This window comes from Solanum stenotomum, chromosome 6 (genome assembly GCF_019186545.1).
Source record: "Solanum stenotomum isolate F172 chromosome 6, ASM1918654v1, whole genome shotgun sequence".
Taxonomy (NCBI): domain Eukaryota; kingdom Viridiplantae; phylum Streptophyta; class Magnoliopsida; order Solanales; family Solanaceae; genus Solanum; species Solanum stenotomum.
Window position 1 is genome coordinate 41,758,534 of NC_064287.1, and position 72,089 is coordinate 41,830,622.

The following is a 72,089-nucleotide window of genomic DNA, read 5'->3' on the forward strand; positions in this document are numbered from 1 at the left end:
CTTAAACCAAATAAGTAAAAGTTCATTAAAAAAATATAATACACTATCATTAAGTTATTCTAAAAAAATATATATAAACATTTATATTGTTTGAAGGTTAGTTTAATAAAAATTGACCAACAAACGACCAATAACATCAGAATATGTAACATTTATTTCTCCTTTAATGACAACAATTAACGAGAAATAAATAAATATGTTCCTATCTTTTCACGCAATTTTACCTATGTTGAGTTAAATCACATAATTATTTTTATAAAAAGAAAAAAATCCCAACAATGATTCATTTCGAGGGCAATTTTAATTGTGTGATTTGCTTACATTTTGGTTTGTATATTTTCTTTCGAGTGGTTATTAAATTTGAAATTTGAAGAGCTAGTTGCAGAATAATTATGATTTATTCTGCAATTTAAATATTTAGTTTTGTTTTAAAAGTAAAATAAGATGTAATTGGATAAGAAAAAAATAATTGAACAAGTTAGCAATATATTTTGCTTTATCATCCAAAAATATGTTTTATTTTTAATCATAGTAATTTATAGGAGTATATAACAAGTAATTCTTTAAATTTTCGAAATACTAGAATTCTTTTGCCCATGTAAATTATTCAATCTTTTATACATATACTAGGTTTACCGCACGTGTGTTGCACGTGGTTGCCTCGTCTTGAGGTTGATACAACCATTAAAATGTATTCCTACTCTATTTGTCACAATCAGCTTTGGGCTTCACTGTAGCTCGTCTATCGCTGTGTGTGAACCATTTCTTTCCAGGTGCAAGTATATATTATTATTTGACTTTTGCAGGGGCAACTCTATTTTTGGAGATGTGGGATCGTTCAAAGTAGTAGGCACATGTTGTCCTATTGTGTTTGACCACCCATGTGGCGCTGATGTGAGTGTTTCAGGACCATTTGATGATCTGTTATTGAATTTCGCAAACGCCAGTTGGAAGGTCTAATATTCTAAGGCAGTAACAAGGCATAGCTATTCGTTTATTGGTGAATTTGGATTTTTGTTGTGATACTGGCAGTTTGTTTCTTACTGAATCTGGGCTGATTTTTTTTAAAGAGAGGTTAGCGAGTAGGTACGTCTGTTGGTGGATGGACGCTGGTGACTGTCCATGATGTGACAATTGGAATTTATGACTGTTTGTGTAATATTTTGTTAATGGCAAAGGTGTATGGTAAAGACCATCTCCAATCTATCTCTATTTTACTTCTATTTTCTATACATGGAGAGTAAAATAGAGAATGAGTTCTCCAAGCATTCTCTTTTTCATTCTTTATTCTTCAATTATAGAGAGGTGAATAATAGTTCTCCAAATTTGAAAAACTACTACACCTCTCTATTTTACTTTTTGATTATTTTAATATTATTTCTATTATATTACTAATTAAGTTTTTATCATTTGTAATTATTTTCTAATGTAATATAGCATCTAAACATATATTATTAACAAGTTACTACTTCCACCCAAATTAATAATTTTTCTATTTTATTTTTTAAAAAAGTTGTCACTTTAAATATGTAATTTAAAGTTATTTTAATATTATTTAGATTATATAAGATTACTAATTAAGTCTCTAATATTTGTAATTATTTTCTAAGTAATATAACATCTAAAACACATAATTGATAAGTATACTACTTTCATCCCGAATTAACAATTTTTTTTATTTAATTTTGTAATTTTTTTTGTCATTTTAAATTATGTAACTTAAATTGCACAAAATTTACATGATAATTCAAACAATCTACTTTTATGTTATAGTGATAAATTATTAAACTACACTTTTTAATGAGCATGAAAATATTTGATGCAATAGTTCAAAATGAAATAGGGGAAGTAAATTAGTACACGAAATAATTGGATACAAGATGAAATTGTTAATTTAAACAATTTTTAGCTACACCTAAAAATATAAGGACAAAAAATTCTCATTTTGAACTCCGTAATACATTAATAGAACATTTATGAGAGTAATGTAATAGTCTTGAAAGTTGAGTAGTTATGTAAAATTTAAAATTAAATTTTACGATGATACAATATTTATGATGTAATCATATTTCATTAATGATTTCACTTTTATTTTAATTTTTCATTAATATGTATTATATGTAATATTTATTGTAATTTATGTTATTAATTTATATTAAAATATAATTTTATATTAAATAAAGAATTTTAAAAAAAATGAAATTTTGTATTACATAAAGATTATAGAGTGATTATTTGCAATGAGAAGATTTTTATATTATGACATAAGAAAATAAAAATGAAATAGAAATAATAATATAATATTGAGAAGAGTGAAAAAGATTCCTTTTTAAAGAGTAAAATAGAGAATTGGGTTGGAGTTAGTTGTCTGAAAAAATAGAAAACTCGATATTTGGAGAGTAAAATAGAGGATAGGGTTGGAGATGCTCTGAGGTGGTCGTGCATTCGACGTGTATGCCAAGTGTTGACATTCCCATACACAGAGAAGTTTATCGATAATGTGTATTTTAGTTGTACATAACATGTCTTTGTATTTCATTATTCAGTACGCCATACTTAGGGACGGGTCACACAACTTTGTGTTGCGTTGTAACACATGTATAGGTGAGGGCCGTATTATAAATTTGTTGTTACGACATTTGTTTGAAAATAATTTTGCAGGACCTAACAGTTTGGGTTGTTAGTTATGTTATGTCATGAATAACATGTCCCGTTTAAATAGTGTTTAATAATTGAACTGTATATTTACATAATTGAATCTACACAAGTGTAATGTCATATTTGCTAGTTCTCTGGTGTTGTTCATATAGTCTCTTCTTCCACCAAACGTTTGAATACATCCAATTAAGCTTTCATTTGCTGCATTTTGTGTGTATGCGTTTTTCCATGTTTGATTGCTTCCAATTCTTAGCAGTAATCAAATGTTGCCTAAAACTTCCTTGTACACAATATTTTTTGTGTACGTCCCTTTGTGCGCTGTTCAGTCATGACCAATACTTTTGTTTTCGTCATAAATATTCCTCTAGATAGTGCTACGTACAGCTGACCATGTGAGAAAACATGTTGTGGTAGGTACAATCCAACATTCAGTATTGTTTGACCTTGTGCTTTGTTTATTGTCATCGCAAAATATAGACGTATTGGAAATTGTTTTCGAATAAATTTGAAAGGATATCCTTCATTATCGAGTGGTGATAGTTGTATTCTTGGAATAAACACTTGCTTTGTGGCATATTGTCCTATTGTTATTTCGACATGTATGACATTCTTGTCAAAACCTCTACAAATTAATTGTGTCCCATTGCACAAACCATTTGAGGGGTCTAGATTTCTCAGCATCATGATGGGCGCATTTTCTTTCAGCACTAACCTAATTTGTACAATGTAAATATTCATTAATTGTTATGTTTCTATAAGCACGTAATTGTTGACTTCTTTTTTGCGCTATGAAGTAACATAATAAGACATTTGTAAAAGTTTAGAAGGATTTGATAATGTACCTATGCGGTGGGAGTCCATTTGGTGTTAAGGTGTTGAGGTATTCTTCTTGATATTAGTTGTTGGTATCATCTTCCGCTAAGTCAAAACTGATACTCCCTCCGTTTCACAAAGAATGACCTCCTTTCCTTTTTAGTCAGTTTTAAAAAGAATGGCCTCTTTCCTTTTTGCTTTCCACGTGGCATGTTTAAGACCACACCATTAAGGACAATTTTGTACATTTGACATAACTTTAATTTAGAACCACAAGATTCAAAAGTTTTCTTTAATTTCTTAAACTCTGTGCCAAGTCAAACCAGACCACTCTTTTTGAAACGGAGTGAGTATATGTTTTGATTTCTCCAAGGAATTTTCCAATCATCATTTCATTTAGGTTATCTACAAATTCATTTCTACTTGCTAAGATTGTCCGTTCTGTTATATAGTCAGCAAATTTGTAATTTTGTTGAAGCGATGAAAATATTTTCGTGACTAATGATTCTTCTGGATTACTATCCTGACTTAGTTGGGCAGTCATTTGTTCTGAAAGTGCTATTAAATTATCATGTATTGTGGTTTCTTCTCCATTTTCAATACGAAGTAAGAAGTCACTGAAAGTCGTATCTGCTCTTGTTCGCATATTTGTTGAAAGTTTAATCTTTTCCATTAAAGGCCAAATATACTACTTAACCAAACTTGCATCTATCGTCTCTACGTGTGTAGATTTTGGTACAACAAGCAAAACTTGACGGAAGTCCCTTCTAAGTACCATGACTTTACCTCCAAAAGGTATGTCGTTATCCATTATATCACGAAAGTTTCTGTCGATTGTTTCACTTGTATGTCTCTTAGCCATGGGTGTTTCGTCCCATATTATTAATTTTTCTTGTCTTATTAGTTTAGCTCCTCCACCTTGTTTTGACATATTTGTCATTGTTGTCTTATTTGCTTGTAGTGGTATGCCAAATCTTGAGTGTGTTGTACGACCTCCTGGCAATATTACTGCTACACCACTGATTGCAGAGAACAATGTTATCATATCTTTTGATCTCACCTTTGTCAGTAACGCCCGATATAGAAAAGTTTTTCCGGTTCCCCAAACCCATCTACAAAGAATAACCCGAGTGTTTCTGAGTAGACCCTTTCGAGAACGGTATTGAAAGCTTGTGCTTGTTCTTGATTCGACTTTGATTCAGTGTCAACATCTTCAACTGCCACCTTCACGGACAGTTCTTCTATTATTTCTCTAGATTCATCTAGGTCAGTTTGATGTACTTGTTGTTTGATTTGAGAGATATCATATTTGCCCACACTTTGTCCTATACTCTCCAAGTAATAGTTAATATTTTTTAAGGTACATTGTATTTGTGTGTCAGTTATGCTGAAATGGCTTCTTTGAAAGTCTTCGAACATATCACTGTAATATGTGTCCCAAAGACATCTAACATTCGTTGGATTGCAATGAACTAAGATTGTAGTAAACAAACATTGAAGAGCGGTGGGCATCTTGAAGGTGACAGCCTCGCGTAAACATTCCGCTATGTTGTTATCCGATTATAATAACCCTCTTTCTTTGGCTGCCTGCTTAAAAGCTTCACAATGCTTTCCATTAACCGTAAGTAAGTTTTCAAATTAATTTGACCCTCAAAACTGATTCAATAATAACATTTCGTAACACCTTTCTCCTTCTCTAGGATTCGCTGCGATATTGAGTAGATATGTTTATTATGTAAAGCGTGTGTGTTTAATTGACATAGACACTAAGTGTAATTGTCTTACCAATACTTATGTGACTAATGACGGTGCGTGATTTTTTTTTCATCCAAATTTTAGAGTGGGAGTTCCAAACATAATGCTCTCGAAATTCTCTGTAAAGACACTTGCGAGCCTCAATGTCTATAGAGCACATCCTGAAATACTCGGTAAACATTGTTTGGTTTACAAAATCTGATCCCACGATAGTTTGTTGATTTTGCTTCTTGCAGTACCACACTACATATTGTTTTGTAAGTATATTCTAAACAAACAACAAAAATTCGGCTAGAAATTATTAGTATCTCTAATATTTGACTAAAATTTGTAAATTACTTGTTTGTTTGCCTGGTAGATGTAATTGCAGGTTTATAACTGCTGGTTGCATTTTAGTTAGGTTAAACTCATAAATTCGCCACATTGCTTCTGGTGGAGACACCCAACGTGCATCTTGGAAGCTTTTGATTTCATCAGTGACTTTTTCTCCATCGTTGATTCTATGTGTACGGTACATTTGTCGTGTCCTTTATATATATTGAGGTCACATTAATGTTGAGGTCTTATCAACATTAATGTGACAATTATATCTCATCAACAAATATGGATTATAAGGTACAACCCATTGGTTATTCGTCTTCATTCCCCGGACCTCACTTGTTCTCCCATCATTTCTTCTTCTGTAAATCGGATATCCATCCTTTCCTTGTATTATTTTGTTGTTGAATGTTCGGGGATAGTGAAATTTACATTTCATTTTCCATACACGGGCTTGTCTTACGTTTTTTTTCGCAAGGTCCATGTATGATAATTAATGCACTTAATTCTGGATGTGTGGCACTATCTGGGATTTCTGCAGTAATGTATCTATCATACTTATCTGCTGATAGTATCTTGTTACCTTTTTAAAATATTAGAAGTAAGTGTATATGTGGTAAGCCTCTCTTCTGGAATTCTACCACGAAAACATGTGCTGCAATCGGTCCAAATATTTCTTTTTTGAAAATTTGGTCTTTCAAGTCTTGTAATTTCGCTCGAAACACTCTGGTAACCAAATCAGGCATGTCTTGAGGTAGTTGACCTGGACGCAATGCTTCTTTAATCTCAACCCATTCTGGGTTACATGTCATAGTGATGAATAGATTTGGTCTTCCAAACTTTTGAACCAACGCCATAGCAGCCATATACCGTCGTCGCATATCCCTAGGGCCTCCAATGAACGATCTTGGTAGTAGTACCTTCTGTCTTTCCTTGTCTCCTCTACTCTCGCCGGCCATGACACTATTAATAATACCTTGGAGTATCTCACATTGATAATTTAATTGCTCTAATCGATAATATTCAAGTCTTGTTGTTTCTATTTTGATGTATATGTCCATAGCAAATTGCTGCAACAATCTCTCGCACAGTAATAATATGGACTTGTCACCCGTTCGGACTTGTAGTTTATAACAGTAGTACTCCCTGTAGGAAACACAACTTTTTATTTCGCGTCGTACACCTACATGAATTTAAAAGTACTTGTTATGGCTTATTGATTATTGTTGTGGGAAATTCATGGACATAACTGGATAATGCAACGCTGTTATTGAGAGCATCTTATTTTATTTTTATCCGTAAAGTAAACTATGTGGAAGGAGGTTTTGTCACGCAAATTAAATCATATGGTCTATTTTGACCCATTTTTATGGTCAATCAGTTTCTACAACTGAACCTAAAGTGGTGCATGGATATATTAATTGTTCTTCTTACAACTGACAAATAGGTATGATAAGATAGGAATGCGTAAATATATTATAATTATGATAGGTCAGAGGTAGTTATTAGTCGACAAGTACTTTGAATATAGTAGTTTACTAATGCTAGTCATGTTATAGAACTTTAATTCCTTGCGTCATCCCTTTAGGAATAAAATTTGTGTATGGAAAAACTACATGACCACTAGTTGTTTGGGTTTTTTGTCCTTAGATAACTTATCCATATTATGTTTGTACCAGCTGTAAATTTTAAGTTACAAGTTGTAATATAATAGGCAAATGAAAGTATAGTTTTCTTGGCTATATTTATAAACGGTTACCTTGTTCTTTATTGGCAAACATCTCTGTGGCATCTGTGAATGACGATCTACCTATCTGGGAACTTGTTATTGCAGATGTTTGAGTGTTGTTGATTGGATTGGAACACTTTTGTATTCCTTGATGCCAACTTCCTTCTCTTTTAGGAAGTATTAGAGGATATTGAAGCGGATCATAACAACCATAATAATGTTTGACACGATGTTTATAACTTGAGTACTCGTGTACTGCAATATCTCTTTCAAACGATGTATTTGGATTGTTACCATCTACCTAAATAGTCGTCACCTGATCTATCAAGGGTTTGTTCCACACCCGTTGGTCTAATGAAGCATTCACATCTATGCATATTTCTAGATTTTGAAAGCTCGTATGTTCTTTAAGCTGTGAGAAGAATTTTGCATATGGATTTCGCTCCATTATGTATCTTATTTTGGTCATGACTTCCTCTGATAAATTGGCATCTTCTAGTACCGACATTCTATTGGCTAATTCATGGTTTGTATCATAGAAGTATAGTTGAAAGTACCATGGTCTGTCATTGTTTGGGATTAATGATGGTAGATCATGATATATTTGTCCTTGTGCCTTGAAACTGTATACTCCTTTCCTGGAAGATGCCAAGTCCTTATCGAGCTTAACTCCAAATGATGTAAAAACAACTATTATACGCGCGTATATTTTTCCTGAATAACTTGACATCTTCTGAGTTAACCATAAATAATTCATAAAAGTCATCGACTATTTCATTAGGTGCTAAACTGATATAGCCACCTCCGCAACAGAAGGTTGAGGGCTCATATTTAAACCTCAGAGCATGGCAGTAGGTACATTCTTGTTTTTTTCTCCAGATTATGAGTTGATGTTGTTGTGAACTTTCATTAGTTACCTCTATAACACAAAGCAAAATAATATTTTTGGGCAAATGTTATATATGGTGACAGCATAAATTATATCAAGTTGTTAGTGTGGACTAATTGAGCAATTATACCTTTGTCAACATTCACCTCAGATATAGCTATACGTTTAACAGTTATTTCCGCTTCTTCACCTGTGGATCATGACCGTGGTCATCTTCTATTTGATTAGTTGATGCCACAAATTTTTCAACCCTTCGCAAGGACCTGTCTACATCCGAGAGTATTTTGCGCTTGACCCTTGGTGCCAATGTGATGTGATTATGTTATAATTGTAGTATCTTTAGTTGGTTTGTAAGTTTGATTTTGACGTTAAACAAACATTTTGGTAAACATACCTCTTGTTTTGGGCTGCTGATTCTATTGCACTTTCATATTTAATTGAACTTTCGTCGAGTTAATGGTCTCCTGTATGACATTTTGTGAATGTAAAAATTCATTAGTTGAAAATTTGATAATGTGATTATGTAGCACCAAGTTAATTATGTTATGTGGTAAACGAGTATTACCTCCAGAGCAGGATTGGAGGAGGACATTGTGTAGTTGTCCTATTTTATATATGAAGCGAGAAAGTGTTTGTGTAAGATGATAGGGGTAATATAATTCGAATAACGAAGCAACTGAATACTATATGATATAATAGAAACCATATTTGCACAATCTGCTGCCTAGCCTCCTAAAGATTACTTATGTTCAAGTCATATATTCAAAATGTCTGCGTATATAATTATCCTGTGTAACTACTAATTGCATTCTTTATTCCCTACAATCCGAATGACTTATAATCTTGTATTACATCTCCTTGAGGCATCTTTTTTGTTGGATTGTTCTCTATTTATGTCTTATCATTTAGGATGGTTTTTGGGGTGGCCAAGGCAGTAATGAGACAGTTACAATTGCATGCTAGATTTGCGCTCATCAAGCAATGTCTTTCATATGTATAATTGGGATCACTATGGACTCTGTCGTATTACTTTTGAAGTTGTGAACTTAGAGATAGAAGTGTATAATTTATCCTACTATACGATAGAAGAACAAATGGAAGATGAAGCCATTGTTTTACTGCCACAATGGATTTTTATATTTTTCATTATTATGAGAAGCATGATGCATATGACATTACAGGATGTAGTTTAGAGAGGTAGGATAATCGATTTGTTTATCAATGTGTTAGGATTATTAAGGGAACTTACAATTTGTAATTTGCAGTGCATGATGTTGTTGTGTTATGTTTTTAGTCTTGCGGGTGTTATCTAATATGGGGCATAACAGAGGAGTGAAAGGGGTAGGATAATCGGTATGTTTATGAATGCGTTAACAGAATTAAGGGAACCTTACAATTTGTAATTCGCAGTGTGTGATGTTGTTGTGTAATGTTTTTAGTCTAACGGGTGTTATTTAATATGAAAGCACAATAGAGTAGTGCCCAAATTGATCATGCAGACGGTTTGTGTAAATGAATGTGTCATTGAGTCTCAATCTTTTGTTTTTTTTTATTGATGAAAGTATGGAATGTGATGACTATAATATATTGGAGGATCCTGAAGATTTGGATGAAGGAGTAAATTTTAGTGAGTTCTTTTTGTCAGATGGTTCAGTGCCACAATATTTTTAGTAGGGGTTTGTCGAAGTGGTTGCAACGATTGAGGAGGCAACTTTTGGTGTGCAGCGCAAAACATCCAGAAAATTACAATGGTTTAGAGAAAGCGCGTTTGTTGGTTGATGACTTTTGGTGTGCAGCGCAAAGCAATCAGAAAGTCACGATGGTTTAGAGAAGGCGCAATTGTTGGTTGATGCGTTGCTTGCCCCTGTCGGCTGGTTTAGTAAGTGTAATGTTCTGGTTTTGCAGGATTCAAGACTTTCAGTATATGGGCCTTTCGTGGAAATCTGGAATGTGATATAATATACTCTTTTTACTATTACGTAATTCTAATTGCTTCTTATCAATTACAATGAGAGATAATAACTATTAAAGTCACACAACTTTAGTTATTTATCTATCAAAATTAATAAATTTGGTTTTTATTAATAAAAAGCTTTTATATCCAAAAAATCAGTCAATTTAATTTATCAAGAAATTACTTTATTTTAAATAGCATAGTCACGATTTAAAGAATGAACAACTAACTCTAAATATCAATTGCATTATAAGATTATATTTTTAATAAAATTAAATCTAGCAAACAGTAACATTAATGAAGTAGTAGTCATTGATCAATTGAAAAGCATTAATTACTGTTAGTTCGTGTATTGAAAATGATATTATAATGGGATAGTGATTTTGACCAATTTCTTCATTATTATATCATGATATATAAATTAATTATGTGATTTGTAATAATAATTTTATATGAGTGATTTTATTTTTCTAAAGATGTAAGTTTAGTGATTTTCTTGATATAGAACATAGGTTAATGACTCGTTAAGTAATAGTTCTATTTAATTGCGGCAGAGCAATAATAACTTTATTTTTCATTTGCCCTTACCTCGTGAAATTATACCTGCAGGTAAAGTTGGTGTACTTGAAAAATACCCCTACTTAGTAGAGGTAGTTGTGGGTTGTTTGGATTTGTTGTGTGTGTTTTTTTTACGTCTGGACTGCTGCGTTGAGATGTTGCCTTGGAGAGTTGGTTTATGTTGTAATAGATATACGACAAGTACAATATGAGGCAATATTTGCTATTTATGTAGAAGTGTACTTACGTGAAGGAACTTTTTTACCCAATGGAATGAAAATTGAATATTATTCAATCTTCCTGGGAAGTCATCGTTGTACATATGAACCATAATAGATTTGTAAGCATCATGAGGTGGACAACCATAGTCTGGTTGGTGGAGTTAGGTGTAGCCATCGCATAAAAGTTGTTTATGGAACGAAGGTAATATCCAACAGAGGCAATATAGATAACTAACAAATATGAATTCACACATAAATCAGTAATAAGATACACTTATTGGTTATACAGTAGAAGCTACACATTGTTTAGTTACATAATTTAGAACGACATCTAATTTTTATCGGCTTTGAATTTCTTTAGGTTGATTGGGCCACTGCATTTGTGGTTTTCTTAGCCCTCTTCATGTACTTCCTCACTGATTTTACTTCTTCTTCCATGATAATTAGTGCTTCATCTCCACTTGATGTATTTCTTCAATAATTAATCTCCTTCGGGGGTTTGAATCAGTCAAATCAACTCAGACAAAGAAGTTGAATTGCTTGTCTTTAGTCAACACCAATTTGCGGTAATTGTGACATTCTTCCTTCTTGATAAGATGTATACAATTGAATATGTTAGTTGGAAGGTTGGCAGTAGGGTACACATTAGAGTATGTAAATATGGCGTGACATTCAGTCAACTCTATAAATAAAGATCATACCTTTACTGAGGTTGATTGTATGTACTCTTGCATTTTGCAGCCTAGTAAATATTTAACCGCTTCAAAAAGTATGACTCGAGCACGTTGTTCTCCACCACACACTTCAAGTCGTAAGCAGTATCTTCAAAATAGGGGTAATAATTCAATATGTCAAGTTTATGTGTTTTGTAAGGAGTAAATGTTTAATGGAGTTTTAACTGAGTCGAACCTCATTTCATATGCTACATTATCAATGTTGCAATTAGTACAAACTGCATCCTCTTCTATAACCTTCACTTTCTTGTGGCACGTTTTGCATGACAAATACCATGGCTCATCTTTATCGAGTATGTCTATAATTGTTGCTTTGAACTTGTACATACAATCCTGCAAAACGCTAATATACCATATTTGTGAAATGTTTAACATACAAATGAATTTTATTTATAGAGGGGTGGAATATCAGTTAGTATGTACATGTGAATCAGCCAGCAACCCATCGAGAATATGGACCAACGGAACTTCTATAGCTCTTCTCATTACCTTACTTGGTGTTACCGTAATATCTTTTTTGTCGGCCTTTATGATTTCACACCTGTATTTACAATGAGGTTAGTTAACAGTGTAAGCCATTTAGGGTGAGGTGTGTTCAGTGCATAGATTTTCCAGATTTATGGTGATATGTAATTGCATAACAATGATAATAGAGGAATTATGTCATTTTATAGCAATGTTCGATTTAACTTGGCTACAATGGCAAATTGTAGTTTGAATATTAGTTTTGACAGTTGGGTTAAAGTAACAGTGCTGAACACATTTGTGAATAATGTAATGTACCAGGCTCGAAGGTCGTTTGCTTTTTTGAACATTGGATTGATTAAGACGCTGCTCACATGAATAGTAGAGATTTCAAATCGGCCTAGTATGAGAAAAACATGTTAATTGTAAAAAACATGAGCTATAGTAAGTGTCTATTCGATAAACACCTACAATAAATTGTTGGATACCTTTATAGATTGAGACTCTAACATCACATAAGCCCAGTATATGTTTATCATCTTTAAGCTTTTCCAGGAATGCACCGTCATTTTCAGCAAAATCTCCCTAAAGAGTTACACTTGTATGCTCCATCCTAGATTATCAGTTAGGAGTGAAAAGTCAGGACACCACCATATCATTATATAAATGACATATTATGAATCATCGCAACTTACAACTCATTTGTAACAACTATTTCCCATCTCTTAAAAATCGCATTTTGAATGAGGGGACTCACCCAAACTAATATGCAAATCAAGTCATGAAATAGCTCATGTAAATTAGTGATAATACTTACGTAATGGAGCATGAAAATAACAACTTTGACGTTTGGATAGTTACCTAGAATAGCACCATTAGGTATTTATCAGCATCGTCTAATGATAAAAAGCCATCAGAGAATTTCTGTGTTGAAACCTCATGGTCAGTCTCCTTTATGATTGTGTTGTCTGTAAAGGCCAATTCAACTTCTTTATGCGCAGAAGAGTAGTTGGGGTTGACACGATCTAAACATTCTTTAGCAATGTAGTAACTCTTATTTGACTTCAAGGAGTCCTTCTATGTTTCGATATGCTTATTAAATAGCGTTGCTTGAATCTTTGTCCACTATTATTTAGCAGGGGTGACATAAGTACAACAAACATGAACAATAGTACAATAACGTAACTGAAAGTGTCAATGTTGCTACCTCTTCATCAACTAATATGATAATTCTGAAAATCCCTTCATGCCTTGAATTCTTGTAGGGTGTTATTGAACCCTTCGAATAACTAAGACTCTAATTATAAAATCAACTGAGCTTTTTGGTATTTTATTTATCGGGACACTCTGTTTTGCTAGTTCCGTTTCAATTGCCATGTGGGTTGAACTCGATGATTGCAGGTACCTGAGGAGATGAGTGCAACAATGTTATTTCTATTTTTTTTAAAAAAATTGGCAGAAAATTGTATGTAGCCAGATGAACGAACAATCGTCGATGTAGGTATGTGAGTCAGGGTTGGAGTGAATCTGATGCATAAGTAAGATGTAAACAACGCAATTGTAAGGTTAGAAGTAACATATATATAGGAAATCTGTAGTTATAAAGGGCAGGGGAATGTATATACGTACGCCAAAAAATCATAGATGTTATTGTTACCGCAAGGGGAAGGAACAAAGGGAAGGATTCCATCTGGAATGTGTTCATATTGTGTTCTTCCATACTGTAACTTTTTAAACTACTAAGGAAATGTCATACAAAAGGAAATAACTTACAACTTGTTAAATGGCTGAGCAAATACAAAGATGTTGTGTTTGCGAGTTTTTTGCGTGCATGGAAAACAATTAATTTGGTGGAAAAAAATGTAAGACGTATTAAGGCAGTATTGTGAATGAGAGGGTGTGTCGGTTGCATAGCAGTGTGTAAACTGTAACTGATCTGTGTTTGATGGGGAGAAACATTACAATTTTAGAGTTATAAATAGTGGGAAGCGGTGGGGTGTGACTGTTTGAGATTGCTGGACGGAGGTGTTTCTTCATTGCGGAGGCGGTAGAAGTGATGTTGTTCTCAAATGGATGTATAAAGCGGCTGAAGAGGTATGTTCAAAGTGCATCATCGGCTTTTGCAAAAGGGCGTATATAGCGCGGGGTGATGTAAGGAGGAATAGGGGCAATTTAGTATTTTAACATTTAGGTTAGGAGTTGAAGCTTTTAAAGTAATATAGATAGATATTTTTAAAAATTAATATTTAGCCATATTTAAAAAAAGTACATTCAAATTCGTAATATTCGCTATAAAAACATGGTAAAACATAATTTCAATTAAAGTGAATAATATTTGATTTTCATAGCCATACAATCACTAGTATTTACGGAAAGTAGTCAAATATATTAATATGTTGTTGGAAACAGTTTAAATATACCCCTCATTATACTTTGGATTCAAATATACTCCTCACGATATGACACAAATATACCCTTAATTTTAACAAAATAACGTATATTGGCGTAAGAATTAAATAACTCACCACTAATTTTAATTACCCAATTTCTCTAAGAAATTCACCAATTTAACCCATTTTCATGGTCATTTTATCCATCCAAAATTTTCATTAAAATAAGCACTCAATCACCACGAAACTCACCTAGGGATGACAATGGGGCAGTGTGCAGCGGGGGCGGGGCGGATTGAGTTTAACCCGTAAAGTTTTTAATCCGTTCCACCCCACCCCGCATAACATATTTTTTTCATTTTCAACTCTCCTTACCCACTCTGCCTAGACCTGCCCCACATGAACCTGCCCACATAATTTTTTAAATATTTTTTTTCCTAGTTAAGTTTGATACTAAAAATAAAACGAAAAAGGCTCAAAATACCCCTAAACTATTTGAAATAGCTCACATTTACCCTTAAACTATATTCCGGCTCAAAACTACCCTTTCCGTCATACTGTTGGGTCATACCTATCCTTCTAATTAATAGAAGTATGTTAAGTGCCACATGGACGCCACATAAGCGCCAAACATTTTTCACTTCCACGTAGACTTACAGATATACTTACAGAAGTACCATAATTCGTAACAAATTAACCACAATTCATAGCAAGTTAACAAATTTTAACTAATGCCCCATAAGAAAATTAAATAATTTTCCTGCATCTATTTTGCAAACTCTAGAAGACCAGCTTATTCATGATTTAATTAGACATAAAACTTTTAAAAAAACAAATATATTTCATAATTAAATGAGGGGAAAATTAGATATTAATGATCTTATTAGGCCTAAATTTATTTATTTTAGGCCTATCTAAATTTATTTATTTATTTTAGGCCTAACCCATCAGTTAATTGGTTACTTAGTCCACGTGAAAGCGGGAAATGTTTGGCGCTTATGTGGCGTCCATGTGGCACTTAACATACTTCTGTTAATTAGAAGGGTAGGTATGACCCAATAATATGGCGGGAAGGGTAATTTTGGGCCGGAGTATAGTTTAAGGGTAAATGTGAGCTATTTCAAATAGTTTAGGGATATTTTTTATCGTTTTCCGAAAATAAAATTCATAAAAATAAATTCATTTTTTCATTAAGTTGTATTAATTTAATAGGATAATGACTTCAATTTCTTTTTAGAAGTCAATTAGCAAACATGTAAGAAAGTGTAAATTTTTTATTGAACTATTCTCATTTAATATCTTGAATATTTTAGTAGCTTTAAATAAAACAGTTATCTTAATAAATAATGTTCTATCACTCTTAAGTTTGAACCCACATAAAATCACATATACTCCCAACCCGTCCTGCCCCATATTAGTTTTTAAAAAATCCACTTCAACCCGCCCCACATCCCACCCACTCGCAGAACCTTAAACCCGCCCCATTATCATCCCTAAACTCATCCATATAGTGTGGGGGTCATATTTTCTCCACTTAAAAAATTCTCGCAATCATGAAATGATGTTTTTGACCTGTGAACTGATCAATTTATTTTTCATGTCCTTTCTTATGGAATTAATTTGTATCATACGGGCACTTTAATATTTAAATTAAAAGATCCTAAGGTTCAACTTGTCAACCCACACACAAACAAAATATACGACTTGAAGCAGATTTTAGTTCACTAAAATATTATTATAATCGAAATAAAATTTGTAGATTTTAATATTCATATTTAAACTATTGAATAACTAATAGTTTAAGTGTTTAAAAATATATTCAACCTTCTTTTTCATTTAATTAATCTTTGATTACACTTCATAAAATTTATTCTCAAACAATTTTTATTGAATAGATTCATAATATTTCATTTAATTAGATGGATTAAAAACTAAATTGAGTATAAATTATGTACTTCTTAATTTTGTTTTGGTGTCGGAATTATTGAATGAAATGCTCATATTATTTTTTGAGGTTGAAATAAAACCAATAGTCATATTGAAGGGGTTAGATCTCACATTTGAAAATATGAGGGGCTCTAAGTAAAACATTTACCCGTCAAAGTGTACTATTTTCTAATAAGGTAAGTCAAGAGATCACCGATCTGGAAACTCAGCACTCTTTCACACACTGACTGAATATAGCCGTTGCCGGAGCCGAAATTCTAGAAAATTCTCAGTTACTCCGTCAACGTTAACTACACGCCGGAGTCCGGCGAAGCAAACTGGCGTTCAGTCCGAAGCGAGCAATGGCGGAGCTACGCCACTCAAGCTCGATCGGAAACCGAGTTACAGCGTCACCTAGGAAGCGAGACGACGTCACCGCTTCCTCATCTCCTTTGGTTCCTGACAGTGCTCCTAACGTTGATGATGACGATGATGATTATCGTGGTCGGTATCCTCGAGATCGGTTTCGTTCATTCTGCTCTTCGCATCTTCAACCTCTTTTCCCTTTCTTCTTCCCTGATGAATCGAGGTCTCACCCTCACAAGTTCAAGATCTCGCTATTTCTGCTTGTTGTTCTCATACTTTCACTAGTCGTCCTGATTTCCTCCGTCGTACATCGTTTGGTAAGCCTTCATTTTATTGATCTCAAAACACACACATACACATTTGTATGTATCACATCTCAATTTGCTCACTGGAAACTTTTTTTTTTCTAGTTTGGATATTTCTAGTTAATCAAAAGATTTTGCGGTTCTAATTAGTTTGAAGCTGGTATCAACTAGTTGAGATTATTAAGGCTTAGATGTTTCTGTTATGCTCTCATAAGGTTCGGGTAGGAAAAAGTGTGGGATTTGGGGAAGGTGTATTTTAAGAGAACATGCGATTTGCCTTGAATGATAAAATTATTTGCCATTGCTGGAATGAATGAATCTGATTGGTCAATTTGAAGCAACTAGAAGTAATTTAGGAAGTGCTTTTGATAACTTTTGGTCAAGTCAGGACTTTAACTTCCATATAATGTTTACTAGAGAAGATGTGCATCAACTAGAGATAAATACAAGAAGTCCTTTTGATATCATTGATCAAGTTAAGATTTTAACTCCGTAATATGTTTACTAGAATAGAAATGTATGTCTTTCGGCCGCTAGTGTAATTAAGTAATGCCATGTAATTTGGTAAATGCAAGCCAATCCTTTAGAGTTGTTCTTATATGAATACTAACATGTCATATAGCTTAAGTTTGCTTTAACATATCTCTGATATCAATCAAATTGTGGGCTGTGTAAGCATCTTTATTCCTCGACTTTCTTCATATAAAGGATTTCATTTGTGGCTGTTATTGTTTTGTGTGCTACATTGGCCTTTTGATTCGGTTTAACAAACTATTATTGAAAGAATGTTTGATGTATTTCCCTATCTGATGGTCTTTGACTCAATTTCAGCGATTAAAACACTGTTTATGCTTTTTTCTCTGTAGAATGCTCCATATTTGTGCAAAAAGGATGGTATAACTCTTCAGTGTCCACCGGTATGTTCTTGAAAAACTACCCTTTTGTCTGCTACTGCATCATATTACATAATCACTACCATCAATGTAGTCAAACGTCCAATCTGTCTAATTTTATTAGGTGAAAGAACCTTCTTCCTTGTGGGAGAATCCTTATTCATCAACAACCTCATGGAAGCCTTGTGCAGAGCGACGTGAGGGACTGAAATCAGGTATTCTTATGCTCCTTGAAATTATATCTATACATTTGTCTTGTCATGCCTTCTGGTGGGGCAATTTGGTTCATATACTCCTTCAAGTTTATGAGTTTAGAGAATTTACCTCATCCTCTCCCCTCTTCCTCAAGGTAACCGTGCAAAGAGAAACGAGAAAAATATATTTCAGTATTACACTTCAGCCGGATGCCTTTGATCAATCCTATCTTTTTCTTTTTTCCCCACGATAGTGATATTCCTTAGCTAATTCTTTTCTCGGCTAATGGAAAAAATGTTTCTGCTTGGCGCCATACATCTCCAAATAGTAAATGCGCTGCTGAGCTCAGACTGTGGCACTTAGGTGCTAGGGGCATTGCTTTCGGTGCAATCCATATCTCTTCCCCCTGCTTTGCCTGCCTGCTGCTCTGCTCCCCCTTCGAATGGATTGTATCCGTTGCCCCTCTAATAGAAGCTGAAAAATGACTTTTATAGATGCAAATATAAAACAATGTATTGGATGAACCACGTGACGGATCGAAGCCTGACATTTAAGGGAGTGCAGGGTAGAGTGGCAGGCATTCTTGGTGTTTGAACAGAAATGTCATCTTATTACTGAAATGATAAAAGAACAAGGCAGGCAACCTTAACAACTTTGTTCAGAAATATTAAGTTGTATCTGTCAATTTTCAGCTAAATGCCTCTCAAAGTGAGAGTCTTTCCATTATATAGAGAAAATAAAGATTACACATCCCTAAAGATCCGCCATTCCTATCCCTAAAGATCAGCTATTCTATCTATACAAATCTGCCATTGAATCCCTCTAAATCTGCCTTGCTATCCCTCCAAATCAGCTATTCTATCACAATATTTATTCATATGATTCTACAACAAATGTATATGATCATGCTAATTTATATCACTATATAATTACATTAATATATACAATCATTTAGTTGTCTATCATGCTAACATCCCCCCTCAAATTGATGCTAGTGGATCAAGAAGCATCAATTTGCCTACTAGAAACTGATGGCGTTGCCGTGCCATGGATTTTGTAAACGCATCAGCTATTTGAAGATCACTGGATACATGTGGAAGAGTAATGACACCTTTATCTACAGCTTCTCGTATATAATGACAATCCACTTCGATGTGTTTGGTCCTCTCATGAAAAACTGGATTAGTAGCAATCTGAATAGCACTTGTATTGTCAGCGTGGAGAGGAGTAGGATGAGATTGGGGAAATCCAATCTCAGCAAGTAATCCACGAAGCCATACAACCTCGGAGCAAGCAGTAGACATGGATCGATATTCAGCCTCTGTTGAAGATTTTGACACACGATCTTGCGTTTTACTCTTCCAAGATATCAATGACTCTCCAAGAAACATGCACCAACCAGAGACTGAACGACGAGTATCAGGACATCCCGCCCAATCAGAATCACTAAAAGCATTAAGACGAATAGGAGAACCACTTGGAAAGAACAATCCACGAGTAGATGTTCCTAGAAGGTACCGAGTGATGCGACGAACAGCCACCAAGTGGAGATGACGGGGAGCTTGCATAAATTGACTAACTTGTTGAACTGCAAAAGAGATATCAGGCCGAGTAATAGTAAGGTAATTTAGACTCCCAACTAATTGTCGAAATATAGTTGGATCGGGAAGAAGATCGCCTTCCTCACGACGATACTTGACATTCATTTCCAGTGGAGTATTTACGGAGGAGGAAACTTGAAGACCAGCCAAAGAAATCAGATCCTGAGTATATTTGTGTTGGTTTAGAAATACACCTAAAGCAACATTATGAACTTCCAAACGCAAAAAATAAGTAAGAGTACCAAGATCTTTCATATGAAAAGAATCTTTAAGCTGCTGTTGGAGGCAAGTGATTAGTGAAGAATCAGTTCCTGTGATAATTATGTCATCTACATACACCAAAAGAAGAACACAACCTGTAGATGTTTTTCGAAGAAACAAAGATGAGTCATATTTGCTCTGCTCAAAAGAAAATTGTAGCAAAGTAGACCGGAACTTATCAAACCAAGCTCTTGGAGCTTGTTTTAATCCATACAAAGACCGCTTCAACTTGCATACATCTGATGTAGGCGATGAGAACAAACTAGGTGGAGGTTTCATATAAATATCTTCTTTAAGATCACCATGGAGAAAAGCATTTTTGACGTCCATTTGATAAAGAGACCAGTTTTGTGAAGCAGCAATGGCAATAATAGTTCGTACCGTAGTCATTTTGGCTACGGGTGCAAAAGTCTCCTCATAGTCCACCCCATACTCTTGTCTGTTACCAAGAACAACCAATCGAGCTTTGTACCGATCAAGAGTTCCATCAGAATGAAGTTTGATTGAATAAACCCACTTACATCCAATAGGGCGGACATTTGAAGGACATGAAACAATGTCCCATGTGTCATTTTCTTTAAGAGCCAAAAGTTCTTCCTCCATTGCTTTCTGCCAACATTCATGCTTGGAAGCTTGTGAGTAACAAGATGGAACAGATATGTTGGATAAAGTAGAGGAAAATCCATACCAATTGGGAGTACGAGATACTCTTGTAGATCGCCGAGTAGGCTCAAGAGGACCAGATCTTGAAGAATTCTCAGATTCTAGTTGTGGTGCAGTTTCAGGCGGCGGATCAGTGTCGGGATAGGGTAAAGTTGGCCGACGTCGTTCATACACAAATCCAGGTTTGAACCTCTTAAAAGAAGATGATAAATCCTCAAAAGTAGGAAGAAGAGGAGAAACAGAAGATGAATCTACAATCGTAGGAAAGAAATACTGATTCTCAAAGAAAACAACATTTCTAGAAATACGAAATTTGTGAGAACATGGATCATAACAAATAAAACCTTTTTGTGAAGTACTATAACCCATAAAAGCACATTTAGTAGATTGTACAGAAAGTTTATTGCGTTGCGAATGAGGCAAATGCACAAAACAAACACAACCAAATGTATGAAAATCACTATAGTTAGGATTTTGGTGATAAAGACGAAAATATGGAGACTCAAGATTTAGCACTTTAGATGGCAATCTATTAATTAAATAGACAGCAGTAGACAAAGCTTCCACCCAATATTTAGATGGTACAGATGACTCAATCAATAAAGTACGAGTGACATCTAAAAGATGCCGATTTTTTCGTTCAGCAACTCCATTTTGTTGTGGTGTATATGGGCAAGAGTGTTGTGAGACAATCCCTTTGTCAAGCAAGAATTTTTTGAATTCATAAGACATATATTCTCCACCAGAATCAGATCTTAATAATTTGATGCATGTAGAAAATTGAGTCTCAATGTAAGCCAAAAATGTCTTGAACATGGAAAATACCTCAGATTTGGATCGAAGAAAATACACCCATGTAAACCGACTATAATCATCTATGAATGTCACAAAGTATTTGAAATGAGCATGAGAAATAATTGGTGAAATGCCCCAAACATCACTATGAATGACATCAAAACACTTTGTAGCACGACTACCAAAATTAGGAAAAGGAAGAGTTTTACTTTTGCCTAATTTACAAGTAGAACAATCAATGGAAGCAACTGAAAATTTATTTTTATTTCCCAATAAACCAGAATTTGATAAATGAGACAACACAACAGAATTTGGATGTCCTAGACGCTTATGCCAAACCTCAGTTTTACTAGCAGTAGAAGTACAAGCAAAAGATAGAACAGGAGGAATGGAAAAATGTATAGGAAACAATCGTCCAACTTTAGGCCTCTTCGCGATTATCGTCCCCGACACCTGATCCTGCACAAGATAACCATTACGAGAAAAATTCACATCACAATTGTTATCTACCAATTGTCCAACTGAAATAAGACTAGTTGAGAGCTTTGGTGAAACAAAAACATTCTTGAAAGTTGGAGTAATGTCCCCAACCTTGGTAATGGGTAAATTACTACCATTGGCAATCTGTATTTGTGATGGACCTTGATACTTACGAACATTTTTTAGGATGCTCGTTGAGTTGGTCATATGATTGGAAGCGCCTGAATCAACAATCCAAAAATTAGATGTAACATCATTACCTTGTAATCCCAATGCTGAAAAGGCTGACACGATCATTTGTTGTACCATTTCAGGAGTAAGAACTTGTCCTGAAGATGAGTTATCATCAGTGGAACCATTTATCCTAGCTTGAAAAGCATTGATCCTACGATTTTGAGGGCGCGTGGGACACTCTTTGATAATGTGTCCTTGTTGTTTACAATAATTACAGAACTTCTTGCTACAATTGCTAGCAATATGACCATATTCCTTGCAACTGTAGCATTGAGTTCTACTCATATCCCTGCCCTTTCCTTTACCTTGAGCAGCAAATGCAACAGTGACATCATTTTCTTTCTTAAAAGCATTTTGTGTGACAAGACGTTGCTCTTCACGAAGTAATTCCCTAAAGCAAACATCCAAAGAGGGAGACGGGTCACGATTCATCAAGTTAGAGCGAACACTCTCAAAGTCGGAGCGTAATTTCATCAAAAATTGGTCTCGCTTGCTTTGCTCATGAACTGCCTGAATCACTGATAGGGATTCAGTAGGTATTTTGGCATAGACAATATCTGTAAATTCAGCCCATAAGTTTTGAAATCCAGAAAAATAATCCTGAACAGAAAGACCTCCTTGAGAGTAATTAGCAATTTCATACTCCAACTGAAAGCGTCTTGCACTATTATCTTGGTTGTAAACCTTTTGTAAGTAATCCCACATGGCCTTAGCTGTCTTGTACGGCCTGAGATTAAGAACAATAAGAGGGTCAATTGACCCTAGAATCCATGTCATCACCCGAGCATCTTTAATCTTCCATTCACCTAGCTTTGTTGCATCAGTAGGAGCAGGATCGCTTCCATCTATATGGCCCCATAGTTCTTTGCCGGTGACAAACAACTGAAATTGAAACTCCCAAGAAGAATAATTTTTTCCAGTGAAACGAACACTGAAGGATTCAAAGTGATGTGAATTCATGCTTTTGAATAGCTATAAAACTACAAAGACTCAAGAAAGCAACTAGAATGACCAAGAACAAAATTCCCAGGAGGTAGCCAAAAACCAAGATTTTCAAAAAAAATTTAAAAGGAACCACAAATGACTCTATGAAACAAGACAGCCAAGAGAAGGCTCTAATACCATGTCAATTTTCAGCTGAATGCCTCTCAAAGTGAGAGATTCTTTCCATTATATAGAGAAAATAAAGATTACATATCCCTAAAGATCCGTCATTCCTATCCCTAAAGATCAGCTATTCTATCTATACAAATCTGCCATTGAATCTCTAAATCTGCCTTGCTATCCCTCCAAATCAGCTATTCTATCACAATATTCATTCATATGATTCTACAACAAATGTATATGATCATGCTAATTTATATCACTATATAATTACATTAATATATACAATCATTTAGTTGTCTATCATGCTAACAGTATCATCCTATGCAATTGAAGAATGTTGTTGTTAGTAGTTGAATTTAAGTTACAAATTTATCTTTGTTGTTGATAATTTGATTTATTAGGTCAATTGGATTAGACTCTTGAACGATTCTTCTTCTAATGCTCATGGAGTGATTTAGGAACTTATCAAACAGTAAGAGTAGAAATAAGTAAAAGATCCTCCAATATTTAGGGATTTGATAGAGAGCCAAGTGTTAAAATATTGGTTGGATAATTGTGAGTGATATGTGCATAGGTCAAGCATTCCTCTTTTGGTTGGTAAGTGAGGTTTCAAATACGAGTGTTAACTTCCTGTTGAAAAGAGAGGGACTTATAATAACGCTTTGATAGATCCTTCCTCTTAAAACTCACATGGACTCGAATGCTTATAATGCAATATCCCTCTCTGCAAAGGAGAAAAGTAGAGGGGCAGGCCCATTATCACCAAGTTTCGTACCATGCAGCTACTAGCATTCGGAGATTTCTCGGTTATCAAAAGAAATGTATCCCTCCCTCGGAGTCCCTCCAATGCTGGATCTCGAATTCCTTAGTTACAACTATTTTTTTGCCTTCAAACAAGAGTTACTCCTCTGTCCCCTTCCTTCCATCATAATTAGTGGTCCAATATCTTAAAATTTCTATCCAATGGGCTCCTTATGTCATGCCCCTATCAGCATTAGCTTTTTCACAAACCATTCTGTGCTCAAATCTGAATATTGCACAAAATGCAGAATCCTTTTTGTTTTACTGCAGTCAGAGGTGAGCTTTTCATTTTCCCTTTCACATTGATGAAATGGGAATTCTCTAGCATCACTTTCTGAAAGGAATTCTAGCACTGCTCTTGCAAATTTGTTATATTGTTTCAACCATATCAGAGCTTCCTGCTGTTCTGGTATTCGGGTTTTTGATCCCCTTTGAGGAGCATAAGTGCAGTAATTGTGCATGACAGCTTCTTTAGTCTATCTTTGTTCGTTAATGTTCAGGAGCCTAGGTTGGGCTACATTCTACAGTCCCCTGTAACAACTAACAACTAACACAGAAAGCCCAAATTTAAGAGACCATGTAATTATCTTGTGTTCTTGGCTAATTATCTGTTATAGCTATAATGATTATCGTTTAAGCATTTGTCGTCTATCGTTTTGATAAGTAAGCATTTAATATCTTTCTAAAGGCTTCCATTAATAGTTTTTGGTATTTTCATTCCTCTTATTTATTTATGTAAATTTTTAAGATTTTGAAGTTATCGGTGTTTTCTTTGATATAAGTAATCTATACCGGCTTCTTGCAATGTTGTTCTTAGATCTTTACATTCTGGAGCCTGGAAATGTTAGTTGTTTTCCCACCTAAACTTTTTTATGAATTACAGCTATCTAGAATAGAGTAAATTAGAAGGTCACCCTTGATACAGAGCTGTGGAACTCTGTGAATAGGTTTTGGTATATGTCATGTGTCATTGAGAAGTGAGAAAACCGAGCTGGTTTTCCCATTCATGAAACTTGTATCATTACTTTAGAAGTGGAGAAAATGGTGTAACAGGTTTCTGCCTGATACTCCCTTGTTTGCCAAAAGTTATTCATCAAACCTCTTTGGGTTAGATGTATCATTGACAGCTACAAACCTCTTGAGCTTGTTGGAATCTTCATCCAAATGGAATAGCTGATCTCTTAACCGTTTACTTCCTATTTTGCAAAATAGTGATATAGCTTGGTGCTTTGCAGATATTCCGCCCGAGAACGCCACAAACGGTTATATATTCATACATGCTGAGGGTGGCTTAAACCAGCAAAGGATCGCTGTATGTTTCATGTCATATGCTATGCTTTTGTCTTCCATCTTTTTATTTGTCTCTGTAACTTTTAGTTATTTCTTATTTTGCATGTCAGTTAATGAATGAAAACTATCTATTGTATTTCCTTAATTGTCTGCATATCTATGAATTCTGTTATGTGTTTACAAAGAATTTTTTTACCACTTTAATTAGTCATGCATTTCCTTGCAGATATGCAATGCTGTTGCAGTGGCCAAAATTATGAATGCTACCCTTATTTTGCCAGTATTAAAGCAAGACCAGATATGGAAAGACCAAACGTAAGGGAAACTTGACTGAAGCAGCTGTTGTTTGCTCATAAGGATGGATGTTAATTTTTAATGTTGCACTGTAATGAGATTTTAGTCAAACTGCATAGAAACTAAAATTGAGGTTTTTGGTTATTGGATCAGTTTCTTGTTGGAAAAAAAACATTCCAGATTAAATATCATTGTGTTGTGAGAGTTTTCCAAAAGGTTGGTAAGACTTTGATTATTCTTGATACGAGTTAACTGTGTTGACAGGAAATTGGAGGACATATTTGACGTAGATCATTTTATTAACTACCTGAAGGATGATGTGCGAATTGTTCGCGATATCCCAGAGTGGTTTACTGACAAAGCTGAGCTGTTCTCAAGCATAAGGTATGGTCCCCTAGCTTTTTTAGCATTTTACATTTGCATGCTAGTTTCATTTTCATGTAGCAGTTCTAACTTCTAAGTATAGTTTTCTTAAATAGTTTTAAGTATAATTCCCTGACAAGATTAATCAACATAGTGCTCTACAAATCCAAGTTAACATCATAAAAAAAAAACCAGTCGCCCTTGTCGTCGTGTAGTTGTAATGTTACATTGACTTGGGAGGAGTACTGAATATGGATTTGGATCTGATAGTGGTGCGTTCAGTATCTAGCAATTTTGTGTTTTTGAAGGATCCTTTCCATATAAACACTTGGTACTTTTTGAAAACTCGTTTGGGTTTAGCCATTTGCATGTCAAGACTGAAGGAGGGTAAGTGAAGAGTTAGCATAACAAGGTAAACATCAACATTGATTTATTGGTAGTATGTATTGGGTGTGAGCTGAAGCATGTGGCTCCGTAATATATATCCTTGGGAAAATGCCTTATCAATTTGTGTGTATATATATGCATATATATATACACACACACACCATCTCTCCATGAGAATTCAAATTGGTAATTACTCCCAGCACAAAATTCTCTAATCCCCATACCACCACAGCTACAGGATTTCTAGAATTATCTCAGTTACACGGAAGTCTTAAGAGATAGTGATGAGGATAATAACCAAAATGGACATGGTATTCTCGTAAATAGACCTTGTTGACACCATAAATCGCACAAGAGCTCTAGAGTTGAATCACAGCTTTGGGGTTCCATGCTCCTAATTTGGTATCGATTGGACACACTTGAAGACAGTATTGGGCGTTGGCAAGTTGGAGAGTAAGCTTTTTTGTTTGAGTTAAAATCAACTTGGACAAGTAGTCCACTATTTCTTTTTCTGATTATATTGAATGTGAAAAATAAAAATAGGTGGATATTTCAAGGTACTCAGACAAGCAAAAGGAAATAAAAGAGCTACTGCTTGTCTCATGTATACTTTCGATGTAAAGATACAATGATGTTTGAATAGATGGTTGGTTGGGCTTGACAGGAGATTGTGAATAGCCAGCATAAGTACAATAATGAAGTGATTTATGAATAAATTAAATCTCACAAGAACTCCAATTAAGGGGTAGTTGCTGAACGTGAGCACATAGTTACTATTTCCATTTACAACAGTGTGTTACGTTTTGCATTTGTGTTTCTAAAGCTTGTACTATATGCTTGCCAGGCGTACAGTCAAGAACATTCCCAAGTACGCTTCAGCAGAGTTCTACATAGATAATGTTTTGCCACGGGTCAAGGAAAAGAAGATAATGTCACTAAAACCTTTTGTCGATCGACTTGGGTAACTAGATTTTCATGCTCCTTTAAGTGGCCTGATTTTTTAAACTGGCATTGACCTGATAGACTACCCGCATATCATTCAGGTATGATAATGTTCCTCCAGAGATAAACAAGCTGAGGTGCAGGGTCAACTATCATGCTCTGAAGTTTCTTCCTGAGATTGAGCAGATGGCTGATCAACTTGTTTCAAGGATGAGAAACCGCACTGGTAGTTCAAATCCTTTCATGTGAGTTATTATGCTTGTAACTGCTGTTAAGCATGCTGTTTCGCTTCTTCTGATCTATGATGGAACTTAAAATATTTTGTCAAAAACTAGGGCTCTTCATTTGAGATTTGAGAAAGGAATGGTGGGTCTATCATTCTGTGATTTTGTTGGAACAAGGTCAGAGAAAGATCTCATGGCTGCATACAGAAAGAAAGAATGGCCTCGGCGGTTTAAGGTTATCTAGATTATGATCACTATTCATATAAAGCCGACAGCGACGATTTCATTTTTGATATATTTATCTGGTTTTTGCTGTTTGTTTCACTGTCAGGATGGTTCCCATTTGTGGGCATTGGCGCTGCAAAAGCGTAAGGAAGGACGATGCCCTCTTGAGCCTGGTGAAGTAGCCGTGCTGCTTCGGGCCATGGGTTATCCTAAAGAAACTCAAATATATGTTGCTTCTGGACAGGTCTATGGTGGACAAAACCGCATGGCACCGCTGAGGAACATGTTCCCAAATCTGGTAAGCTACTTGCCCAAACTTCTGATCAAGGGGAAGGACCTTTATCTATATTTTGTTCAGGTTCTATTTTCTTGTAGCTGATCTTATTGCCTACTACTCTGGTCATCTTTAAAAGAAACATGGGGGGAATGATTTTGTGTAAGAGACCCTTGAAAAATTCTGGAATTTTTTCACTGCTGTCATTTTGTTTTGTTTAGTATCAATATCCTGTAGATATGTTTTACCCAGCATATTTTAATATACCTACTGAAATGTTTGTGTTTTTTATTCTTCATTAATATTATATTTTGGGATATGTAAATAGGTTACAAAAGAGGAACTAGCTACAAAACCAGAATTGGATGGCTTCAGAAAGCATGTGACAAGCTTGGCAGCCCTCGACTTCCTAGTCTGTTTGAAGTCTGATGTATTTGTGATGACACACGGAGGGAACTTCGCCAAACTGATAATAGGACATCGTAGGTACATGGGTCATCGTCTAAAATCCATTAAGCCGGACAAGGGTCTGATGTCCAAATCCCTAGGAGATCCATATATGGGGTGGGCTTCCTTTGTGGAAGACGTTGTCATAACCCATCAGACTAGAACTGGTTTACCTGAAGAAACGTTTCCAAATTATGATCTTTGGGAGAATCCTTTAACAAATTGCATGTGTAAAGCCTGAATTGACAAATGTTTATTGTGAAGATAAGCCCTTTTAAGTAGTGCATCTTTCTAGAGTTGTGCACAGGGAATCGCGAAACTTTCGCTGTTAACAGAGCCAGAATTACAAGGCAATTTACACATGGGGATCTCAAAATGGATAGAATGTTGTAGTCCCTGAAGAGTATTAACACAAGAGTTCAGCAACTGGCTATTAGGAGTGGGCTCTCTCTAGCTGCGGCCCTGTATTGCCACATCTGTGTTTATGATCTACTTTCGTTGGGCGCGGACACCAATACAGTTTTGTATTCTGGAATATCAATTTATTCTCAATTGTTTCATGATATAATGTATATTATTTGCAGTAATAGAAAAAGCTTCTTTCATTTCATTTGAACACATCATATCTCATGGGCGATTTGGTGCATCACAAGATACACAAATGTCTACAAGTCTACTGCTTCACGTTTTAATTCTTGTGCTGTTGATACACAGATTAGGTTTCCAATCTTTGAATGTTTGTAATATCCAGTATATGTACTTGTCATTCAAAACACAGTCAAAACAGAAAAGTTGTCATCCATTTACTTAAAAGAGTGTTTTCTTGTTCCTAGAAAACTCCAAGCGTGTTGAAATGGTTTTTTCTTATTTGATGGACATGAATTTCTATTAACAAGTAGAGAGTCGTGACATACAGATGCATAAATTAGGTTTCTACATTATTTGAAAATGATATTGTAAGAGGTGATGGTGAATTACTTTTGTTTGAATTTATTTAATTCTTTGTTAGAGTTGCCATTTTGGATGATAATAATCAAATTTAGCAAATTTCACATTATAGCAGGGAAGTTGGATATTTTTGAGAAGGAATAAAATGCCTATCCCAAATGGGTGGCTGTGTTATCATTGTCAAAACTATTTAGATAACTACTACAATCCTAATAATGTAATCGTCCTTTTCTCTTTATTTAAATAAATTTGTACTCAGTCCTGAGGTTCACAATCCATATTGGCATAACTTGGGAAAGATATCATATAATGGTACGGTTTTCCTTTTAAATGAATTGATTATTAACTCTTGTCTTATAAAGGGGTTGATTTTTATTTTTTACCCCTTAAAATTAAACTTATGTTTAGCCGGACATATGTTCTCTTTAAAGGTCCGGATATAACTTGTGAGATATTATGATGTGAAAATATAAACTTATGCTCTGTGAAAAATTATTTTATCTCAAGAGACAAAGATTAAAGATCAACAAAAAATAGAGGCAAAAGTGTGAATGACCCAAGAGGTACTTTAAGAAGAGGGTTTAAATTAGGGAAACTTACGGAAATTTCAACTAATTTATGAGAGTCTGGAGCCAAAAGGGCAAAAAAAATTGCCAAAAATTTCCTCTGACACATATTAACGCCGTGTACTTCGTTAAAATAATGTCCAATTTTTTTTTCTTTTTTTTTTTCACTAAAATCGCTGGCACAACAACGATTTTTTAACTCTAATTATTTTTCCTCCAACTAATATCGCTGCTATGGCAGCGTTTTCTTAGAAAAAAAAATTGGTAGCATTTTTGTAAAAACTTTTTTTTGGAAAATCGCTGTCTTGGCAGCGTTTTCCTTAAATTTTATTTTATTTTTGAAAATCTTTTCTTAATTTTTTTTTAAAGTTTTATGAAAGAACAATTATTTTTAATAAAATTGCTGATAGAGAGCCTGATTCCACCCAAAAATTTGGACTCGACGTAGAAATCATCAAAATGAGGCATGAATTTTAATCGGTGTCGAATTAGGCTGCCTTTTCAGTGATTTTTGTTAAAAAAATTATTTTTTTATAAAAACGCTGCCTTGTTTTCAAAACGAAAAAAAAATTAAGAAAAACGATTTTTAAAAAAAATAAAAATTGAAGAGAAATGAATTTTAAAAAAAGAAAAAAAATAAACTAAAAAGCTGCCAAGGAAACAATTTTCAGCCATTTGGCAGTTTTTTTATAAAAAATATATATATATATATATATCTTGAAATCGCTGTCTTGGCAACGATTTTGGTGGAACTAGTTTTTTTATAAAAAAAAAATCGCTGCCTTGGCAACGATTTTTGTAGAAATATTCTTTTATTTTATTTTATTTTTTGAAATTTCTGTCAACAAGTCAACATCTAAATTTTTATTTTTTTGTAAATCGCTGCCCGTGCAGCGTTTTTGCGATTTAAAAAAAAAAAATCACTGCTATTACAGCGTTATTATAATAGCAAATTTATTTTATTTTTTTGGCGTGAATTATTTTTTTTTAAATTGCTGCTGTTGCAGCGTTATTATAAATTTTGTGGAATTTTTTTTTTTTTTAGAAATCGCTGCCTTGGCAGTGCTTTTGGTGGAATTTTTTTTTTTAAAAAAAAAATTTCTATCAACTAGTCAACATTTAATTTTTGAAATCGCTGCCTTGGCAGCGATTTTAGTGAAGAATTTTTAAAAAAAAAGGAAATCGCTGCCAGGGCGGCGAAATTCCCCTCTAACTTTTTTTTAAAAAAAAATATCTCTTATGATGCAACGATATCATAAATAAAAATTGTCTTATATATTCATGATCATTATTTGAATCATGATATCAAAAAAATCGCCAAGGCAGCGATTTCTAGAAAAAAAATAAAATTTCCACAAAATTTATAATAAAGTTTAAAAAAAAAAAGGGTTACAGAAAATCGCTGCCAGGACAGTGATTTCCAAAAAAATAAAATAAGTTTATTTTTATAAAAACGCTGCCATAGCAGCAATTGTCATTTTTTTAAAGAAAATCGCAAAAACGCTGCAAAGGCAGCGATTTTTTTTTTAAAAAACAAAATCACAAAAACGCTGCACGGGCAGCGATTTAAAAAAAAATAAAAGAAATTTACCATCAGATGTTGACTAGTTGACAGAAATTTTTAAAAATAAAATAAAATAAAAGAATATTTCTACTCCCTCCGTCCCTATTTAGTTGTCCATATTTCCTTTTTTAGTTGTCCCTATTTAGTTGTCCATTTTGACAAATCAAGAAAGGACAACAAATTTTTTTCTATTATACCCTTATTTACACTTCTTGAAAATTGTAAAAGTGTATGTTGTTTCCCTCCAATTTATTTCACTTGAATTCAAAGAAGTGGTTGTAATTTTGAAGTGAAAAGTTGTCATAAGGGTAAAATTGTAATTTCACTGTGCTAATCATTGTTGCCTTAATCTGTGTGTCATTTCTAAAGTGGACAACTAAAAGGGGACAGAGGGAGTAGTTTTATCAAAATCGCTTCCAAGGCAGCGATTTTAAGATATATATATATATATATATATTTTTATTTTTTTTTTTGTAAAAAAGCTGTCAAATGGCTGAAAATTGCTGCCTTGACAGCCTTTTAGTTAAATTTTTTTCTTTTTTTTTTTAATTTCATTTCTCTTCAATTTTTATTTTTTTAAAAAATTGTTTTTCGTTTTGAAAACAAGGCAGTGTTTTTATTAAAAAATAATTTTTTTTAACAAAAATCGCTGAAAAGGCAGCCTAATTCGACACCGATTAAAGTTCGTGCCTCATTTTGATGATTTCTACGTCGAGTCCAAATTTTTGGATGGAATCAGGCTCCCTATCAGCAATTTTTTTTAAAAATATTGTTCTTTCATAAAACTTTAAAAAAAAATTAAGAAAAGATTTTTTTTAAAAAAAAATTAAGAAAAACGCTGCCAGGGCAGCGATTTTCCAACAAAAGTTTTTACAAAAAAGCTGCCAATTTTTTTTCTATGAAAACTCTGCCATAGCAGCGATATTAGTTGGAGGAAAAATAATTAGAGTTAAAAAATTGCTGCTGTGCCAGCGATTTTAGTGAAAAAAAAAGAAAAAAAATTGAACAAAAATCGCTGCTTTTATTTTAATGGAGTACACGACGTTAATATGTGTCAGAGGAAAATTGCTCCGGCAGGAGCGATTTTGCCGTTTTGGTTTTAAAAAAATATGATGTGCCCTTTTGGAATTTTTGGCAATTTTTTTTGCCCTTTTGGCTCCGGACTCTAATTTATGAGCTAATTACTTAGATACACTTTAGTTTGCAATATTATGAATCTTGTCAAATTTTGGTGTGTCTGGATACGTATACATGTATTCCGAGGTCAGAAGTATGTGTAATTTGTTCTAAATACATTGTATCCAGGTGGATTCGCATGTATTTGAGATATATAACAGATCGCTTGCTTCCCTTGCCTTCCTCTCATCTCGCTCGTCACTCTCCTATGTATATGATAACTCATGTACATGTAAATCATACCAGATACATGTATCTGGCGTGTATCCAGTGTTATTAGCATGTATTTGAGATACATGACTATCTCGCTTGCTTCCTTTCTCATCTCACTCGCTTCAATTCTCTTCCTATTTTAGTGTATTCGGTAGCAAAAATACATGTATCTAAGTGTATATTCCTTATTATATGATATGCAACTCTTAATTAATGATAAGATACATAATTATTTAGAGAAAAAGTACATATAGAATAATATATATGGTATGAATGTATATATGGTATGTTAAATTATATTAACACAGTTTAAAATTGTTCTAGCCCAGACCCAAATAGCAAATCTACACCTAATATAAGATGGGATCTCCAGAAATTTTGATTTGTTGTGTATGATATTAGAGCAACAATACAAATCCCACTAGTTTAGGAGTAAATTACTTTTCTTTATGCGAATTTTTAATACTAACTATAAACCTTATCAGAATTTGGACTTTGGATGAATGTATATAGCACGTCCAGATACATGTATCTCAATACATGTGATCAAATTTAAGTGTAATTTGTTCTAAATACATTGTATCCAAGTGGATTCACATGTATCTAACTTTCTCTCTAGTCTATCTCCCTCCCTCGTCTGCCTCTCTCCATTTGTTCTATATTTTAGAACGTATCTGATTTCTCATATACATGTATCTAATGTGATTCACATCTGAAATGCATTGATTCTTTCACTCGCCTTTGCCTCTCTCCCTATGAATATGTATTTCAGAGTGTATCTGATAGCAAAAATGCATGTATCTAAATGTATCCGACTTGAAATCTGATATGAAATTATTAATTAGTGAGACATAGATGTAATTTTTTCAAACTATAGTGAGAATAAGTAAATATGGTAGAAGTGGTTATGTAATTATGTATTTTTTCCATGATATTTTAGTAGTAAGGTTAGCTTCAAAGCTAACAATATCACTAGTAAATTGAATTGTCGCGTTGTCCTTCGAATGGAGCTCTAGTACGAATCGTTGTAGGTTGTTTCTACCTCTTGATTTTTTGTCAAATCCCATTCATAGGTGTAGCCTTTTCAGTACTACCCAATCTAGTCTTTATTGCCTTCATGAAATTAGAGTGTTCTGTTATGTACTTAAAGAATCAAAATGATTTAGAACCTTGGACTCCTATATTTCACTTTTTACACTTACGAGCTATGGTGTGAGATTCATTATTTTTCATTTCAGGTATCTCCATGCTTGTAATCAATGTGCATTCATTAGAGCTTTATTTATAGATTGACCAATTTTTTTCTTGTTTTTCTCTATGCTCATGTTCATAGAGTGTTAAAAACTATTTTGTGTTTCAATATGATTTTTTCTACTTTTATCAAGTTGAGTGTTCTTTGATGCTAACTTTTCAATTGGTATATTCCATCCCTCCTCTTGAGTAGTTAGTTGTTTTGATAGATGTATTCCAATTTGTTTTTGTGATGTATTGTTAGTTTGTCAATCAATATTATTATTGCTTAGATTAATTCTCATTTTATTTATTGAAGAGAGATTAAAGAGTGAATATTTATTAAAAATATATAAACATTTTAAATAATTAAAAATAATAAATAAGAATGTGATTGTCAAAACATATATTTCTGTTGCAGTTAAACTAACAAATTACAAGTAAAATGATTCAGAGGAGTAAGAGTAAGTTGGAAAAAACGTCTAATTATACAATAAAAGTTAAAATATTATTCTAAAATTTTGAAAAGATATTCTACCTACAATAACCATATGTAGTAATTTTTGTTTTTTTCTCAAACCATGTCATTAATAAGTTATTACTTCAAAATTAGCAATTTTCATTTGTCACTAATTAGCACGTCTTTGGTGTTCGTTTGCTTGATTTAATAAGGTGGGTAGTATTATATTTATGTCAATTGATTAAAGTAAATGTTTTTCGAATATTTTGTAACAAGTGTAGTAAATGCTACTCCCTCTGTTCCTAATTAATTGTTCTCTTTTGAATTGACACATCTATTAAGAAAACAATAATTGATACAATGAGTTTACCATTTTACCCCTATTAATTAGAAAGTGAATGAATTAAAAACTTAAGATTTTCAAGAAGTTCTATATTTTTCAAAGTAATAAATTGAGGGTATAATATAATTTTTTTTTTGTCCTTTCTTGATTTGTCAAAATGGACAAGTAATTAGGGAAAACTAAAAAAGGATAAGTGGACAAGTAATTAGGGACAGAGGGAATATTAAGTAGTAGTCCTTCGTTTCTTTTTAATTCTCATGTATATTAAAATATATGTTCTAAAATAATTATCAATTTAAACAATTAAGAGATAATTTTTTTAAAAAATTTCTTTATATTAATTATTCTAGAATTAAGGAGTACGTAAATAGATAAAGATTAAAGAATTAATAAAAGATATATTAGTCAAACTACATTTTTATTAATTTTTTCTTAAGGTTTATAGAAACTTTTTTCTGGACATATGATTTTTTTCTGGCTTGTTTTGGTTACTAAGATTATGAAAATAAATCCAGTATAAAAATTTATTTTACATTTTATTTGATCATATTTTTATTTTTAATATGTAATATCAATAAAATCTAACATCAAACTTATAATATAATTTGTTACCACATTCAATATGAGAAAACAGTAGAATCCGAACAAAACAAGTAACATAACAAAATTATATGAAAAAGTCTTTTCCAACCTTCTCAAAGCAAAAATTGGACACACAAATTTATTTAATTTAAAGTCAAACAATTGGACACACAAATTTATTTAATTTGAAGTCAAACGGGGATTTCAAATCATACACGTTATATCTTATTTTGTATTGAACCAAATAAATCACAAAGATTAAATAATCATTAAGCATTATATATAAAATGTAAATAAAATATGGTGCATATATTGTCCCACGCAACTGAACATAGTACTGGTATTATATTATATATACTGTGCCGATGGTGAAATAAAATATCAACGACATAAGATGAGTTTAATAACATCAACGAAAAAAAGCAACCTTTATTTTTTTTGGGTTAAACACTTCAATGTTGGACTTTTTCCTTTGTAGACATCTAAAATTTTAATTACTAGTATTTCTTAGGTGTTTGATATAATCTATGGTTTATCAGAGTTAGAATTAGTAAAAGAAGGGTGTTATCTTGATCTTAAATTTGGAATAGAACTCAAACCCTCAAAATGAAGCAAAACAACTATTGCCCAAACCCCAACCGAGATACACAATGAAATTGACGGAATAAATAATACCACGATGACGAGCTCAACGCGCAGAACAACTTCCATCTAGGATTTAGGCCAAGAAAATCGATAATTTGAGTGATCTTAAACACTAGGCTTCTGAATTTATCAGGTTCTCCATGAAAACAATGAAGAAAAAATGAAGTAGATGATATATATATAAAGTCCTACGGGAGTCGGGACCTATTCACGTGCCTTCTTGCGTCATCTTGTGAAATCACAAATATTTTTCTATTCTGAAGTCGTATACGAGATGCACTAATCTATGAGTAAATTCTTTTAACTCAATGGACATTTTTTTTGTTTTTAAAATTAAGTATATTCAATAAACAGATAAAATATCAAAATTATATGTTAAAGCATTTTACAACGTTCTCAAAACTAAAATTGGACACACAAATTTAGAGTTAATATCTTAAAAGGTCATTGAACTATGAAAAATTATTTAATAAAGTCATTGAACTTTACTTTGTATCAATAAAATCACTCAACTTAAGGTTTTTATCTTCAAAAATCACTCAACTACATTTATCTTTAAAATATATTTGACATGACAAACTAATTTTTTTTTTAATGTCATATAATCATGGACTCCACAAATCAATAAATTATAAAATCTATTTCTATTTTTTTTATATTCTGATAGTAGTTACATTTTTCATGTTTGATTAGGATTTGGGAGTAAAGACATAGTCACATAAACAAATTTTAGAACATAAAATTAATAAATAGTATAGAAGATAACAAGTCGGTTTGTGTTAAGACAAAGAGAAATGAAGTAGTAATTATGTTAGCAAAGAATCCTGGATCTTGGTCATTCCTTATATTTGAATAAGACGTTGATTGAGATTGAATTTGTTTGGAAAATTTGTTCGATTAGCTCGATTTGTTCATGCTGAAGGGGGGGGGGGGGGGGGGGGCGGGNGAGTCCGTATAAAAATAAATAAACTTCATAAAAAATAATTTAATTTGTGTCAAATGTATTTTAATGATTTAATTTGTTATGTCAAATGTATTTTAATGATAAATGTAATTGAGTGATTTTTGAAGATAAAAAATTTAAGTTGGGTGATTTTATTGATACAAAACAAAGTTTAATGATTTTATTAGATAATTTCTCATAGTTCAGTGATCTTTTAAAATATTAACTCCACAAATTTATTTAATTTAAAAGTCAAGTTGGCATTTCAAATTATACACGTTATATTCTATTTGTATTAAACCAAACAAGGCACAAAGACTAAATAATTACGAAGGATTATAGTTAAATAAATAAAATTTATTTATCTTTAATATGATGTTGGATGCAAGTCTTGAAAATAAAAAAATAAACTCCTAATAGGAAAGCTTCCCCATTTAGTAGACTTTACAAGATGAATATAAAGGATTTTTTTTAAAAAAATAATCAATTTTTGAATTGCAAATCAAATTTTAACTATGATGTCAAACTATTACGATATTTTTCAGATTGAATATGTGTCAGTTGTGTGAATGAGAAACACCTTATTAAGACTATATACAATATTTGAGAAAGATTAGAGGTATTTTAGGACCTTTTTTAAAATTTATTTCTCACTCAGTGTCTGAAGCTCTCACCAAATCTGAATTGTGCATTGCGCGACCTATTTGGAGTTGAGAAATACTTGTAATGGTGTATATTACATTGTATATATCGTATACATATCAGTGTATATCACACATAAATTTTCGGTTGAAGGGGTTATTAATTTGATTATTACAATTGGTACTCCACCTCATGGTCCTGAAGGCATAACAGAAAAAATAGCTTTGTGAGGTGACACTTGCCATTTCCTCCGAAACAGCATCCGGTGATTATGTCTTCACAATCACACTTTTTTACACACCTCAACTAACCCTTTTTTCATTCAATTTTGCTATCATACTCAAACACCTAAACTCAAAATCACTCAATTTTGTACATCTTGTTAGCAGTAAAGAATACTACTCTGAAAAAGGGATGATCTTGAAAACTTATATTTTCATCATTTTCACTACTCTTTTCCTTCACTGGTATACTCTATAAACTTTGATGTTGTAGTTTCTGCTCTTTATTTTCTAGCTAAAGGGTAAATTTGAGAGATACCCATTTCATGGAATTTCAGAATTAGTTTAATTTCTTTGCTTTTTGGTTGTTATTATGTATGTGAGCTTGATGTTTATTAGCCAAGATTTGCTTATTTGATGCAAGTTTCAATCTTTTCCACTATTTACAGCTCTACAAGTGTCTCCATTGAAATGGTTTTCTTGGAAATTTAATATGGTAGTTTCTGGTAATTATTTACTGCTCTTTATTTTCTAGCTTAATGATATATTTGAGAGACACCCACTTCATACAATTTCAGAATTAGATTAGTTTCTTTGCTTTTTGATTGTTATGATGTATGTGAACTTGATGTTTATTAGCCAAGATTAGCGTATTTGATGCAAGTTTCAATCTTTTCCACTATTTACAGTTCTCCAAGTGTGTCCATTGAAATGGTTTTCTTTGAACTTTTCTATGGTAGTTTCTGGTAATTATTTTCTGGCAAAATCATTCGTTATAAGTTCTGATTCACTGGAGAAAGAAAACCCACATGTAATTTTGATAAAACTAAAAATTCTGATGCATTTCGGTCTGGATTCGTTGGCCTCTTTGCTTAAAGTGTGCAAGTTCTAATCTTTTGAGCATTACTGTTATTTATCACCATGGTGGCATCTGTTAGACTGTTAGAGAGTTAGGACTATCTCAACAAGATTGGGGACCTAAAGTTAAATTTTCTAGGGAACATTTACGGAACATATACTATATCCATTGCTTTAGTGGCCTTAGGGTCGAGCCGGGGTGGTAGAAGAAGTTTTTGGCTTAAAGAGTTGGGCCATTGTTGAGTTTCAAATGTTTTCTCTTAGATAATGAATTGCAATGTATTGTTGAAGATATGTCTATTTTATAATCAAAGTGTGATATATTTGAGTATTATTCGGATCATAACCACAGGGAAACCTCAGAAACTAAATCTCAGGGCGATATTGGACGAGCCAGCTTGCCACCTAGGGGTTGGAACTCCTATGACTCATTTTGTTGGACCATCACCGAGGAAGAGTTTCTTCAGAATGCAGAACTTGTAGCACAACGATTAAAACCTCATGGTTATGAGGTAATAGTTTCACAAAAAACATAACAATAGGCTTTGATGGTGTGTTTGTTATGATGGAAAATGACTTCTCTGTTTTCCGGTGTTTGGTTACAAGAAAATGCTTTCCATCTAAAGGGGGAAATTTGAATTTCCTTATAACTGTAACTTCATATTATTAATTTTGAGTACTCAAAAGTTTCATCAAAACAACCTTTGTAGTTTGCTAATATTATAATGAATCTCTAATACATAATTATTTTCGAAAATTATTTCCCGTTCACCATCAAACACTAGAAATCATTTTCCTTAGAAATGAATTTCATCATACTAAACACTCCCTAAAATGAGAAATCCGTAGAATTTAGATTCTTTTACAATTCTGACATGTTTTTGCTTTCATCTCTAAACTGTCTACTTTTGGATTCTGTGCAGTATGTTGTGGTGGACTTTCTTTGGTATAGGAAGAAAACAATAGGTGCTTATACTGATTCTTATGGTTTTGATGTCTTTGATGAGTGGGGAAGGATGGTTCCTGATCCTGGAAGATGGCCTTCCTCTCAAGGTGGAAAAGGGTTTTCTGAAGTTGCTGGGAAGGTTCATAGCATGGGACTGAAATTTGGGATTCATGTAATGAGAGGTTTAAGTCTACAAGCATTCAATGCTAACACCCTCATACTGGATACCACTACGGTATTGTTCTTTATCCAGAATCAACTCAACTTTCTGCTTTCATTTATAGATGTAAATATTGGTATATCCAGCCCAATTTCATTAGACTGGAAATGCAGCTTCTTGGGCAAGTTCATATCCATTTTTTATCTAAGTGTGTTGACGTTAGTTGATAAAGTTCATCTTATAAGCTCTTATACATAGTAGTAGCTATGACAAATGTTTGACTTGTTGGTGATACATCCAACAGGGCAAAGCTTATGAGGAGGCTGGTCGACAATGGCGTGCACAAGATATTGGAATTAAGGAGAGGACTTGTGCATGGATGAAAAATGGTTTCATGAGTGTGAATACCAAGTTGGGAGCTGGAAGAGCATTCCTTAGGTCGCTCTATCAACAATATGCTGACTGGGGTGTTGATTTTGGTAAGGCATATTTGTTACATAAGACAATTATTGGGAGATATATTTCCATGGGTTATGATGATTCAGCTGATGATTTGACGTGTTCAAAAGGCTGATTTTCATGTGAAATCATAACATGGGAGATTAACTTTAATGTCATAAAACAAATGATTCTGCTTTCTAGGAAAACTTCTTTAAGAAGCAGGACTAATCCTTGTCTGGATCGTCCATGCTAAAAATCCCAAATCACTTTTAACTGTTTAATTTTTTGTGCTTTATCTTAAAGGAATTTTCTGTTTTTTCTTCTTCAGTGAAACTTGACTGTGTATTCGGTGATGACTTGGATTTAGATGAGATAATCGTTGTTTCAGAGGTAAGGTTGTTAACTTTCTTCTGCTTAACCCACTGCATCTTGCCCCTTTTAATTGTTCTATGCAATGATTTTACTTTCTGAAAGGACGAACAAGTGAACATAATAGCTGAAAGATTTGTGTTTGGATCCATACTTCATCTAACAATGGCAAGTGAGAAATGTGATAACAATGTACTTATCTGTAGGTATTGAATAAGCTTAGCCGACCTATCATATATTCCTTATCCCCTGGAACTAATGCAAAACCAATCATAGCGAAGGAAGTTAGTGGGTTGGTCAATATGTATCGAGTAACTGGGGATGACTGGGATACTTGGGAAGATGTCTCTGCTCACTTCAACGTTGCGAGGTAAGTTATGCTACCTGTTCGAATAATTTGTCAGGATTTTCTCATTTTTTCTAAGCTTGCTGCCAAAAGTTTATTATCACATTGTGTATTGTGATTGCTCATCTATCTCGTAGATATGTCATTTATTTGACAGAAGTTCCTTGAGCTTCTAAGTTAAGCAGTATGGTCAATGTTCTAACAATCAGATTATGTTTCAGCTCAAATTTTATTTTCTGGTTTGTTCTTTGTCCGTGACACCATTTTGTTATTTAGCTGTTGATATAGGTTTCTCCTTACCCTTGTGCCAGGGACTTCACTGCTGCTAACTTAGTAGGAGTCAAGGGCCTGAAGGGGAAATCGTGGCCTGACTTAGATATGCTACCACTTGGATGGCTAACAGAAGCAGGTGATGGATTGTTTTTATTCTATGTTTGTTAAACTATAAAATAATATTCTCATTTCAGAAAGGATTTTGTATAAGTTTGCCAAAGATACATACTTGTTTGATGCATATTCATCCTCATCATAGACTATGTATTGAAGTGCACTAGCATAAGGTTCTCTGTCTGTTACAACTTAAGGAGATAAATGCAAATTATTGCTCCTGGATCTTCAAAGTAGAGAGATTTTTTGCGACTTAAGTTAAATGTTAAACAGAGAAAGGTTCATCATATTGCAAACATCTACAATTTCTTGTGCTTAGCTCACTTGGTTAGGATTTAACATCAACCAAATTTGGTTACAATGATTCTCCTCCGAAGCAGAATTATGTTCTCCTCTTGGGCAAAACAAGGAGGAAAATCTGGCACGAAATATTATACTCCATTTTGGTGCAGGTTCAAATGATGGTCCACACAGATATTGCAGGCTTAATCTGGATGAGCAACATACTCAGGTAATTTTTCTGCAGTGGTTCTGGTTCTGCAAATATGACATAGCTCAAGTGATCGATTTGTATTCTATGGATCTTCTGGCAGGTGACTCTATGGTCCATGGTCAGGTCCCCTCTTATCTTTGGTGGAGATATGAGAAAGCTTGATGATGCTACATTCAGTCTTCTTACGAATCCTACTCTGTTGGAGATTAACTGGTTTAGCTCTAACAACATGGAGGCATGTGAATAAATTTAAATTGACTCAACTTTTGGATTCACTTAGGCATACAGTTCAATCCTAAGCTGATATTTTCAAATGCAGTTTCATTACGTGACAGGCTCCTTAAGTTCATCTGGAAAACATAGCTTCAGTAACCATACTGAGGATAAAGAAAAAATAAATGTGTTGGAGACGAGAGTTTTGGCTTTAAGGAGCTGCAAAGATGTAAAGGCAAATGGCTGGTCTACTAAAGTTCTTGACAATAATGTAGAGAAAGTATGCTGGGAAGAGAACTCAAATAAACGCAAGGCACCTTTTTGTCTAAACAAGAGAGAAGCACTTTCAGCATCGTAAATATCTTCAACTTCCTCTGATATATCGAATTCGATAGTGATTTTGTTTATGCTATATTTGTCGATCTTCCTGGCTCATGATAAAGTTGTTCTTCATGCAGAGAAGGGGAGATGGTATATCAGCACCAAAATCTCGAGAGACTTCACTTATTGGTAACAGAGAGAACAGAACTTTGTTTTGGTGCATCTTCAAATAGAAAGCTTACAGCTAACGAGATCAGCAGAGGTTCATTTTCACGGTGCAGATCACATGCCAACCAGGTAATTCAGTTTGAATTTTGAGACGTATGGCCTATTCTATTAGCAGTAGTTCATGCCACAAGTAGTTCTGTGCTCTCTTTGAATAAATGAAGATTCGTGTAGTTTCATCTAAATTTTCTGCTGATTTTTGCATAACAGATGTGGGAGAACTACAATGGAACCCTCATGAATAGTTATTCCGGTCTTTGTGCTATCATGGATTTTGTCAGAGGTTTTTTTTTTTTCATCTGGAAAACTTGCCTACACCGCACTGATTTATGTCCAACTTAGAGATTGATACCTACTACTATGTACTGATTCTTTTTTCATGCAGCTTCTTCTGGTGGAATTAGGTCCTGGCTTGCAACTGGAAGGAGAGGTATGGTTTCTCAAATGAAAAGTTTATTCCATTGAGAGACAACATATATCACTAACTCTAAAGGAGAATGTCTTTAATGGATGATAGTGAAATATATACATGCTTTTTTGTTAAGTTTTTGCGAGTCTGAATAAAGGGATACAGTTGGGGAAGTTTACAGTAATTAGCCTAAAGTTAAGGAGATGCAAGCAAGCTTCTATGCTTGTAACTTAAACAAATATCTAAGATTGAAATAATAGGTACCGAGGGAGTAAGAAAGTTTGAAATAAGGCCACTGTTGTGCGTTATAAGATACGAGCTAATTGTCTAGAAATTTGGTCTATCACTGTCTATGGTATGTGGTTCCTTAGCATTGAGCAATTCCTAAAGCTATAAAATGGAACTAAGTGAGTCCACTGTAATCCTACATGTATTATAGATCATTGCAAATATATACGCAGTAAGCACATCAGCGCCTGCGAGTACAGTTTGCAGGTCAATTATTAGATGGTTTTAAGTTGTATTTACATTATCTGTGCAGTTGAACCAATAATAGCAAGCTATTTCTCAGGTTACCATATTGGGCTTGCTATGAATAGTTAAGACAGTATAAAGAGTTTTTACATTATCTGTGCAGTTGAACCAATGATAGCAGGCTATTTCTCAGTTAACCGTATTAGACTCGCTATGAATAGTTACATGTAAAAAGACTTCAGCACACTGTTGGTGTGCGGAATTTAGCCCTTGTTAGATTATTGCAATCTGATATCTGTACACCGTTCGATACATTTTCAGGAGAGATCTACTTGGCTTTCTTCAATTTGAACAACCAGGTGACAAAAATGTCAGCAAAGATATCAGACATAATCAACGCGATTCATGCTACAAGTTCAAAGTGCTCAGGCACAGAAGTGTGGAGTGGCACAAATCTTGGAGCCATAAAGGATTCAATATCTATGTCAGTAAACGCTCACGGATGTGCATTGTTTGTCTTGAACTGCACATAATGTTGAATCCAACAAAGGAAGTTATACATCAGGTCCACATTGTATATTCATCTTTTGTACAACTTCTATTGAATCCCTTTACTGAAATGAAATACCACTATCCTTGTGTCTTATCATTCTTGTTAACCTATCATATCATTAAGAGTTGGGATAGGGGACCTTTCATTGTCTCCTTCCTTTTTATATCGGGATTTGTTGCACTTGAGCCAGAGGATCTTTTGGAAACAGTACCTCCACGAGGTAATGGTAAGCTTTGCGTGGAATTTCACTGGATATGTTGTTGTTATTGAAGGGACAACAGTCTTTTCATTTAGTTCATCTCCGATCCCCCGTAGGGAGAGGTATACAACCAATGGCCAGTTGCCTTCCCTCTCCTCTGAGGCCGATAACGTCCACTCGTGGAGCGCTTTGCCTTTTGAGTAGAGTAGCAAGCATTGATGATCTCGTATACGGAGAAAGAGATTGTAGATGTTAGTATATTAATCTATTACATTAAAATTTAAGTCTATAAAAAAGAGATAAAGTTAAATCTATAAAAAAGAGATTGTTGACATCAGTAGATTAATTTATTCATTGATAGGACATTTTGTTTCCATGCCAAAAAGTTAAATCTAACAAAATGTGGATTTATTAGACTAGATCTTGTGCAAGTTGGTACCCTATCTGTCTATATTAGAAAATCACAAAACTTTAGTCTTACGTACTAACACAAAAATCATAATTTCAAATCTTAATATTTCGACGAGTAATAATCTTTTGCTCTGTATTTTAATCTTTTTATTTTATTTTTAATGTTATAAATGTAGACCTAAACTCGACTCGATCCAACCTAGTCTTTGAAAAGTGTAGTTAATATAAATTAAAAGCTTTATATTTGTTTTACTCATCCAAAAGTTTAGTTTTCCAATTGTAACGCTTGTGTTAGTAGTTTTGTTGGTTGATTGTCCAAACTTTTACATTGTAATCCCCTTTTTCATTTTCCCTTCCCCTACCTCCAACTTTTAAAAAACGTGATTTTTTTTACGGACATAATATGAGACCATTTATGAGATGTATCCCTATTCTTGATGAATTAACTCATGATATAAACAATGTCTTTGTTGATAATTGGTAATTAGAGGGGCTGAATGTGATGATGCATGAAGAAAGAACTTTAATTTGTATTATTAGTGCAATATATTTTTTATTTGTTTGAAAAGAGTTTGGAGGGTCTCACTCATTCATAGGTCCACATGAAATTGTATGCAATGACGTAATACCCACAATATCCAAAGGGACCAAAAAGTTTGAATATGATTTGATGAATTGAAGGGCAAAAACAATTTTGAGATATTCTAAACTTTCTTTTTTTTTAGTGGGAAAAGATATCATTACTTGACCAAACTCAAATTTTTCAATAAAGTTTAGTATAATTCAGTTAAGGGATAAAAGAGGTTTTATTTATGGGTAGACAATATTTTGTATTTAGTCAAATTATAAATTACGGGATTGTTTGATTAGTGAGATATTGAGATAGACAAAATTATTATCCTTAATTTGTCGATCAAACGATCGCTTTAATTCATGCTGCCTTCTTCTACTTTTCGCTAGTTCTTCTATGAACCATTTTCTTTTAACACAATACTAATGATTTTTTTTTTTTTAAAAAAAACACACATGATAGCTAAGCATTAGTTCCAAACTAAAAGGATATATTTTGACTATATGAATTCTTTATATTTGTTTCATTTTATGTGAGTTCTCTTATATTATCACTTTTTAAAGGTACTCTCTAATATTAGAGTTCTTTAAAAAAAATTGAGCAACATGATTCTAAAGTCTTAATTTCAATTTGTTGATATGTTAACATAGATTCTTTGCCTCGACTAGTAGAGTACAATGTTTTCTTTATATATATTAAAGTGAAAATAATTTTGAATAGGTTGATGAATGATGCAGTGATACGTAACAAGAGTGATCGGTCAAAGCGGTCCAATAAAGATATAATAGGGTTGAATAACATTTTTGGGATAAGACTAGTAAGAGAAAAACTTAGATCGAGAAATATCTGAAGTTGATATTGTTGTAATCGGTATTGTGCTGATAAAGATCATCTACCAATATATTATTTTACTTCTTATTGATCTTTTAATTCATTTGCTATTCAATTGTTGTTATTTATAATTAGGTCAATTTAATTCGCATGTTCTTAAATCATATTTAAAATTTAACTGGATCGTATAATTTTACATGTAAACACCATATTTACCCATATGTGTGTGTATGTGGAAATTGGAATAATACAAAGAAGCATAATTAAATTGTGGAACTATTGATGTCTATAGAGGAGGGTAGAGTAGGTTGCAATCTTAGCTTTGTTTTGAAGCAAAAGAAAACTCCTCAAACTCGATATAGACTTGTTACTCTTTTTATTGGTTCATATTAATTCCCAAAAAAGCACAAAAAAATTTAAAAATACTTTTCTTAATCTTGTAAGATTCTTGAAGAATTCAAAGTTAATTTTGCTAATAATCAATCTTGTTTGCTTGCACGGATTGTATAGTGTCATTTTGTCCATCAATTGTTATTCACTTGCTTTTTCTACGTGTTGCATTGACAATAAGATTTCTTGCTAAATTGTAACATGTTCTCAATTATTTTATCCAATTTTTAGGTGCTAGCATTTTGGGAATATTTGGTTGAAGTTGGAAAAAAATAATTATTTTTGTCAAAACACAGGATATATGTAAATCTTTATCTTTCTTTTTTGAAGTTTTGTGATTGGAAAATTATTTTAACTTCAACTTCAAAAACTCCCTTCATCCCCTCTTATGTGTTGTAGTTGGATTGAACTCAAAATTTAAGAAATATGAGAAGATTTTTCAATATTTCAAAACTATCTTTCTTTAAAATAAATGAGGTTTTAAATAGAGAAGTACATTTTTTGTCAAATAAATGAAACTCAACGTAGATAAAGTGTTAATAATGTCATTAAATATTTACAAATGTGTTTTTTTAAACTGACTAAAAAATGTTATATAAATTAAAGGAGTATCTTTTTTTTTTTTAAATTTCAGTTTCAACCAAAAACTATTTCACTCCTTGATTTCAAGTTCAGGTTATAATAATAATAGACCAAATTATAAAACAAAAACTTATTAACTTTTAATATAATACCAAATTGAAGTTAGAAAATCTTAAGAAATTGAAATAAAAAAACTTAAAAATGAGATTGGGGAGTCCCACATAAAAATATATTTCCACTTTTGGCGCCTTATTTACTTTTTGTATTTATATATTTTTTAGGATGAAATCTCCAACCACCTTGGGATTATAAAACTATAAAATGCCACTGCACCTTATTTCGCTTCTTCTTCATCATTTATCGCCATTTTTTTCATTTTCCTTTTATACTTTTTCTACCTGAAATGAAATCTCCCGCAGTTCAAGGATCTTCTTCTCGTTTTTATCTCTGATTCTCCAACTTCTAACTGTCACAAATCTTGTATTTCAATTCTTTACCCTTTTATCTCTCCAATTTTCTTCATCTTTAACCAAACATGGACTCTTCTTCTAATCTCAATTTCCCATTCACAATTTCATATACACCCACTAAGTTAAATCCTCAATTCCGTCCCAAAAAACCAATCTTTTTCACTTTTCTGAATTACCCATCTTCTTTCTTGACGATTTCATCGACACCCACCAAGCCAAATCCTCAATCTTGTAGTAAAAATCCAATCTTTTTCACTTCTATGCAATGTTCTAGAAATAAAAGACTTGGGCTGTCATCAGCTTCTTGCTTGATTATGGAAGAAGCGCCATTGGAGGAGAGGTTAAGTGTTGTTGACAAAGTTCATAGTTTATCTTTGGAATTTAGGTCCTTATCAGAACCAATTGATAGAGTGAAAAGATTATTACACTATGCAAGTATTCTCCCTCCATTATGTGAGTCAGCTAGGGTTCAGGAAAATCGAGTTTTGGGTTGTACAACACAGGTGTGGTTAGAGGCGAAGATGGATAATAGGGGTTCTATGAAGTTTAGTGTAGATAGTGATTCAGAAATTACTAAAGGGTTTTGCTCTTGCTTGATGTGGGTGTTTGATGGGGCAGAGCCAGAGGAAATTCTAAGTGTTACAGCAGAGGATTTGGGAGATATGAATGTGGGGTTGCCTAAAAAAGGTCGTTCAAGAGTTAATACTTGGCATAATGTGTTGTTCAGTATGCAGAATAGGACTAAAGATTGTGTTCAAGAGAGGAAGAGAGCTTTGTCTTTGGAAGATCTTCATTCTTTAGTCATTAGACCTCATGAACATGTTGCTGGGCATAGTGCCAATGGAAGTTACTTGGAATCTGAGGTTGGTGTTAAGTAGCAATTTTTTTTATGTCATAATAAATAAACAAACATTAAAAACTTGGTCTCAGCTTGCAAGTAAATACTCCAACTTTGAGTATGCACATCTAGACCCCTCAACTCGTCCGTAGTTGAACACTCCAACTTACAAAATGATCCTCTAAACAACTCCCACTAAGTTTATGTGACATGTCATCATCGGTGTCCATGAGACACAACAGGGACACGTTGAAGTGTTTAGTTGCCAATTGAGACCAAATTGAGGTGTCTAGATGTGCACTCTCAAAGTTGAGAGTGCTTACTTGCTAGTGGAGGTCGAGTTTGAGTGTATGTTTATGTATAATGCTTTATTTTTTATTGTCATTTTATTGGCTTGTTTATGTTTTTGGGTGAATGTGTACATCATGATCATGGGAAGATCCAAAGGGATCTTTTGATTCTGCTTTTAAAGAAATCAATTTGTACCTATAATGATGGATGCCATGAGATCAGACTTTGTATTTTAGTAGTTGGAATAGTAGTGCACTAATTATTTTTCTTATTCTGGATACTATATGTTGTAAATTAGTATAAACTATTATGTGGAGGTTCCACCAAACACCACTTTCCAAGAAAGATGAAAAATTTAAAAGATTAAAATAGAATAGGAAAACACCAACAGTTTGTTCTTTAATCCATTATTCAAGCGAAAGCAAACAATTCTGCTTAGAAGGAAGTCATTATTAGTTTCATGGTTTGGGCCTGAAAAGTGAACATGAAGTAGACTGCTTAAATGTCCACATATTTGTACTAGTTGAGGTAAGGTCAGTTGGCGCTTTTTATGGTGTTGAGGAACAGACCTATTCTGGATATGGCACAGTCTATGATGAGAGGAAACGCCTTGTAAACTGCACAGTAGAAATTCTTTTGGTTCCAAATATCTAATTTGTTGAGTTGGCCTAGGGCAGTATTCATATAGCTAGGATATGTATCTATCACTTCGTCTTGAATTCTTTTTAAGCTTGTAAGCAGGTTTTGTGGCTTTTGGAGCATTCAAGACTTGGTTAATTATAAATATTGAACACCTTATCTATTTATTTTTGGTTAAAAGGATAATAAATTATAAATATTAAGGAGATCTATCATAAAAAGTTAAGAACTACTACTACAAATACATTTCATATTGACCAAGAGGAGAGTGGAAATCACATTGTTTTCTTTACATGCCTGTATGTGTTTGGAACTACGACAAGCGACTACTCTTCAGTCCAAAACAAGTTGAGGTCAGCTATCCAATATGTTTTAGAAAGAAAACAAGGATGTTAGGTTGCAAGGCCACAATTATCCCAATAGACGAAAAACAGCAAAAAACACTCAGGTAAATTGGTTTGGACAAGATTTTGTGATTAACTCAACATTCTGATTCACTTTCAAGAAAGGTTCTTTTAGGAATTACTTTTAAAACGCCTTGTAGGTGAGGTTATAAAGAATTAATATGTAAAAACGCTTGAATGGAAGTATCAATTTGACCTCACAATTTATTAGATTACTGAGGGACATATATGTAATGTTCCGGTTAGAAATCCTTTTGGACTTGTCCCATTCATGTAGAATGATTCCAAAGTCAGATTCTGTTATTAAGATCTCTTCATAGAAAAGGCTTTTCTGCTTATTTTTCCTTCAATTAATTATGATATGCTGCATTTTCCTTGTCATTTCGTAGTTGAAGCAAAATTAACAAGTGGTAAAAGAAATATCATTTTCTTTGATCTGTTCCAGTCTCATCATCGTTTATTGCATCACGTGTACGGGGTTTAGCTTCAAGTATTTTCAGTATAGAACCTCTGACATTTGAACTTGCGGATATAAGACAACTAAAGATAAGGGCATCGAGCTCATTTTCATCATCAATGAGAACTTCAATAATATTTTGGCATCTCTTGTCTAGTTAGTTAGAACACGACTTTTAACTGAAGTCAAGAAATTTGTGCTCCTTGCTCCTCAGTCCTTGAAACTATAGTGAACAATTAAAAGATTGAGTGAACGTGAATGAAAATGCTCTTGCTTTTGTTTTAAGATACAAAGTCAAACAGAGTTTATGTATCAGAAATTCATTCCCATGTCAAGATCTTACTGATGCTGTTAGGAAAGGTATCTCATTATCCCATTTATTTGATATTTACTACTGGTATAAATTGGTTGCCAAAGTAAATAAGGTGTCAAAGCATGTGTGACCTCTAATAGAACCCTTTGCTCATAAATGATTTTTTTTTTTTTTTTTTTTTTGCAATTTATGCCTGTCCCTGAAATGTATATCTTTAATTCTGGTATTATTCTGTTGCTTGCAGCCTAAGTGCAGTTTCGAAGTCAAATGATTCTCAGCCAAGCTTTGTCCCATGGTTGGATGAATCTGCTAAAGTTTCACCATCTTCTTCTTTTGTTACTGATAAGGCTTTTGTTCTCCACTTTGCACCCGAGGCAACTTCCTTCTCATTCTTTATCCTTGTTTTTCACAGGTAAAAATCTTATTCTTAGCTTTTTGTTTTAGTACGTTGCGACTGATACTCCATATTGCAAACCTTACAAACTAACATGTATATTGCAGACCTTACAACTAACACGCCATTCTGAATATGATACTACGTACATGTTGCATAGAATTGAATTCACTGGGGCAATAAAGCAGATGATTGTTGATATAATTTTTGTACTGAGTTGCCTCTTTCAAGGCATTCATTGAAGATGAGCCATGGACTTCTCCCTGTGGCATAAGTTGTTGATGTAATCTCTGTTGTATTTTGTATTAGCAACCTACTAGTTTTTTTCTTCTTCTTAGATGCAAGACAAATAGTTCTCAAATGTTGTTTGTATCTTTTGGAAGAGAAATTTCCAAATGAGTATTCTCTATTGAGAAAATTCATACGTTGGAGTGATAACTGGTTTAACCTTTACACTTTTGAAACTAGGAAGGGAGGGATTGCTTTGTAAAGACTATGAGTAAGTTGGGAGAAAATCTTTTTCCAATACCCAAAGGAAAGTGAAATTTTTGTTACTCTATGGTGAAGAAAATTGTGGGAAATCGAACAATTATACAATATTTGTCTTATGTAACACGTTGAGATTATTTAGCTACTATGTTCACAGAAGCAATAAACATAAATGGACTTGAACAATTAGGCAACATTGAAGTACCTAAAACACCTAGCTATATCAAAGTTGTCATGTTGGAGTTTCACATTTAAATTTCTTGTTAGTGTCTATCCCAAAAAGAATCATGTTCTTCTACTATTCATATGAATTGAAAACCTTATAGAGGTGTTTGAGTGGTATTAGCTAAAGTAAAGGATTCAACTTAATATGTATGTACTTTGATTTAACTATTATAAAATGTTTACCCGTATTTAACTTTTAAATAATTTGATTATGTAATATTCATATTGTCACTACACATAACTTAAATCATAAGTTAAAATCTGTGATATAACTAGTTTATTGTTCTCCACTTCATATCATTTGATGGAAACCCCACACCCAATATGAAATGTTGCCTTGTTGGATTAAAAAGGCGGGGTTCACTGAAAAGGAAAGATTTCATTGCTACGATTATCAGAGATTAGAGGTCAAAACTTTCTTTTGGTACCTCACCTTTTATTGGATTTCAAACATATAATTTTTTTTTAATGTAATTTGCATCAACAAGACAAATAATTCTTACACTCTCACTCATCTGCTCCAAGCTTATAATCAAAATGGATCATAATTATTAACTTTTGCTCATATTGTATATAATTTGAAAATTAGGTCACTTTTCCTATTTTTCTTCTTCTACCCAACCGTCTCTTGATTGTTAGTTGACAAACTTGGTTAATAAGTATATTTGAAGCTCAAATAGTGGTTGTTAGTATTGGTTTTAAGATTTGGGTAGTGAAAATCGTATTAAAAAAATAACCCATCGTTATTGAACAAACTTGAAAATATAGGTTTGAATTTGGTTTTTATGAGAATTTTTGAGTGACTACTATTTAGATTTATCGAAAATATCCTAAGGTGTTTGTCCACAAAATTTGAAGTCACTAGGTAGAGATTTGTGTTGATTTTGAACAAAAATTACAATAGAAAATTGTATAAAAATTAAAGTATGTTACAGTAACTAGCGGTGAATTATACTTTTATGTTATATGTATCTTTAATGTCAATCTTTTGGATTGTGTATATCCTTAAAGCTAGAGACGTCAATCGTTGGGTCGGCCTGGTCTAGGCCGTGATTTGAGAAGGCTGGGCTAAGATTTTTGGAGTCCATTTAAGAAAATTACTATTTAGCCCGGCCTGAAAAAGCCTGTTTATTTGTTGGGCTTGAGAAATATGAGTAGGATCGGTCCGTGGGTCAAATAAAAATAATTTTAAAACAAATAAAAAGATAGAGTATTAAAAATAACACGAGTCCATTTTTTTTTTTAAGTTTTAAATATTAAAATTTAAATACAAATTATGTGTCACAACCCGAGCCTACACCCTGGACGTGCCAGCACTCGAAGACCATTGCTGGTCCCCAAGCGAACCCTCATCCTGGCTGACTACAAGCGGAAGACTAACTTAAGCATGCAAAAGCTTAAAAATTGAATAAAATTCATGAAACTGAAATACAAAACTTTAACTCAAATGAAAAACTCTGAATATAAAAATAATATTCAACTCGCCATGAAATAGGCAACTTAAGTCTTTAAAACATTTAATAAAATGAATAATACAGACTTCTCAACTATACTGACTATCTATGAAGCCTCTAACTGATAAAGATGGAAGTCGGGACAAGACCCACGACATCCTGACTAAACTGAAAAGTAAATGAAATCCTCCGGAAACAAGGAGGCTCACCATAGCTAACTCGAACTCCCGGATGTATCAACGAAGCTCCTGTTGATGATCCTGAATACCTGTGTCTGCATCATGAGAAGATGTAGGCCAAATGACTCAGTACGTGGAATGTACGAGCATGCAAGGGAAATTTTAAAACATAACAAAAGCTTGAACTTGACAAAAAAGAAACATACTTACCTCTTTTCAAACTCACTGAACTCAACTCAACTTAAGAATAAGATACTCAACTCAAGGATTAGACACTCAACTTCAAAGATATGATACTCGACTCAATGAAGCACAAATCAACTCAAGATACTCAACTTAAGGTACTCAACTTGAAATACTCAACATAACTGGACTCATTTCAATATAAAGCAATTTTTAAAGCAAATGCAATATAAAGAAAAACTATTTAAAAACATGATGTCAACTCTATGTGTATGCAAGGATACAACATAACTCTGAAATGTATGTAGGAATACAAATAACTGTGTATATAAAAATACAATAACTTTTGTGGGAGTTTCTCTAACCGACAACCATCACTTAAGAGCTATAGTGATGATACAACACTTTACCTCGCGCTGCCAAGGACTATCCTATACCTTGCCATCAGTATAGGACCTTAACTTAGTGGATCCACTAGCTTAACTTACGTGATCATCTAAAAAGTATGACCCGTTAAATTTCATGTTGGCCACATGATTCTTATGGAGATTTGAGTTAATATAAACTCGCATCCCCAATTCGGTGCTCAATACTACTCCCAAAAATATACTTTAGCTCATATGTGTTTTAAACACCTCTTTCTTTAGTTTGAGATAATTGCTCAAAGTTTAGCCCAAAGGCTCTTTTGGGACCGATGTTCCTTTTACTGAAACTAGCCCAAAGACTCTCTTGGAATGATGTTCCCTTTTCTTGCTCAAATGTGTAAAAACATTAATAAACTCTTAGGGAATACTTAGTTCCCTTATAACTTTTGAGAAATGAATTCAACTCTTTACTCTTTGCTTAACTTGAAACTTTTGTCTTATAACGAAGTTAAAACGTTTATAAAAGACTTTACTCTTACTCTTTACTTAACTTCAAAGCTTAAGTCTTAAAACAAAGTTAAAATATTTGTAAAAGACTCCTTAAAATATGGTTCATGCCAAATTAGGGACATGAATGACTCAATGCAAGGTTTTCTATAACCATAGATAGAACTGAATACTTGGAACTTAAGAACTTCAATGATACTACTCATTTAAAGAATGTTCAACTCAAAGAGTTCATGCGGAATTATAGGCATGAACTTCTTAACTCAAGAACTCAAAGATACTTCTCAAAAGGGTTTGGAACTCAACACTTAAAGGCTTAAAACTTGAAAATACCACTTCTCTGAAAGATGCTCAACTTACGAAGAACATGCGGAATTATGGGCATGAAACAACTCGACTCGATGATCTACATAACAGCATAGACTCATGTATACGACTCTTCTCATTCTCTTACTTACTTTCTCAGAACTTAGTTCAAATCGATAATTGATCTCAAAAGATTCACAATTGAACTCAAAAGCTTACTTGAACTTTACTCTTAACTCTCTCTTGAATGTGAATTATGAATTCAAGAGTTTTGGTTTATGATATGAAGGATCTCATGATGACAAAGTAGATTCATGAATACATTCTCCTCATCCTCATACTCACTTGCTCGAGTCTTGAAACAAGTTACTAGTAATTGTAGAAGACTCCTAAAAAAGACTCTAAGGGACCTTATCAAAAAGGTTTGAAACAACTCTCAAACTTGACTCTCAACTCTACCTTGAATTTGATTTATGAATTCAAGGTTATGATCATGTTAGGAATGATTTTAGGTGTTTAGAAGTAGCTTAGAGTAGTTAGAATCGAAAAGGAGTGAAGGTGCACTTTAAACGAACTCAAACGGGGCAACCGATGACAAACTGGATAGGGCAGGTGACCCTGGCGCTATAGGTGGCGCGGGGCGTCAACCACTTAACTTCAGAGGTGGGTTTGGGGCGCTCTGGCAGGCGCATCGCGCTAGGCCCCCAACCTAGAAAATTCAGCAAGTTTCTTTTCTCATTTTCTCACCCTATTTCGCCTAGAATCGAATGGTTTCTTCCCCAACCACTTAGAATTGATTACTTAACATAAGTACACTCTAATCTACTCAATACATCCCTTAAACACACTCACTTTGATCTCAAGAAATCATCCAAAACCCAACACAACAAGATTTAGAATGAACTTCAAGAACACCTATCAAGAACTCATCAAGAATTGAAATCTTTCAACTTCAAGAATGAAATTGCGCTGAAAATAACATGTTTGGCATGTGGGTGAACAAACCCAACACTATGAAAGCTTACATACCTCTTAGGGATCAAACCCATTGCGAAAATCCGCTACAACACGCAAGAATCTCGATGAACGCTTGATCCTCTCCTCTTTTCTCCTCTTCTCTCTTCTTTTCTCTTCTTGAACTCTCAACTAAAACCCTAGGCTAATTTTAGGATTATAAAACTGAACCTAATAAGATTAGACCCTTAAAATATTATTAAAAATGAATTAAATCTGATTGGGTAAGGAAAAGACCAAAATACCCCACTCTATTTTCGGCTAACTTTCCTTAACTGGACAACCTATCTTCAAAAGGTCATATCTCACTCATCTGACCTCAAAACTTAGCAAACTCAGAGGCATTGGAAATATAATTCAAAGATATTTCCTATGATATCTGGTAGAACACCTAACTCATCCTGATCTAGGAGTTATGATCGTTTGAAGTCGACCCAAAACTCATATTTAGCTTAACTTGCAAAATTTCAGATTTTGCTATATCCAATTTAATTCTTTTTGGAATTCAAGGTGCTACATCTTGTGACCTTAACACTTAAGAAATTTTAATTTCTCGGTAAAATCTCACTCACTACGATGAACGGTTCGAGTCTTAGTTCAAAAAAATTTCTGGGGTGTTACATTATGTTATTAAATATGTACTACATAAAATAGAAATTCCCTATAATTTTATTTGTGATTTTGATTAACAAGTAGTAGCACTAATACCATGTAATATCGTCTTGTCGATATCTATGATAATATTTTTAAATTATAATTTGATTTAAAAAATTATAAAAATATACTTTTTAAAAAAATGGACTGGTACGGCACAACCCGCAACCCACATACTTGTGGGCTGGGCTAGCCATTTGCTGGCCCACAAAAAGAATGGGCCAACCCGGCATGATCCGTCAAACTTTAAAGCTTGTATGTGTTAGTCTGAATGGAGTAGGTCATCTCATATTGACACCTCTACTTAAAGCTAATGGATGGACCTAAAGTCTATTTTATTGACCCAAATTCTAACATACAACAATCAATATTCATACAAGGAAGTAAGACAAGTGAGTATTACGATCATTACCTTAAATTTTGTCATCGGGAGTAAGGGGATCGAGAGACAGAGAAAATGTTGTAAATGTAATATGGGAGGAATGAGTGAGAAACACATTTCTCACCTTATATTTGGATTTCGACCAGCTATAGCGGGCATCAGTCGCTATAGTCCAAATTTTCTTACTATAGTAGGATCTAGGTCCATAAGCGAATTTTTTTTGTTGTCTCGTTCGTTTAATCTTCCTAACACTGTTTACTAGTGAGGTCACTGTAGGCACTCGGGGGGGGGGGATCATTTACGTTTTGATTAATTGGGTATGCAACGGAAAATAAGAGTTTCGATGGTTCGCGTAAGGCTATAATTCTTTTCAAGTTTGTCTTAAAAATTATTCAAAACGAATGATGGGTAAATTAATATATGTTATAACGATCTGTTTCGTTGTTATTCAAAAGACACATCGTTAAGGGATCTAAAAAATTATTGAAAATACGTTGTCAAATTAATTTAGGGTGACACGAAGAAAATTTTAGAATTTGAAACTGATCTGGGCTGATGTCACCCCGCTATAGCGGCTATCGGATCATTATAATGGGATTGACAAAATCAGAAACTAGAAAACATAAATTTTATAATTTTACTCCTCCTCTTCAGTTGAAAAACGCGACGTTACTCCAAAAACCCTCTCATGCTACTCTAGTCTTGAAAACAATGAAGAGGGAAGGTTCTAACATGAAGGGGGTAAAACCCCCTAAATTTTAGGTCTACTTGTATCAGGAATCATCCCACGGAGCCAGAAGTTCACATGCAAAATTCTGCAATAGCTTTTTAGTATTCAAATAGGCTAGGATTAAATGAGTAGTTAGACCTATTTTTTAATACATAATATGTGTAGATTGGCGGGAGATTTCATACTTAGGCCTTCAGGCACAAAGTCTGAATGGCTAAAACGTATTGGTATTTTCTAATTTAGGGTGATATACTATTGTAGTAGGTAATGTTGATCTTATGACTAGTGGTGGTGTTACTCTAGTATTGTAAATCATTGAGTAATCGGATTTTGAAGTGGGATCAAGATTGGTAATGGTAGGTGATGGTTGAGTAGTTCCCTTATTTACGTCTGTGGGCATGTTAATTGTTTTTTCAAGATTGCTTGTACAATTATGTGGTAAAAAAGTGAAAATGGATGAATGTAAAAGAATATCTTATGGTTAATCTAATACAATGAACTTGTCTCAACATTTTGTGGTCTTACACGTATGGCTGCATTTATTATGGTTGTGTTTGTATGATGCATGTGATTTCAGTTGGCTTGGGTACTATGCATGTTACATATTTTATATTGGTTGACTCGATATCACGTCTGTACATGTTTAATTGTTCTTCTATGTGTTAATTCCATGAGTGAACCATATATATTCATTATGATGTATTCGTCATATGTTTGTCTATGAACGTTTAAGTTGTGGTGTTTAATTGCTGGAATGGTTCTTGGGTGAACTGAAATTTAATGTTAAACACCGTAAATAATGTCATAGGTATCATTAGATGGTCCAAGTTACTTTAGGGGTGTGTTGAATCATATAGGGGTTAAGTCAGAATTTTGCAGACGGTACACTACATTGGCTAAGGGTCAAAGACTAGAGTGTTGGTAGGATATCTTAGAAGAGGTGGCAAACTGATTAACAAAGATAGTTGGTAGGTTTGAATTCAGAAAGGGAATTAGTAAGGTAATTCTAGTGTTTGGTAAGATGGGCAGATTCAGAAAGTTTGCATATGATAAAGAGGTTAGGTTATGACCGGATAGGAGGATGAAATGACTCCTAATGGTACAGTTTGCAACGAAATGAGTTAGGGAGGCTTGAGATATAGTGTATGAATTTAGAGGTAGCATTACCTGGTAGTAAGGGATATGGTTAAAGGGTCGGAGATGTATAACTTCAAGTTATATGTTCTTTTGATTATTTACATGGAATTATGTGGTATGTTCGGGTCGACTGATGATGTCTACCAGTATGTATTATTTCTACTGATACTGTTTTTCCTATGCCACTTGATATAGTCTGGTTGTAGGATCAATTGTGTTTCTTAGGTGAAAACGATGATCTCTCATAGATTATACACCTCCATCTCCGTATAGTGGGTGTTGTGTCTTATTTTCAGATTTTGTATTATCTTAGATGCTCTTGTACCTATTTAGACAAATTTCTTGGGAAGGTTTTTCTGTTTTATTTTAAAAAAACATTCTATTTTAATCAAGACTGAGGGTAATCTATTATTTAAATAAGGCTATATAATATAATTTTGTTTATTGCTGCATTATCAGTTTAAAATTGAGTGGTTAGAATTCTTCTATCTAGTTGTTAGAGTATGTCCCCGCATGACCTGATATTTAAGCCATGACAATTGACTCTCGTATGAAATAGGCAGACCTATTATTGGAACTAAAAGAGATGAAGTAAATATGCTATGATAAAATTATGAGTGTTACAAGTTTTATAATTTAAGTAACTTTAAAAAAATGAGGTGGGTGTAACATTCCGGAATCTAGTAAACTTCCCTAGAAACTGCCCAAAAAGGGGCCACCTACGGTTGGGACTCACCCCCCGTGGGAAGGGTTCATGAGTCAAGACCCCTAAAGTAGACCCCCAGTACCCCTCCCACGAAGGAACAGTATGGTTCGTAGACCCACCCACGGTCCGTGGGTCAGGGTCTGAGTTGGGACAGTTTTGGTGTTAAGTTGTTTAAGTTGGGGACTCAAGGAATATTCTAGAATTAGTTAGTGGTTAAGTAGGGTCAGTTTATTAGTAGTTAGGATACCTATATAAGCTAATAGACCCTTAATTAGATGATTCCAGAATCATTATTTTAGATTCACCAAAGAACCCAAATTCCCTCAAGAAATTCTCTCTCTAGAAGTAAAGAAAAAAAGAGAAGAAAACTAGGGCAAATTCCTCCATTGATGCAAGCTTTGTGAGGGCTTTATAATAAATATATGATAGCTTATTCATCCTTGGATTCTTCCATCCATGAATCCCCCTAGATTTCCCTCAATTGTGAAGAAAAAAAATCCCAATTTTGGTTTCTTCATATATTATGGGTAGTGTTGAGTATGATTCAAATTGAGTGGATAATACTTGTTTATGATTGATTTAGCATTGAATTATGTTATTATGAAGATATTATATGTTTTCCATGGCTAACCCTAGTTTAATTGATGAAATTGATATCTTGTGGATTTGTGCCATGAAAGTGAAATTGAGGATTCTTAGATGATCTTCTAGAATTGATGACTTGTATAGCAATTGTTCATGAATGAAAGCTTGTAAACATGAATTGAATAATATTATAGTATATACGATGGATCATGACTAGTAAAGCTTGATGTTGAACCATTATGATGGATTATGACTAGAATCACTTAATAATGAAGAATGTGATTAGAATGCCTTGAAATCTAGGTATGAAAGATGATGGTAAGAAATAAAGCTTTGTTGGTAAGGCTAGTAGTCATGAGTATTGATTGTTAAGGCTTTGAGAGTAAAGCTAATATGTTGAATTAAGAGTGTTTAAATGCACAAAGCGATAGAATCATTAGAATCTTGGATTGGTTGTCAAGGACATCCCTCCAAGAGTCATGAATCAAGTAAGAACTTAATAAACTATCTTGTGGGATATATGTCTAGAACCGAGTGGATATTATAATGAGATGGAAGTTTTTACCTAGTTGAGTCCGGTTTCCAAGATGGGAACTCTCACAAGTAAAGTCTGGGTTTCCCTCAAAGTATATCTCATGAGATGGAGTTCCTCACAAGTTGAGTCCGGGTTTCCTAGTAGAATCTCGTTATCCCATAACTACATGCCTTGTAGGAAAGTTAGCTAGTGGGTCCAACTAAGCTAACAAACTAGTTCTACCCTAAGCAAGTAGACCAACCCTTCTCGGTGTGGGTAACATCGAAAGGGATCATGTGAAAGCTCATGTGGTCCCATGTCGGTTAAGGCTATTTTTCCAATTAGTACAAGATTAGTATGGAACTAAGACATATTTCAAGGGAGTATCTCAAAGTGTTCCAAGTTAATAATGAACTTAAACATGCTTAAGAAAGTATCTCATAGTGTTCAAAAGTAAAGAAGAGGGGCTAAGATGTACTTAAAGAAGTATCTCCTAGAGTTCTAATGTCTTAAAGAGAGGGATAAGTTTCCAAATCAAGAAGTATGAGTACGAGGACCTAAAAGTGATACTTAGCATGGGTAGGATTATGTGGTCTTATTCATACACTGCACAAGTATAAATTAAGGTTATTCAAGAAAGTGTTCTCTTATATGATGTATGTTTAGATATGATTGTGCTATAGTTGCCTTCCTTGTTATGATTGACTAAAGATGAGAGATTCCCTTGGTTATGAAAATTAAACTAAGGATGAGATCCTAAGATGGTAAGTATGGATGATGGCCTAAGGTGGTACTTAGTGTGATTGTATGGCGTCTTACTCATACATTGCACAAGTATGACTTGAAGCTACTTAAGAAAGTCTAAGACTTGACTATGTATATGGACTATGTTTATGATGACCAAAATAGATACTTAACTTGTATGGGATTATGGGGTCTTGTCCATGCCTTGCACAAGTATGCTTTAAGGTTACTTGAAATGGTTCTCTTATGATATGAAGGACTAAGGGTTGAATAATGCTTATATGATGCTTATGTTGGAGACGTTGCTTATGATTATGATATTGTCTCTTATGCTTATAGTTGATTTTTTGTGAAGTATTTCTTATGTTTATAGATTATGTCTTATGTTGACTAACCCTTATGATATTATGCTCTTATGATATCAATATAATGAATTCGGTAAGGGTAGAATAGGCCCTATGGTCGATCAAAGGTGTTGTGCCACTTGAACTCAAATCTATCTGACCTTCAATCTATCTTTGTACAGCCAACTCATAACAAAATGTTAGACCAAGACTGACACAACCAAATTGGTTGAGAATAGGGCTTCGATGAGCACTAGATGTAAAGAGGTTCTTGAACCCTTCTACTTCTAAGAAATTAGAAGAGCGCGGAATTAGACCTCCCTCAAATAGATGAATCTGGGATTGATTGTGAAACCGAGCATAGAGAATCGAGGGAGGGCAGGAAGATAGGCTAGGCGGGGTAATCGCTCTGGAGCAGGTTCTTTGACTGGATCAATGCATGTATGAATCGAGCAATTCAGGTATCACTTGATACAGACGACTTCTATTTTTTAGCCGAACCACAGTCTTGACCTCCGATCGAGCTACGAACACGAGTAGATAGGCGGTTAGGGGGGAGAGGGTCGGCTAGGCCTGCCTTTTCAATCAATCTCCGGTCGCTCAGTGCTGCGATTGGTGCGAGTTGTAAGGAGTCCTAGTCTCGAGTCAAGTTGGGAAGTCATTTCATTCTCGTAATGGGAATGAGTGCACCGCAAGACCATACATGTTGCTCCCTCGACTCGCAGCAGCAGCATCTGTCTTTTAAGTTAAGTCATTTCCTAAGACGACTAATCTTATTCTACGATAATCCAAGTTGCAGATGCACCTCACGAACTTTTTACTGGAAAAATAGATTTTACGGTATAGACGCTTATGACCTCCCCCTCTATGCCTTGCGGTAATGATTACTCTGGCATTACGACCGCTCCGACTGCTCGAAGAGTCATCTACTTAAAAGGACCCTTCTCGTAGTCTGCCCTTCCTTGAATTATTCTTTCATGCAATATTTATTGAATACAAAAAAAAATACATTTTGACCCCGTCATAGTTCTCAATCATTTCGTGGCACCAGGCGTGGCTGAACCATCTACGATGGGGGGAGCTAATGCACAGGGAAAAAGTTTAGATAAAAGAATACGTTCTTGCATCCCTTTTTTTGTAGAAAGCTCGACCAGCGAGAAAAAGTGTTTGGCCAAAGCCAAAACGATAGCTATCATATTTAGTACTTTTGTACTAACTCATACTTTGCCTATATTCTCATCAAATGTAGGGTTCAGAGATTTGAGTTGTATTCTTGAGGAAAGGTTTCTAAGGAGCAAAGAGTTGAAGATTTGGTGAGTCCTGTTGGATATTATTTGTTTGGAAGATGACGGGCACAATTGATTTCTCACAACTTGAATTTTATTATATCAAAGTAAGGACCCGCTTCGGTCTTACAATCTTGATCACACTTGTTGCTTGGTTCAGTAACACTCTTTACTTGAGCACTCACTCTTGTTTGCTCTCTTACTTTCTTACTTACTTGGTTACTTGCTTGGTTGTTTTTTTTTTTTGGTTACTTACTTTGTTTCTTGGTTTCTTGGTTATATACAACTCAAATGGACCACCTTTATTTATAGGAGGTGATGGAAGAATCTAGAGAGATACTTACTACTCTATTCTAGAATATTCCTAACTATCTTTTTCTAGAACTATTCTTTCTAGAATACTCATTCTAGAGATATTCCTTCAATTCTCTACACTTCCGGAATATTCTAGATTTTTCTTGATTTATCTTAAGTAAATAATTAAGTTAGTGATGAATTCTTAACACTCCCCCTCAACACCAACTTAATTTTTTTCTTTGCGTCTATTATGAGCGATTCCTGAAACTTTGTAAGCATCAAGCTATCCATACCCTTTGAGGATCTCCACCTTCGTCGAATTATTTCGATCCGTACTCTTTGAAGCTTCTTCAAATGTAGTAGCCTCTTTGATGTTAACCACCTCAGTTAATGTTGCATCTATGTACTTGGTATTTGGACGTTTCAGTCGTGTAGACCTCCTCAGTTGCGATTGTGACCCTTCTTGGACTTCTTCTTGCAACTCATTTGGTGTTTCACAAACTCCAGTTTTCCATAAGCTTTTCTTTTCCTTTTGTGGAGATACCTCCTGGTTAGATTCTATCTTGTTCCCTTGTTCTACTTCGTTGAGCTTATCTTGCAGCTTTTGCTCAAGAACTATTGAGTCCGCAGGGAGACTTCTTTGGACCACCAAGATGACGCTTCGTCAAATACCACATTTCTTGACACATATGTCTGATTTAAGGTAGGGTCACAACACTTCTATCCTTTTCTTTGTTCGTCGTATCCAACAAAGATACAATGAACAACTTTCTTATCAGACTTGTTAAGGAGATGATCTGGCACGAACACATAGCACACACAACCAAAAACTCGAAAGTGGCTTACGGTAGGAATCATCTCTTTAAGTTTCTCAAATGGTGATATGAACCTCAATCTTGCCTGCGGTAGCCTGTTGGTGATGTGGACAACAGTCTTTATGTATTCTGCCCAAAACCTTGCTGGTACATTCATACTATGCAGCATACTTATGCATATCTCCGCCAGATGTCTATTTTTTCTTTCAGCCACTCCATTTTGTTGTGGCGTATTTGGACAAGTTAGTTGTCGTCTTATCAACTTCTCTTTAAGATATTCATTGAACTCTCGTGATGTGTATTCTCCCCCATTTTTTGTACGGAGACATTTGATTTTTCTTCCAATATCATTCTCCACAGTATATTGGAACTCTTTAAACTTCTCAAATACTTCAGATTTTTCTTTTAAGAAGTAAATCCATACGTACCTTGAGAAGTCATCAATGAATGTTATGTAACGATAACCGCTGATGGAGGACTACTTCATTGGTCCAAACATGTGCTTTCCCATATTGACATCCAACACATATAGTGTCTCTTCTTATCTCAAGCTTGGGAAGACCTTTTAATTTTGATTGTTGCATCATGATTTTTAGTTTGCTATAGCTCACGTGCCCAAGACGAGCATGCCATAAATCAGCTGTTTTATTACTCCGCATTTTCTCAACATAAGTTGTCTCTGCTGACATAATGTAGACTGATTCTAATCTTCTCCCTTCCATGATTGGTGTGCTTGTAACTTTTAAGTTTCGATATACTTTTACGTCATTTGGTCCAAACAAGACATAGTTACCAGAATTTGTTAGTTGCGATACAGATAATAAGTTCTTCTTCATACCTAGAACATGGTAGATATTTTGAAGTTCCACTTGTCTTGAGCTATGATGAGGCACAAACACCGTCTTGCCAATATGAGTTATTGGTATTTTTGAATTATTTGCAGTCACCACAACTCGACCGCCTTTATATTCACTCATGTTAATGAGCTTTTTCTCATCACCAGTTATGTGATTGGAGCATCCTGAATCAACGATCTAATCATGTTCATAATCGACCAATTTCTCACTCACACTTGCAAGTGCAATCTCCTCTTCTTTGTTAGAGTGACAGGTGACAAACTCCTCTTGTTGATTAGTTTCTTCAACTGCATAAGAGGTCTCGAAATCCCAAACTTCCTCTTCATCTTTCTTATTTTGAGTAGAAGCAGTTGCATTACCTTCAGCTTTCTTGTACCAGCAGTCTATCGCATAGTTGTTGACACCCAATTTTGACCGACCTTTAACCCCTTTTGAGAATGCTATTCGATTAAATACGTATTTTTAAATATATTTCAAGTATAAAATTTTAGCCGATTTTGTCTAAAAATTATATATTTTAATACGCATGCTTTATAAAATTAACGTAAATATTATTAAAATATATTTTTTACATTATTAGTAAAATTCGAAATAATTATTTTATTCAAATGTTTTAAAATTTAAGTGATGTTAATTATATAAAAAATATTATAATATTTGTAGTATTATAATTGAATAGCATTTCTCATATTTTCCTCAAAATTATTTAAATTATAGCCCATTTTATTCTAATTCATTCCAATTATAGTCTATTCAATTTCAATTTTTATTTCAATTATAGCCATCCTTTCATTTCAATTCTAGCCAATTTTATTACAAATTTGCCCATTTCAATTTTCAATCTAATTTATCAGAATTTTTGATTCCATTTAATCTCATCCGTCCATCTTTTAAGTTAAATCCTAGCCGCTCATTTAAACTAATCCTACGGTTGAGATCGAATCCTCTTATTTCCTATTTTTAAAACTAAAGACTCCAAATCCTAAATCTATTCACTCTTTTTTCTCTCATCTCTAAAAGAACAACCGCCGCCTCCATCTCTCTGCCTCCTCTTCGCCGGCGAGGATGGCCACCACGCAATCCGGTGGCAGCCTCCTCTCTCTCGTCTTCCTCTTCTCTTTCTCTCTCCGCTTCTCCTTCCTTCTCCCTTCATATTTTTCCTTTTTTTTTTCTCTTCGCAGGACCACCAGCTGCTCCGACCAGTGACCAGTAGCAGCCTCACGCAGCTACAGCAGTGCCAGTAGCAGCCATAAGCAGCAGCTCCAGCCGGCGAGGACAGCCACTAGCAGCTCCAACCAGTGACAGCAACATCAGCAACTCCGGTCTACAGCAACTCCAGCGAATAGCAGCAACGAGAGTTGGAGACACCCAGGACCAGCAGCAGCAACAGCTCCGACTCCAGCAACAACTTTGACCAAGTGAGCTCCGGTATTTTCTTCCAATCCATTATTATTTCATCTGCTCAATCCTATATTGTGCCTATTTTGATTATATATTTTTTTAGTACGGCTTGTTGTTTGAATGGCAAAATTCGGTCATGAGTTGTATGCATAAAGTCTTGGATTGATAGCTTATTGAGCATGTAGCTATTTCAGTTTGAGTTTTATTTAACAAGTTCATCGATTTACTTTAAAATGGTTTTCAAAATTCATCTTGTTATTAGCTGATTTTGTTTGCTCACCGATGCTTGTCTACTTTCAGTATCTTCAAGCATTAATTGATTTTTACTTTTTTTTAAAAAAAAATTAGAATCAAAATAAATTCGAGTGTAGACGGGCTTGATAATTTTGCTCATAATTGAATGATGACTTAATTTTCTCCTTATTCAATGTGGGTAAGTTTGGCAATGTGGAATTATTTTAATACTGATTATCCCATTTATTTATTTTTCTTGTCAATATACTTTTAATGGATCTGATTCTTGTATAGTATATTATATGTGGGCAGTGCTTCTATTGATATCATTTCTTTAATTATGTATTATTATTCCTTGAACAGTGTAAAGTCAATTCTTACTTTTCCTTATGTAGACCGGCTTAATTTTATAATATTGCTATGTATATGATCTCTCCTCCTTATCGGCTACTAAGTCAACGTTGGTTGCCCGACAATTCATCCTTCATTCTCAAGCAACCAAGGGGCAGCTGTTGACACCCATTTTTTACCATACTTTAACCTTTTTTGGCAATGCTATTCGATTAAATACGTATTTTTAAATATATGTCGAGTTTAAAATTTTAATTGATTTTATCTAAAATTTACATATTTTAGTATGCATGCTTTATAAAAAATTATTGTAATTGTAAAAATATTTTATTATTATATTTATTGATAGTTAAAATCGAAATAATCACTTTATTCAAATATTTTAAAATTTAAATGTGTCTAAAATTTGTGAAAATATTATACTATGTGTAATATTTTATTAATTGGATAGCATTTCCTAAATCTTCTCTTAAATCATTTAAATTACAGCCAGATATATTCAATTTATTTTAATTCTAGCCACTTCAATTCAAATGTTCATTTCAATTATAGCGTTTGTTCATTTCATTTTTAGCCTATTCTTATTCCAAATTCAGATTTCAAGTGACATAATCTCGTCCGCCCATCTTTTAAATTAAATCCTAGCCGCTCATCTAAACTAACTCTACGGTTCGGATTGAATCCCTTAACCTTCCTATTTTCTATCAAAGACCCCCAAACCCTAAAAAGTTTTCATTATCTTCTTCCCCCTCTCTCTAGCGCCGCTTCTCCTCCCTTTTTCTCTCCAGATCGCCGCCCTTGGCGAGACGAGCAGCAGCCGGTGAAGACTGACCAGGCAGCATCGCCTCTCCCCTTTGCCCCTCTCTTCTTCTCCTTTTTTTTTCGGCGAGGAAAGCAGCTAGGAACAGCAAGCAAAAGCAGCAAAACTGTTGCTCCTCCTTTTCCTCTCCCGTTTCCGGTAGAACAACAGCCTGCAGCTTCAGCAAGTAGGCTCCACCAACGGAAATAGCAAACTCCAGCCAGCAGCTTCAGCGACCACCACTGGCGAAAATCAGCAGCAACTGCCGGCGGAAGCGACCAGCAGCAACAGCGCTGCTCCAAGATGGCAAAACTCCAGCGAAAACCACCTGCAACAACAGCTCCGGACAGCAACAATAACTACGGCTCCGGTCGCGAACTCCGGTGATGTAAAGTTCAGATCAACTTGAGATTTAAATGGTGCAAAGACGGATCTTTTCAGATCCATCCAAGTTTGTTTTTTTATTTATTTAAATCTCATTTTAATAATTTTCTTAGTGTGATTGATTTTAGTTCATACTTCACATGTTAAAATCAATATTGTATGCGAAATCATATCATACTAAGCATATGCTATTATTTGTGATTCTCTGATTTTTTTTAATCTTTATGATATAACAGTGTGTATAATAGTATGTTTAAGTTTGATATACTATTGCAGTTGGGATGTTGGAGTTTAAATTAATTTATCCTTAATATTTGCTAATCTCCCTTATCGATATTATAATACTAATTGAATTGGCACTTTGGTTTGACAATCGATTCTTTAATTAGGATAGCTCTGGAATTGAGTTGCCTTAATAATAATTCATATTTATTGATATCGCTTATGCTAATTGGTACCTTTGAATGATGCCCGGTTATTTGTTATGGTAAAATTGGTCAAAACAAATTTTATTAGGTGTAGTAATCTCTTAATTGATTTCTTTACTGTAGCTTTTGGATAAGTTCAATATGGTAAGTCGTGGCATTTAGGCTCGTGAATGGGTTGTCCTTGATAATTTCCTTTTCCTCAAAATAATCATTTTATGTGTGCTTGTTTGTGCATAAATTTAATCTGCCATTAACTAATTTAGCTTAATTTTGGAAGATAGATTTCTTACTTGTCGGTAAAAATTTCGATTGATTTTACTCTCTTAGTGTAAAAAATATAGAATTTCCATAAATTGCTCTCCCTTTCGCCAATATATATGTTATGTTATGTTATTGAATAAGTGATTTCATACCTTAATTAAAGTTTTGGACCAAATCTTGTTTACTTTGTTTATTTTGGTAAAATATTAGGCTAATTTACTCCCTCCGATTAAGGAAAATTAGTGTTGTAAATTAATTTCCCCTTTTCCTTAAAAATTATTTATTTCCTTGTGACTAATTGTGTATATATTCCTTTAACCTTTTTTTTCGTAATTATGGTAAGTCGATTTCGTACTTACTTTATATTTGGTAAATAATTATTTAAAATTGATTTTTGTTCCCTTGTGATTAAGGAAAACAATATTATATTGATCCCTGAAATAATTATTTTCCTTCAATTTGGCACCTTTCATTCTAGTATATAAGAAGGGGTTTCTTATTTATTTTGAGGTTGACATTCTGAGATTGACAAAAAAAAAATATCTTACTCTTGAATACTTTAAAATACTACTCTCTATTCTTAAAGAATCACGATTCCAGTGAATATTCTAAGTGCTTTCTTACTTGGTTTTGCTGTGTTCAGGTCTACTATTGAATCAATTTGGGTCGACATTGCTGATAAATAATTCTGCATAACTGGTTAGTTCCGTTCACTAGTCTAAATTTGCATTGTTCGTATTATGTGTTGTTTGAAAGAATAAAAGGAAGCATCCGGATTAGTTTTTGTTCTTCCCTCTCTCTACGTGTGATGATGTCTATGGTTATTATTTGTTTGTTGTAACTTTTTATGAGTGCTGCTTATACGTATGTAAGTAATTTGTTGATATGAATATTTGATGTTATGATTATTGCGTCATTATATATATGTGTTATATTATCCCTTCTTGCATGTTGTGAACTTAGAGTTCAAGGTATTGAAGAGTCCCTTGGAAGAAATTTCCGGATGGAGCTATTACTTATTTTAATATATATATATATATATATATATATTATTTTTTCATTTGTTCTTTAATTTGACTTGTAATATTGTGTATAACTCTCTCTATATATGAAATAATTTGGGGATCGTCTAAAGGGGGAGGGGGATTATGTGCTACTTGTTTATTTTATTTATTGACCATGCTTACAAGTTTATGATTTGTTTGTTAGTCCTTTTTTTTTACAAATATGTTTTAGATCCAATTAAAATAAAATAATATGTCATTGTCTTAATCATCTATTTAATATTTAATTATAGTTTGAAAGTCGGTCGGATTTTAATTGATTATTATAATATGTTATGGGTTATTGTAATATATTATCCACCATCTTAATTATTAATAAATAAAATGACATATGTCGGCTCTTTGTTCAACTAGTTCCTTTTTTATAATAAATAAATAAGATTGTAAAATTTGTTATAATACATGAAAATATTATTTTTTTCTTAGAAACCATGTCGATATGTTTAAATAACTAATTAAATTATGCATGTGTTCTAAAAACTGTTGTAATAAAAATAAATTTCTATAGCATTCATGCTCATGGGATCTTCAAATAATTAAATTTGTATTTAAAATTAGAATTTATATGCTGAAGATAATTTGCTAATTATTTTTATATGTTATATGAAGACAAAAATCATGCTTATAGGATCACTCACAACTTCAATATTTGCATATTTAGACGCCCTGCTTAGAGGATTCCATTAGCAAAACATGTTAATTAGATTGATCAAATCAGCTTGTTATATTTGTATTTCTATTAATTTCTAGCATTTTAAATAACTGAAACAAACCTGATATGATGGGTTTCATCTCACTATTTTTTTATTTTGAATCTATAATATATTTTTGCAACTTAAAATAATTTAACTAACTATTTTCAACGAAAATAAACTTAACTTATAGGACTAGTCTCTGTTCTGTAAATGTTGCAATGTTTCTCTTGATGTAAATAAATAAATATTTCTTGCATGTATTTAGTTGTTGTCCTTTGTTTTAACAACCCGTTTCAAAATGCTGAAACTGCTTTGACTATTTGGTACTCCGATTAAACTCCACTCTAAAAGAATTAATTTTCTGCATCGGCTACTTGCTGCCCCGAATAAAATCTTGCTTGAATTAATTAATTACTGCACTGTTTTACTACTTAAAATTAGCTACTAAATCAGTTTTTCCACATCCTAATTAAATCTATTCTGCCACTTGCTTAATTAAAGATTTTTTATTTAAAATCTGCCCTACTTGAGTTTGTTTATTTGAATTAATTAGCCACTGTTTTCCTAATAATATCCTTGCCTGCTCAAATAACTGTCAATACTTGCTCTTTGTTTATATGTCAAACACTTAGCATGAAACCTTTCACTTTATGTGTGTTTGAAAGCATGTTTAATAAAATCTAGAGGCCAATGTGAGACCCTATGTGCTAAATGCTCGTCCAACATGTTTGATTTGGTGTCTAGGTGGGCCTATTAGGAGTTTATTTCAGTCTGAAACCGTCCTAATAGTAGTCCAATGCCTCTTGGACCTTAAGCGGGGACACTAGGCACCTCTTAGAGACGAAAAGCATGTGGTGGTGGGGTAGGGGTAGTTTGGGCCCTATGGAGATGATGACATTGACTCGGTCTAAATGACAAACTTTGGTTTTGTCTGTCCCTATGAGAAACCGACCAAAATAAGAAAAGTCGAGTGTTGATCCTAAAGTCCTTCAGAGTCTCCCTTTCCTTTGTCCCTTTATTTTGTTTATAATAATTATATTTATTTGGGGTAGTTTAATAAAAATAAAATTGTTTGCTTATCTATTTGTGTAATTTCTATCTTTCTCGCTTATCTTCTTATTGTTTAATATTTATTTGTTGACTTATGACTTAGTCTTGTATGCTCAACTAATTAATTAAAATAACTAAAGTTCCCTTAATTGCTTAATATTGTTATCACCTAGTTTTTGTATGCTTAATTAATTAAATAAATAATTAAAATGGCTTTAATTGTTTAGTATTATTTATCACTTAGTAACCATGCTAATTAAATAAATAATAAATGAAGTGATCATACTTGCTATTTGTAACCCCCACATATTGCGTGAGATACGGCCGGGACCCACATTGTGGACCTTGAGGGATGTCTAACACCTTCCCCTCGAGGTAATTTGAACCCTTACCCGATCTCTGGTTCGTTAACCTTTAGCTAGACTTAGTTAGGTTAGATAGGTGCCTTAACGCGCCTTAATTCGTTAGGTGGCGACTCTTCAATTGCTCCATAAGCCCAAAAGAGTTGTTAGATCGTGCACCAAAACCCATTTTGAGAAAATTGAGGCGCGACTGAATGGCGACTCTGCTGGGG

General features: G+C 33.7%; 3 protein-coding genes across 5 annotated transcripts; all 3 read left to right on the plus strand.

Moving 5' to 3' along the window:
* Positions 1–16,586: 16,586 nt before the first annotated feature.
* On the plus strand, positions 16,587–29,177 carry LOC125866736 (protein PECTIC ARABINOGALACTAN SYNTHESIS-RELATED). Its single transcript, XM_049547079.1, has 11 exons — positions 16,587–17,093; positions 17,948–17,998; positions 18,099–18,189; positions 25,347–25,423; positions 25,628–25,716; positions 25,960–26,079; positions 27,290–27,406; positions 27,489–27,632; positions 27,723–27,846; positions 27,943–28,134; positions 28,439–29,177. Exons 1-11 carry the CDS (start codon positions 16,773–16,775, stop codon positions 28,796–28,798), a joined length of 1,686 nt encoding a protein of 561 aa, XP_049403036.1. The 5' UTR covers positions 16,587–16,772; the 3' UTR covers positions 28,799–29,177.
* An 8,874-nt stretch (positions 29,178–38,051) lies between these two features.
* LOC125866728 (uncharacterized) lies at positions 38,052–44,378 on the plus strand. Of its 2 annotated transcripts, none has more exons than XM_049547067.1 (14): positions 38,052–38,336; positions 39,301–39,460; positions 39,872–40,129; positions 40,359–40,533; positions 40,824–40,885; positions 41,071–41,234; positions 41,522–41,619; positions 41,978–42,108; positions 42,191–42,325; positions 42,410–42,657; positions 42,762–42,921; positions 43,060–43,132; positions 43,235–43,279; positions 44,054–44,378. In XM_049547067.1, exons 1-14 carry the CDS (start codon positions 38,284–38,286, stop codon positions 44,263–44,265), a joined length of 1,974 nt encoding a protein of 657 aa, XP_049403024.1. In that variant the 5' UTR covers positions 38,052–38,283; the 3' UTR covers positions 44,266–44,378. The 2 variants fall into 2 exon arrangements, with proteins under 2 accessions (XP_049403024.1, XP_049403025.1); XM_049547068.1 differs by having other exon boundaries at positions 42,050–42,108.
* Positions 44,379–47,607: 3,229 nt separating this feature from the next.
* On the plus strand, positions 47,608–51,594 carry LOC125866754 (sufE-like protein 2, chloroplastic). Of its 2 annotated transcripts, none has more exons than XM_049547099.1 (3): positions 47,608–48,602; positions 50,926–51,093; positions 51,183–51,594. In XM_049547099.1, exons 1-2 carry the CDS (start codon positions 47,805–47,807, stop codon positions 50,950–50,952), a joined length of 825 nt encoding a protein of 274 aa, XP_049403056.1. In that variant the 5' UTR covers positions 47,608–47,804; the 3' UTR covers positions 50,953–51,093; positions 51,183–51,594. The 2 variants fall into 2 exon arrangements, with proteins under 2 accessions (XP_049403056.1, XP_049403057.1); XM_049547100.1 differs by having other exon boundaries at positions 51,236–51,592.
* Positions 51,595–72,089: the final 20,495 nt, after the last annotated feature.

Excerpts from the sequence above, each read along its gene's own strand:
- LOC125866736 (XM_049547079.1), top strand. The coding sequence starts at position 16,773 with ATGGCGGAGCTACGCCACTCAAGCTCGATCGGAAACCGAGTTACAGCG. Across the intron at positions 17,094-17,947 it reads CCTCCGTCGTACATCGTTTG|AATGCTCCATATTTGTGCAA; the intron begins GTAAGCCTTCAT and ends TTTTCTCTGTAG. Across the intron at positions 26,080-27,289 it reads GAGCTGTTCTCAAGCATAAG|GCGTACAGTCAAGAACATTC; the intron begins GTATGGTCCCCT and ends TATGCTTGCCAG.
- LOC125866728 (XM_049547067.1), top strand. The coding sequence starts at position 38,284 with ATGATCTTGAAAACTTATATTTTCATCATTTTCACTACTCTTTTCCTT. Across the intron at positions 38,337-39,300 it reads ACTACTCTTTTCCTTCACTG|GGAAACCTCAGAAACTAAAT; the intron begins GTATACTCTATA and ends TCATAACCACAG. Across the intron at positions 42,326-42,409 it reads TTAGCTCTAACAACATGGAG|TTTCATTACGTGACAGGCTC; the intron begins GCATGTGAATAA and ends TTTCAAATGCAG.
- LOC125866754 (XM_049547099.1), top strand. The coding sequence starts at position 47,805 with ATGGACTCTTCTTCTAATCTCAATTTCCCATTCACAATTTCATATACA. Across the intron at positions 48,603-50,925 it reads GAAGTTACTTGGAATCTGAG|CCTAAGTGCAGTTTCGAAGT; the intron begins GTTGGTGTTAAG and ends TGTTGCTTGCAG.